General features: G+C 42.6%; 1 protein-coding gene, 1 long non-coding RNA gene and 2 pseudogenes across 3 annotated transcripts; 2 read left to right on the top strand and 2 right to left on the bottom strand.

Moving 5' to 3' along the window:
- Positions 1-12,343: 12,343 nt before the first annotated feature.
- Positions 12,344-23,405, bottom strand: LOC101101888 (GTPase IMAP family member 7-like; annotated as a pseudogene).
- A 5,995-nt stretch (positions 23,406-29,400) lies between these two features.
- Positions 29,401-36,748, top strand: GIMAP6 (GTPase, IMAP family member 6). The gene is given in 4 exon segments (XM_027968994.2): positions 29,401-29,480; positions 29,483-29,616; positions 31,074-31,158; positions 34,541-36,748. Coding segments are annotated over 4 exon segments (1,023 nt in total). The 5' UTR covers positions 29,401-29,455; the 3' UTR covers positions 35,320-36,748.
- A 21,390-nt stretch (positions 36,749-58,138) lies between these two features.
- Positions 58,139-62,393, bottom strand: LOC121819502 (uncharacterized). Of its 2 annotated transcripts, XR_006059785.1 has the most exons (4): positions 62,346-62,393; positions 61,690-62,191; positions 61,000-61,095; positions 58,139-59,707 (listed from the first exon to the last, which is right to left on the bottom strand). It is a non-coding gene; the product is annotated as an uncharacterized LOC121819502 (long non-coding RNA). The 2 variants fall into 2 exon arrangements; XR_006059784.1 differs by lacking the exon at positions 61,690-62,191.
- Positions 62,394-64,844: 2,451 nt separating this feature from the next.
- On the top strand, positions 64,845-66,896 carry LOC114114470 (sulfate transporter-like; annotated as a pseudogene).
- The last annotated feature ends 5,193 nt before the right edge of the window (positions 66,897-72,089 follow it).

The following is a 72,089-nucleotide window of genomic DNA, read 5'->3' as shown; positions in this document are numbered from 1 at the left end:
CCTGCCTCTTGAGAAACCTATATGCAGGTCAGGAAGCAGCAGTTAGAACTGGACATGGAACAACAGACTGGTTCCAAATAGGAAAAGGAGTATGTCAAGGCTATATATTGTCACCCTGCTTATTTAACTTATATGCAGAGTACATCATGAGAAACGCTGGGCTGGATGAAGCACAAACTGGCATCAAGATTGCCAGGAGAAATATCAATAACCTCAGATATGCAGATGACATCACCCTTATGGCAGAAAGTGAAGAGGAACTAAAAAGCCTCTTGATGAAAGTGAAAGAGGAGAGTGAAAAAGTTGGCCTAAAGCTCAACTTTCAGAAAACTAAGACCCTGGCATCCGGTCCCATCACTTCATGGGAAATAGATGGGGAAACAGTGTCAGACTTTATTTTTTGGGCTCCAAAATCACTGCAGATGGTGACTGCAGCCATGAAATTAAAAGACGCTTAAGGAGAAGGCAATGGCAACCACTCCAGTACTCTTGCCTAGAAAATCCCATGGACAGAGGAGCCTGGTAGGCTGCAGTCCATGGGGTCGCTAAGAGTCAGGGACGACTGAGTGACTTCACTTTGACTTTTCACTTTCATGCATTGGAGAAGGAAATGGCAACCCACTCCAGTATTCTTGCCTGGAGAATCCCAGGGACAAAGGAGCCTGGTGGGCTGCCGTCTATGGGGTCACACAGAGTCAGACATGACTGAAGCGACTTAGCAGCGGCAGCAGCAAGGAAAGTTATGACCAACCTAGATGGAATATTCAAAAGCAGAGACATTACTTTGCCAACAAAGGTCCGTCTAGTCAAGGCTATGGTTTTTCCAGTGGTCATGTATGGATGTGAGAGTTGGACTGTGAAGAAAGCTGAGTGCCGAAGAATTGATTCTTTTGAACTGTGGTGTTGGAGAAGACTCTTGAGAGTCCCTTGGACTGCAAGGAGATCCAACCAGTTCATTCTAAAGGAGATCCGTCCTGGGTGTTCTTTGGAAGGACTGATGTTGAAGCTGAAACTCCAATACTTTGGCCACCTCATGTGAAGAGTTGACTTATTAGAAGAGACTCTGATGCTGGGAGGGATTGGGGGCAGGAGGAGGAGGGGATGACAGAGGATGAGATGGCTGGATGGCATCACTAACTCGATGGAGGTGAGTCTGAGAGAACTCCAGGAGTTGGTGATGGACAGGGAGGCCTGGCGTGCTGCAGTTCATGGGGTCACAAAGAGTTGGACATGACTGAGAGACTGAACTGACTGAACTGAAGAGATAAGGAAATACACTGCATAATGATCAAGGGATAAACTCCAAGAGAAAGATATAACAATTGTAAATGTCTATGCACCCAACATAGGAGGAAGTCAGTATATAAGACAAACACTAACAGACATAAAAGGAGAAATTGACAGTAACACAATAATAGTAGGAGAATTTAACACCCCACTCACACCAATGGACAGATCATCAAAACAGAAAATTAATAAGGAAACACAAGTCTTAAATGATACATTAGATGAGATGGATCTCATTGATATCTTCAGAACATTCCATCCAAATGCAGAAGAATACATCTTCTTCTCAAGTGCATGTGGAACATTCTCCAGGATGGACCACATCTTGCATCACAAACCAAACCTCAGTAAATTTAAGAAAATTGAAATCATATCAAACATCTTTTTGAACCACAATGTTCTGATACTAGATATCAATTACAAGAAAAAAAATGTAAAAAACACAAACACATGGAGATTAAACAATACATTTCTATATAACCAACAGGTTACTGAAGAAATCAAATGGGGAAATCAGAAAATTTCTAGAAACAAATGACAGTAAAACATGCATCCCTATGGGATGCAGCAAAAGCAGTTATATGAGGGAAATTTATAGCAGTACAATCCTACTCAAGAAACAAGAAAAACATCAAATAGACAACGTAACTTTTCACCTAAAACAACTGGAAAAAGAAGAACAAAAAAACCCCTCAAAGTTAGTAGAAGGAAAGAAATCATAAAGATCCAAGCAGAAATAAATGAAAAAGAAATGAAAGAAACAATCAGTTCAGTTCAGTTCAGTTCAGTCACTCAGGCGTGTCCGACTCTTTGCGACCCCATGATCTGCAGCACGCCAGGCCTTCCCTGTCTATCACCAACTCCTGGAGTCCACCCAAGCCCATGTCCATCGTGTCGGTGATGCCATCCAACCATCTCATCCTTTGTCATCCCCTTCTCCTCCTGCCCTCAATCTTTCCCATCATCAGAGTCTTTTCCAATGAGTCAGCTCTTCACATTAGGTGGCCAAAGTATTGGAGTTTCAGCTTCAACATCAGGCCCTCCAATGAACACCCAGGACTGATCTCCTTTAGAATGGACTGGTTGGATTTGCTTGCAGTCCAAGGGACTCTCAGGAGTCTTGCCAACACCTCAGTTCGAAAGAATCAATTCTTCGGCACTCAGCTTTCTTCACAGTCCGACTGTCCAGCACATCCATACATGACCACTGGAAAAGCCATAGCCTTGACTAGACGGACCTTTGTTGGCAAAGAGATGTCTCTGCTTTTTAATATGCTATCTAGGTTGCTCATAACTTTCCTTCCAAGGAGTAAGTGTCTTTTAATTTCATGGCTGCAATCACCATCGCAGTGATTTTGGAGCCCAGAAAAATAAAGTCAGCCACTGTTTCCACTGTTTCCCCATCTATTTGCCATGAAGTGATGGGACCAGATGCCATGATCTTAGTTTTCTGAATGTTGAGCTTTAAGCCAACTTTTCCACTTTCCTCTTTCCCTTTCATCAAGAGCCTCTTTAGTTCTTCCTCATTTTCTGCAATAAGGGTGGTGTCATCTGCATATCTGAAGTTATTGATATTCTCCCAGCAATCTTAATTCCAGCTTGTGTTTCCTCCAGCCCAGCATTTCTCATGATGCTCTCTGCCTATAAGTTAAATAAGCAGAGTGACAATATACAGCCTTGATGTACAATAGTAAAGATTAATAAAGCTAAAAGCTGGTTTTTTGAGAAGATAAACAAAATTGACATAAAGAGAAAAGAGAAAAGAATCAAATCAACAAAATTAGAAATGAAAAAGGAGAGGTTACAATATACAGTGCAGAAATACAAGATTATAAGAGGCTATTATGAACAACTGTATGGCAATAAAAAGGATGATCTGGAAGAAATGGACAGATTCTTAGAAAAGTTCAATCTTCCAAGACTGAACAAGGCAGAAATAGAAATTATGAACAACCCAATTACAAGCACTGAAATTGAAGCTGTGATCAAAAATCTCTCAAAGAACAAAAGCCTATGACCATATGGTTGCACAGGAGAATTCTATCAAACATTTAGAAAAGAGTTAATGCCTATCCTTCTAAAACTGTTTCAAAAAATTGCAGAGGAAGGAACACTTCCAAACTCATTCTATGAGGCCACAAGCACCCTGATACCAAACCAGACAAAGACAACACACAAAAAAAGAAACCTACAGGCCAATTTCACTGATGAACATAGATGCAAAAATCCTGAACAAAATTTTAGCCACCAGAATTCAGCAACACATCAAAAAGCTCATACACCATGATCAAGTTGGGTTTATTCCAGGAATGCAAGGAGTCTTCAATATATGGAAATCAATCAATGTGATACACCATATTAACAAATTGAAAGATAAAAACCATATGATCATCTCAATAGATGCAGAAAAAGCCTTTGACAAAATTTAGCATCCACTTATAATTTAAAACACTTCAAAAAATGGGCATAGAAGGAACTTACCTCAACATAGTAAAGGCCATATATGATAAACTTACAGCAAACATTATTCTCAATGGTGAAAAACTGAAAGCATTCCCTCTAAGATCAGGAACAAGACAAGGGTGTCCACTTTCACTACTATTACTCAACATAGTTCTGGAAGTCCTAGCTACAGCAATCAGAGAAGAAAAAGAAATAAAAGGAATCCAGATCAGAAAAGAAGTAAAGCTCTCACTGTTTGCAGATGACATGCTACTGTACATAGAAAATCCTAAAGATAGTATCAGAAAATTACTAGAGTGAATCAGTGAATTTAGCAAAGTTGTAGGATATAAAATCGATACACAGAAATCACTTGCATTTCTATATACTAACAATGAAAAGTCAGAAAGAGAAATTAAGGAATCAATCCCATTCACCATTGCAACACAAAGAATTAAATATCTAAGAATAAACTTACCTAAGGAGACAAAACAACTGTACACAGAAAATTATAAGACACTAATGAAAGAAATCAAATATGACATAAACAGACGGAGAGATATTCCATGTTCCTGGGTAGGAAGAATCAATATTGTAAAAATGAATATATTATCAAATGCCATCTACAGATTCAATGTGATCCCTATTAAATTACCAATGACATTTTTTTACAGAACTAGAACAAAAAATTTCACAATTCATATGGAAACACAAAAGACCCTGAATAACCAAAGCAGTCTTGAGAAAGAATGCAGCTGGAGGAATCAAGCCTCCTGACTTCAGATTATACTACAAAGTTACAGTCATCAAGACAGTATGGTACTGGCACAAAAATAGAAATATAGACCAATGGAACAAGATAGAAAGTTCAGAAATAAACCCATACACCTATGGGTACCTTATTTTTTTACAAAGAAGGCAAGAATATACAATGGGGCAAACACAGCCTCTTCAATAAACGGTGCTTGGAAAACTGGACATCTACATGTAAAGAATGAAATTAGAACACTTCCTAACACCATACACAAAGATAAACTCAAAACAGATTAAAGACCTAAAAGTAAGATGAGAAACTATAAAACTCTTGGAGGAAAACATAGGCACTACACTAGATAACATAAATCAAAGCAAGATCCTCTATGACCAACCTCCTAGAGTAACAGAAATAAAAACAAAAGTAAACAAGTGGGACCTGATTAAACTTAAGTGCTTTTGCAAAGCAAGGGAAACTATAAGCACGGTGAAAACACAACCCTCAGAATGGGAGAAAATAATAGCAAATGAAAGAACTGACAAAGGATTAATTTCTAAAATATACAAGTAGCTCATACAACTCAATACCAGAAAAACAAACAACCCAATCAAAAAGTGAGAAAAAGACTTAAACAGACATTTCTCCAAAGAAGACATGCAGATGGCTAACAAACACAAGAAAAGATGTTCAACATCACTCATTATTACAGAAATGCAAATCAAAACTACAATGAGATATCATCTCACACCAGTCAGAATGGCCATCATGAAAAAGTCGACAAAGAATAAATGCTGGAGAGGGTGTGAAGAAAAGGGAATACTCTTGCACTGTTGGTGGGAATGTAAATTGATATAGTCACTATGGAAGACAGTACAGAGATTCCTTAAAAAGCTAGGAATAAAACCACCATACGACCCAGCAATCTCACTCCTAGGCATATACCCTGAGGAAACCAAAATTGAAAAAGACACATGTATCCTATTGTTTGTTGCAGAACTATTTACAATAGCTAGAACATGGAAGCAACCTAGATGTTCATTGAGAGATGAATGGATGAGGAGGTTGTGGTACATATACATAACGGAATATTCAGTTCAGTTCAGTTCAGTTCAGTTGCTCAGTCTTGTCTGACTCTTTGCAAACCCATGAATGGCAGCAGGCTAGGCCTCCCTCAGTTCAGTTCAGTTCAGTCACTCAGTCGTGTCCGACTCTTTGTGACCCCATGAATCGCAGCATGCCAGGCCTCCCTGTCCATCACCAACTCCTGGAGTTGACTCAGACTCATGTCCATCGAGTCAGTGATGTCATCCAGCTATCTCATCCTCTGTTGTCCCCTTCTCCTCCTGCCCCCAATCCCTCCCAACATCAGAGTCTTTTCCAATGAGTCAACTCTTCGCATGAGGTGGCCAAAGTACTGGAGTTTCAGCTTCAACATCAGTCTTTCCAATGAACACCCAGGGCTGATCTCCTTTAGAATGGACTGGTTGGATCTCCTTGCAGTCCAAGGGACTCTCAAGAGTCTTCGCCAACATCACAGTTCAAAATCATCAATTCTTCAGCACTCAGCCAACGGGAATTTCCTGTGTGTCTCAGAAAACTCAAACAGGGACTCTGTATCAACCTAGAGGGGTGGGATGGGGAGGAAGATGGGAAGGAGGTTCAAAAGGGAGGGGATATATGTACACTTTATGGCGGATTCATGTTGAGGTTTGACAAAAAACAGCAAAATTCTGTAAAGCAATTATACTTCAATTAAAAGTAAATAAAAAAATAAAGTCTGGGTTAAAGGGCTTATTTTTTGATGAAAGACTTTAAGTTATTTATTTTTTGACTGCACTGGTTCTTTGTTGATTTGTACGGGCTTCTCTAGTTGTGGTGAGCAAGAGCTACTCTTTGTTGTGGTGTGTGGGCTTCTTATTGCCATGGCTTCTCCCGATGCAGAGCACAGGCTCTAGGCACACAGGTTTTAGTAGTTGTGGCATGCAGGCTTAGTAGTTGTGGTGAACAGACTTAGTTGTTCTGTGTCATGTGGAATATTCCCAGACCAGGGACCAAACCCATGTCCCCTGCATTGGCAGGTAGATTTCTATCCACTGCATCACCAGGGAGGTCTTGATGAAAGCTTTTTTTGCATCACTAGCCCATTTTCAGTGTTAGCTCACAGAAAATTTTTAGATTATTATATAGTGAAAATATCTTATTTGTAACACCTCCAGTCTGTTCTTTAAATTTATTTTTGAAGAGATATCATTTAAGAATTTTCAAAATAATTATTTAGCTGCTTTCAGTGCAGGGTTCTAACTTCTCAATATCACTTTCATTCAAGGCCTAAGGATGTCTTGTTGCAAATATTATTTAGAATAATAGTTGTTTTCTGGGGAATGAAAGAGAACAGAAAAATAAATACAAAAAGGCAAAATGGTTGTCTGAGAAGGCCTTACAAATAGCTGAGAAAAGAAGAGAAGCTAAAGGCAAAGAGGAAAAGGAAAGATATACTCATTTAAATGCAGACTTCCAAAGAATAGCAAGGAGATATAAGAAAGCCTTCTTCAGTGATTAATGCAAAGAAATAGAGGAAAACAATAGAATGGGAAAGACTAGAGATCTCTTCAAGAAAATCAGAGATACCGAGGGAACATTTCACGCAAAGATGGGCACAATAAAGGACAGAAATGATCTGGACCTGACAGAAGCAGAAGATATTAAGAAGAGGTGGCAAGAATACACAGAAGAACTGTACAAAAAAGATCTTCATGACCCAAGTAACCATGATGATGTGATCACTCACCTAGAGCCAGACATCCTGGAGTGTGGAGTTAAGTGGGCTTTAGGAAGCATCACTATGAACAAAGCTAGTGGAGGTGATGGAATTCCTGTTGAGCTATTTCAAATCCTAAAAGATGATGCTGTGGAAGTGCTGCACTCAATATGCCAGCAAATTTGGAAAACTCAGCAGTGGCCACAGGACTGGAAAAGGTCAGTTTTCATTCTCAACCCAAAGAAAGACAGTGCCAAAGAATGCTCAAACTACTGCACAATTGCACTCATCTCATACACTAGCAAAGTTATACTCAAAATTCTCCAAGTGAAGCTTCAACAGTCCATGAACTGAGACCATCTAAATGTTCAAGCTGGATTTCAAAAAGGCAGAGGAACCAGAGATTAAATTTGCCAACATCTATTGGATCATAGAAAATGCAAGGGAGTTCCAGAAAAATACCTATTTCTGCTTTACTGACTATGCCAAAGCTTTTGACTGTGTGGATCACAACAAACTGTGGAAAATTCTTCAAGAGGTGGGGATACCAGACCACCTTACTTGCCTCCTGAGAAATCTGTGTGCAGGTTAAGAAGAAACAGTTAGAACCGGACATGGAACAACAGATTGGTTCCAAATTGGGAAAGGACTATGTCAAGGATATATATTGTCATGCTGCTTATTTAACGTATATGCAGAGTACATCATGTGAAATGCCCGGCTGTATAAAACACGAGCTGGACTCGAGATTGCCAGGAGAAATATCAGTAACTTCAGATATGCCGATGACACAACCCTTATGGCAGAAAGCGAAGAGGAATTAAAGAGCCTCTTGATGAAAGTGAAAGAGGAGAGTGAATAAGCTGGCTTAAAATGCAACATTTAAAAAAAATGAAGATCATGGCATCTGGTCCCATCACTTCATGGCAAATAGATGGGGAAACAATGGAAACAGTGACAGACTTTCTCTTCTTGGGTTCCAAAATCACCGCTATCATGGCTGCAGCCATGAAATTAAAAGACGCTTGCTCCTTGGAAGAAAAGCTATGACCAACCTAGACAGCATATTAAAAAGCAGAGACACTACTTTGCTGACAAAGGTCCATCTAGTCATAGCTATTGTTTTTCTGGTAATCACGTATGGATGTGAGAATTGGACCATAAAGAAAACTGAGCACCAAAGAATTGATACTTTTGAACTGTGGTGTTGGAGAACTCTTGAGAGTCTTTTGGACTGTAAGGAGATCAAACCAGTCCACCCTAAAGGAAACCAGTCCTAAATATACATTGGAAGGACTGATGCTTAAGCTGAAACTCCAATACTTTGGCCACCTCATGTGAAGAGTTGACTCCTTAGAAAAGACCCTGATGCTGGGAAAGATTGAAGGCAGGAGGAGAAGGGGGCGACAGAGGATGATATAGTTGGATGGCATCACCGACTCGATGGACAGGAGTTTGATCAAGCTCAGGGAGTTGGTGATGGACAGGGAAGCCTGGCGTGCTGCGGCCATGGGGTAGCAAAGAATTGGACACAACTGAGCGACTGAACTGACTGGTTGAAGGAGAACATATGAAAAATAGAAGCCTGGATTAGATGTCAACTCCATAACTAACTGTGTTACCTTAATATAGCATTTGAATTCATGTTCCTAATATGTTAACAGGAATCGTAATATCTAATAGGACCATATCACAGGGATTGTAGAAGAAACTTAAAATAATGAAAATAAGAGCATTTTCAAAAATATAAACTGCTTCATGGAGAAGGACAAGTAGGAAAATGATAAAGATGATGATAGTCATTGCCATCATGATCATCTTCTGCAACATGGTGCTTTGTGGATCCCAAAGTCCAGAGAAAGTAATCCAAGTTTGATGAAATTTTAGGAAACAGAATACCATTGACCATGGAGCAGGACACTGTAAAATGCATTGTATGGGTCTGTGATGAGAACTCCCACATCTCGGCCTGTGACCAGAAAACACCATAGGAGAACTTTCTAGAACATCTGGCTTATCTTTACATCCTCCTCTGTGAGATTCTATTTCTGAGGGCAATGCCTCATCTCCCAATCTTCACCCCTGGAAACCCAGAGCTCACAAGCTCCCTTTTGGTGTCTTGGTTCCCAAAGAGAGAGGGCGTGGAAACCATCGTTGGTGTCTTCCTGGCACACCTCAGGTAGCCCTTCTAGATGATCTGGCTCTGGAAGACAGAGGGAGCCTGGTCAGGAGGTCCTGAGGCTTTGGCCAGAAAAACCTGGATGCTGAGGACAAGAGGGGACCTTAATGCATCACTCAAACCTCAGCTCAAAAAGCCCTGGGGACCTGAAGCAGTGAGAGGAGAGGAGGCCTGGGGGATGTCTGTCAGGGAAGGGGTCCTGGTTAGACTGTAAGGAGGGATGGGGTGTGGGTGCAGTGGGGGCAGCCCAAAGAACAGGACCACACACAAGACGAGCATTTCACACATTTTTTTTGCCCATGGCTACTATTTGTCAGCAAGTTTATATCTCATAAGGGACATGGAGGGCATGGTGTCCGCACAAAAGTCCTCATGAGCAAGGGGTTCCCTGCAGGAGTCGATGGAAAGTCCCACCTCTGCTCATGGACTGGACAGGCTCTGTCCATTCCACCCTTCCCTCCTCTTTCCATTTTGTTCCATTTAATCACATTCCTTCACACCAGTATTCACTGCACACCTTCTATGTGGTCAGCTCTGGGCACTGGTGTTTATAAGAGGAGATCTCAGCCTAGTCGAGGATAGAGTCTCAGCACAGGCCATAGAGGGTAAAACAAAGCAGCGATTTGTGTGGGACCCAGAATGCATGAAACAGAAGTCAGGGGCTAGGGGAGGAGAGCAGCAGGAAGCCGGCCTGTGTTATGGGGACTGGCGAGGTGAAAAGGCAGCTGATAGTTCTTCAGGGGGTAGGGCCCTGCTGGGGGTTCTGAGAATCTCAGACTTGAATCCCACCCCACCAGCCTTTTCTGCTTCTCTGCACATCACCCTGCCCTGGCCCTGCAGGGAAGGCTGAAGGAAGACCACCCAGTTAGAACAGGTGTGAAGTTCAAGTCAGTGCCGTGTGTGGCTAAACCAGGGCTCCCACCCCATTCTGTGCCTGCCCCCCTTCATCCCCTGTGTATGTCCTTAAACTACCTTTATATTTCCTGATCGTTGATAGACTTCTTACTGAAATTTTAAAGATGTAAGTGAAAATGGAGTAGAGGGAATTCATGTTTTATTAGAAATCAGAGCAGTTTCTAATTCTCTTAATGAATGAAACTACATGGAGAACTGAATAACAACGAGATAAAACTTTTGGACTAAGCTACAGACAGTGTATTAGAAAGCAAAGATATCTCTTTGCTGACAAGGATCTGTATAGTTAAGGCTATGGTCTTTCCAGTAGTCATGTACAGCTGTGAGAGTTGGACCATAAAGAAGGCAGAGTGCCAAATAATTGATACTTTTGAACTGTGGTGTTGGAGAAGACTCTTGAGAGTCCTTTGGAAAGCAAGAAAATCAAACCAGTCAATCCTAAAGGAAATCAATTCTGAATACTCGTTGGAAGGACTGATGCTGAAGCTGAAGCTCAATAATTTGGCCACCTGGTGTGAAGAGCCAACTCATTGGAAAAGACCCTAATGCTAGGAAAGACTGAGGCAGGAGAAGAGGGCAACAGAGGATGAGATGTTTGGATGGCATCCCTGACGCCATGGATGTGAACTTGGGCAAGCTATGGGTGATGGTGAGGGACAGGGAAGCCTGAGGTGCTGCTGTCCATGGAGTCTCGAAGAGTTGGACAGGAGTTGGCAACTGAACAACAGCAGTATTTAGATGAAAATTCATAATCTTCAATATAAGAAGGCAATAAAAAAGAAGAGCAGAGTAAAACCAATGAACTCAGAAGAAAGGATATAATAAAGAAAGGAACAGAAATTAATGAAAGATAAGACAGCACAAATAAGCATATCAAAATTTGAAAACTAAAGTTAATTCTTTGGAAGGACTGACAAAGTTCTGCTAATATTGATTGAAATACAAAGGACAGTGAACACAATAAAAATACTAAGCATTATAAAAAGGATTGCAGCTATATATTCAAGGAGATTAAAACATTTTTAAAGAGAATTCTGTGCCATAAATTTTGATGGCAATAAATTTGAAAATATAAATGAATAGATGATAATAAAAAAGATAAATAAACAAGCTATAGAATTTCAGGTAGCAAAGAAAGCAATGGCATTATTAATTGTATGGGAAGAAATACTTTCTTGATATTTCCCAAATTGTATCCTTTAAATATCTGATTCTTTTAAGTTTTTCTAGAAATCTAGACAAACTAATGGTAAACAAGACCATTGTGTTAAGAAACATACTAGAGATTATGCATGCATTTGCAACAATTACTTTTTTAAAACAAAGCTTTCTTTTGTTTTTGTCAAATTATTACCATCCTTCAAACTTGTCCCCGTTGAGCTATAGCCTGAGTTCTAACCCTCTTTCCACTTCTCACAACACATTTGAAACTTTTCCAGAAACATTGACTTTAGAGTTAGGGATCCTAAAAGAGATTTAGTCTTTTCATTTTATGGCTGCCTCTTACAGCTTTACCATTTACCTGAATCACTTGACTGGGCATTTTTGAAAATTAAAATTCATTCTCAGGTCAAGCTATGATCTCTGGAAACAGTCAGGAGTTTTGCTTCAGACACACCACACGCTTGGCAGGACAGGACTCCTACACAGGTGTACTTTACTGGTCAGATCCGAGAGCCCCCAATGCCTGTGGCTGGACCTTTGGTTGGAGGTGACAGCTGGTCAGATAGGACTGGGCAGAGAGGGATCCAGGAGACAAATGTCCTCATCTAATTCTCTGGCTCCCATGGATCCTCTGTTGGCCTCCTCACTGGTGGTGTCTGAGAGAGAGTCAGAGAACATTCCACCCCAGGATGTGGTTCCTGGCAGGGCCAAAGGACCTAAAAGGGAAGACAGTGGATCTGCAGGGGGAAATGGAACATTCTGGCACAGGGCGATCTGAATTTATAGGCAGAAGAACTTTAAGCCAGCACCTAGAAAAGGAAAGCAGAGACAAATAAGACAACTGTTTTTGAAATGGGCCATTGAAATTATTGTTTATTTGAGGCTATTACAAATGTTATTATTTGTCTCTTTGTTCATTTGTTGGATAAAATACATACTGAAATAGATTAAAGGGTCTATAGTCAAAAGTAAGTTTCCTCCCACCCCTGATTCCCAGAATCTGAAATTCCTTTCCCCAGTGGCAAGCAGAGTGGCCAATATTTAAAGAAATATTTTGTATATACGCATAAACATACATTACGCCTTGTACTAGTTATCTACTGCTGTGTAACAAATTACCCAAAACTTAGTGGCTAAAAACAACAAACATTTATCATCTCATCTCTCATGAACCAGAGAACAATGCTGCTGGGGAGGACTGGAAGCTTTGCTGATATTTACACAATATTCAAAAGGGGCCTGTGTAATGTGTTTCACAGGTAGTGCTAATGCTCAATGCAAGATGCATTTCAGCCTTGTAATTCCTTTCATTTGAGTCTTTGAACCATGTCCAATGAACCAGAGCTCAAACTAAGCAATTTTGTAGTTGGTATTTGTTGGAGGGGAGGGAGGCATGGAGAGCAATAGGGAGTGAGCTGGAGAGATGCTTTGCTAACCATAGTAAACTGTGAAAAAATAGTTACTTCTTGAACAAAGGGAATATTCTTGAAAGGAGCTTCATAATTTCACCATATACATGGCTAAATATATTGTCTTGAGCCTCCTTCCGAATGTTTCTTAGTTTTTCTTCATATTCCATATTTAGTGATTTAATTTTGTTATCTTTTTCCTGAATAATCTTCTCGCATGCTTGAGCACACTCCTTTTCCACTTTTTGGATTTCTATTATTAGTTGATCAGCATCTCTTTTCAAGACTTCCTCCAGCTTTCTCAGGTTTTCAAATGTGCCTTTGTAAATGGGGTCAGAAAAGTAAGCCCCTTGGTTGTTCTGCACCATCTTGTCTATCAGCTCCACCAGCTCCTGCACCTGAGCTTCCTTCTTTCTCAGCCTCCTCTGTGCTTCTGCAGTTACTGATGGCATAGCAACGCTCTCCACACTCCTGGAGGAGGCTTCGTAGGTTTACATCTGCATCCTTCAAAAAGTCGCTCAGGCTCTGGTCCCCCAGCCACTCTTTGTGAGTGAACAAGATGATCATATACTTCATGGCTGCTTCCCCAAACAAAGTCTTGACCAACTCCACTTTTCCTGTGTGTAGCGGCCCAGCCTCATGACCAAGACGATGGCATGAGGCCCGGGACAGGAGGCGAGGACACATCAGCTGATTTCCCTGCAGGTGGTGCTCAGACTCTCCCTGGTGTCAAAGAACCCTGGGGTGTCAACAACGAGAAGGTCTCTCCCCTTCCATTTCCGGGATGCTTTCTGACAAGTTTTGGTAACAGCTTGCACAGCAATCCTGGAGTCGAATACTTTTTCCCCGAGGATGGTGTTTGCAGTCGCACTTTTCCCACTTCCGGTCTTCCCGACCAGCACGATCCTCAGACTGATGTCCTGGGCAGCAGCCATGTCCACATCAGAGGCTGTGGAGTGTAGGCAAGTCAGCTATAGTACAAAGAAAAGAAAAAAAGTGTTTAGATTAAGTTGAAACCATTCCCAACCCTGATTTCTTACTCTACTGAACATATAAATCATTCCAAGTCTTCTAAGCCAGGTGACGTATTTTCACAGAGGATTCCTTCTTTGGTATCTTTTATTTATTATTCTAATTCCCACTAAATGCCTCTCTTGTGTTGCTGTGATGAAGTAGCATTTGCATGTTTAAAACTTTTTTTTTACCATAATTTTTTTTTCCATTTAACAAAATAATATATACATTTTGTTTTTGAAAAACTCCAGGTTTAAAAATTGAATTTGAGGAATCCTGGGGGCAGTAGTTAGCATCCTATCCTATGAAAGAGTGCTCATTAAAAAGCACTAACAACCCAGACTCAAACAGAAAGAAAGCATGAATGGAGGAGACACAATAGTCCCACATGGAGACTCTCAATATGGAAGGAAAACAACCACATGGTGAGACCTGTGAAAACTGTCCTGAAATTAGCACATGCCACATAGAGCTAATCTAGTCTCATTTCTCAAATTGCATGAAGGAAGATAAATTTGATGTTCTTATTGTAAAAGTACTCTGATATTTAGAAGCAATAATGGGTGCCTTATGATTTATTGTAACATAAAATGTTTGAAGAGGGTTTGATGGTCATCAGGCTACATGCTGCTGCTGCTAAGTCGCTTCAGTTGTGTCCGATTCTGTGCGACCCCATAGGCGGCAGCCCACCAGGCTCCCCTGTCCCTGGGATTCTCCAGGCAAGAGCACTGGAATGGGTTGCCATTTCCTTCTCCAATGTATGAGAGTGAAAAGTGAAAGTGAAGTCCTTTAGCCGTGTCCGACTCCTAGCGACTCCATGGACTGCAGCCTACCAGGCTCTTCCGTCCCTGGGATTTTCCAGGCAAGAGTACTGGAGTGGGGTGCCATTGCCTTCTCCATTGGGCTACATAGTTGAGACAATAATTCTGTAGTGACTGAGAAAACAGATCTGCTATTGTTGAAATTTTAAATTACATACATCTATTGTGGGTAAATAGAGCTTATCAATATTGCCCCTCACCAGATGGTCAATACTGAAATCAGATTGATTATATTCTTTATAGCAGAAGATGGAGAAGCTCTATATAGTCAGGAAAAATAAGACCTGAAGCTCCTTATTGCAAAATTCAGGCATAAACTGAAGAAAGTAGGGAAAACCACTAGACCATTCAGGTTTGACATAAATTAAATCCCTTGTGATTATACAGTGGAGGTGATGAATAGATTCAAGGGATTAGATTCGGTACCCAGAGTGCCTGAAGAACTATGGACAGATGTTTGTTAACACTGTACATGAGGTGTAACCAAAACCATCCCCAGGAAAAAGAAATGTAAGAAGGCAAAGTGGTTGTCTGAGAAGGCCTTACAAATAAAAAGGCAAAGGAGAAAGGGAAATATATACCAAACTGAATGCAGAGTTCCAGAGAATAACAAGGAGAGAGAAGAAAGCCTTCTTAAGTGAACAATGCAAAGAAATAGAGGAAAACAATAGAATGGGAAAGACTAGAGATCTCTTCAAGATAACTGGGCTTCCCTGGTGCCTCAGACAATAAAGAACCTGTCTGCAATTCAGGAGACCAGGATTTGATCCCTGGATCAGGAAGATTCCCTGGAAAAGGAAATGGCTACCCACTCTAGTATTCTTGCCTGGAGAATTCTATAAGCAGAGGAGCCTAGTGGGCTACAGTGGACTTACAGTAAGTAAGTCCAAAGAGTTGGACATGACTGAATGACTTCCACTCACAAGGGAATATTTCATGCAAAGACGGGAAAAATAAAGGGAAGAAATGGCAAGAATCTAACAGAGCAGAAGAGATTAAGAAAAAGTGACAAGAATACACAGAAGAACTATACAAAAAAGGTCTTAATGACCCAGATAATCACAGGGGGTCAGTCACCTACAGCCAGACTTCCTGGAGTGTGAACTCAAGTGGGCCTTAGGAAGAATTACTATGAACAGAACTAGTGGAGGTGATGGAATTTCAGCTGAGCTATTTAAAATTCTAAAATATGATGCTGTTAAAGTCCTGTGCTCAATATGCCAGCAATTTTTGGAAACTCAGCACTAGCCACAGGAGTGGAAAAAGTTTTCATCCCAGTCTCAAAGAAAGGCAATGCCAAAGAATGTTCAAACTACTTACAATTGTGCCCATTTCACATGCTAGCAAGATAATGCTCAAAATCCTTCAAGCTAGGCTTCAATAGTACATGAAGGAAGAACTTCCAGATGTACAAGCTGGATTTAGAAAAGGCAGAGAAACCAGGGATCAAATTGCCAACAATGCTGGATCATAGAAAAAGCAAGAGAATTCCAGAAAAACATCTACTGCTGCTAGGCTTGACTAGAGTAAAGCCTTTGAATGTGGATCACAACAAACTGGAAAACTCTTAAAGAGATAGGAATACAAGGCCATCTTACACGTTTCTGGTTCTAACTGGTCAAGAGGCAACAATTAGAATCAGACATGGAACAATGGACTGGTTCAAAACTGGGAAAGGAGTATCTCAAGGCTGTACATTGCCACTCTATTTATTTAACTTCTGTGTACAATCCATCATGTGAAATGCTGGGCTGCCTGAATCACAAGCTCGAATCAAGATTGCTGAGAGAAACATCAACAACCTCAGATATGCAGATGATGCCACTTTAATGACAGAAAGTGAAGATAAACTAAAGAGCTTCTTGATGAGGATGAAAGAGGAAAGTGGAAAAAACTGGTTTAAAACTCAGTATTCTAAAAACAATGATCATGGCATCCAGCTCCTATCACTTCATGGCAAATAGATGGGTAAAAAGTGGAAACAGTGCCAGATTTTATTTTGGTGGGCTCCAAAATCACTGTGGATATTGACTGAAGTCACAAAATTAAAAGACATTTGCTCCTTGAAAGAAAAGCTATGACACACCTAGATAGCATATTAAAAAAGCAGAGACATCACCTTGCCAACAAAAGTCTATATAGTCAAAACTATGGTTTTTCCAGTAGTCATGTATGGATGTGAGAGCTGGACCATAAATAAGGCTGAGCACTGAAGAATTGATGCTTTCGAACTGTGGTGATGGCGAAGACTCTTGAGAGTCCCTTGGCCAACAAGGAGCTCTAACCAGTCAATTCTAAAGGAAATCAACTCTGAATATTCACTGGAAGGACTAATACTGAAGCTGAAGCTCCAATACTTTGGCTACTGATGCTGAAGCTGTTGCTCTAGTACGTTGGACGTCCTTTTGTGAAGAGCCAACTCACTGGAAAAGACCCTGATGCTGGGAAAGATTGAGGGCAAGAAGGTGGTGACAGAGGATGAGATGGTTGGTGGCATCACCAGCTCAGTGGACATGAGTTTGAATAAACTCTGGGAGATAGTGAAGGACAAGGAAGCCTGGAAGACTGCAGTTCACGAGGTCACAAAGAATTGGACACAACTTAGCAACTGAAAAACACAACAGAGATATAACACTGAAGTAGAACAGGATTCATGGAAGGAAGAATAGAGAAAGTAGTGGAAAAGCTCCTCGCAAGACAGCATCAGCTCTCACATGGTTTCACAGGAGAATTCCATGAAACCCTCAGCAATCATGGGCACTTGATTCCTGAGAATCCCAATTTTACTTAAATTATTCCAGAATATAGGAAAGTAAGGTAAACCTTAAAATTCTAAGAAGTAAATGTAACTTTGAGCCACAAAGTTGACAAAGGTTTTATCAAACAGAAAGCTATAGATGAATCTCATGTATGAATATCAATACAAAAATCTTAATAAAGTATTAATGAAAACAGAATCTGACATTTAAAAAATTATTTTAAATATGTATTTATCTATTTGGCCACACCAGCACATGGATCTTCAATCTTCATTGTGACATATTTTTTAAATGCAGCATGTAGGATCTTTAGTTATTGCAGTTGAACTCTTAATTGTGATATGTGAGATGTATTTCCCTCTCCAAAATGAATCTGGGGCCCATACATTGGGATTGTGAACCACCAGGGACATCCTCAGAATCCGACAACATTTTAAAGAGGGTTATATCATAACTAAGTGGGATTTACTCTGGAACACTAGAATGAGGGGGGAGTCTCGATAAGAGGAAAATTACTATACTTATATAGCCTTTCATAGTAAAAACATTTCATAAAATATGAATTGACACATACTTTCTTATTTATTTCTCTACTCATCCTGAAAGCCAGCAGCTTACTTAATGAAGAAATACTTTCTCACTGAAACTATAATCATTCCACCTCACTTTCCAATGGTTTCTGTGATATCCATCAATGCAAACAGAAGAGAAAGTGATTATAGGAATGAGAATTAGAAAAAGAAACAAGGAGAGGCCAGATTGTAAATAACATCATTGAGCCTCTTAGAGTACTGGTGCACAAATAGGCCAGTGTGGGGGTGGTGGTGCAGAACAACAGAAAATCACTACAAATGCTCATTTGCATAGGGAAATTCAGTATATAATAAAGGCAACATTCCATAACAGTGGAGAGAAGATGGACATTGTAATGAGAAGAATTGAAATAGCTGAATAACCATTTGAAAAAGCATAAAATTGGATTCATTCCTCATACCAATGCAAGAAGTATCTCAAATTCATTAAGTATTTGTTAAAAACTATATTCTATTGGAAGAAAGCAAACAAATTTTTTCAAAACATGAGAGTGAGGAAAATATTTCTTAACTGAGCCCCAAATACAGATGCAATATGGAATCCAATTGATAAATTTGACTTTCAGTTTCTGGTTACATGTCAGAAGCTTGGAAGTCACTACTCCATCCTAAGAATAAGTGAAAGTTGAATGGACTGAAAAATCAATTTTTCTCGAATACTTCAGAGGTTGCTTTGAGGAGACTGGGCAAGGTGCTGCCCCCAAGACTGGAGAACAGACAGGGAAATACAGGGAGTCATGGCTCAGGAGAGCAGAGACTCAGCGTGGGCACCAGTGCTGGGGCAGCAAAACTGCGATTGACCAGTTGCTCGATGGTCAACGTGGACTTAAAATTCCAGGAGGATCCTGTCGTAGAGCGACCCCACACTTTTGTGAGTTTTACTTCTGGGAGCCCCACCAAGTTCTGATAGTAAATATCCCCAAAATCCCCTGGTGCTTCCTGCAGGGGAGGGGAAAATAAATCATTTCGAAACAGGGCAAAGCACCTTGTTCTTTTCAACAAAGCCTGCCCTCAGAGGAAAGCAGTTAACCAGAGCCTGACCTGCTGGGGTTTTATCAGAGCCTAACTCACTTAGAGAAAGAAAAATATACTACTACAGTCAGTTCTAAGCCGTTCACATAGGAAAAGGGAAATAGCCACCTCCAGTCCACTCGAACGCTCGAACCCGGGATGGGGGAGAAAAACGCTTGTGAGGCTCCCAGTCCAGAGGCAAAGGCTCACTAGAACAGAGATGTGCTCACGGGATGATAGACTATGTCCCCTCCCACACCCTAGCACCACAGTACTAAAGTCTTCTTTACAGCAGCAGTTCTGTTTACCCAGGACATCATGTCCCGCTGATGAGAAAAATTACCAGACATACTAAAGAGCAAAAAACATAATTTGAAAAGACAGAGCAAGCATCAGAACTAGACATGGCAGGAGTCGACTGAACAAAAATGCACAACCTAAAAGTTGAGAATGATGTTGTATTTGAGAAGTACTGAAGACTATAGCTTGGGAGACACTCTCTCAGATGGCTCTGAAGAACTGTTCCAAAGAGGTAGTGGAGGAGACAGGATATATAGGAATCTTTGTTGAAAACAAAACAAAAGACAACAAAATGTATGGTCAAACATCAAAAGAGTACTTCTAATCACAAAAAACCAGACACTCAAATTAATGATTATAGTGCTTTTCTACATATGGGAAGATGCAAGAGTCTGGGCTCATTGAAACCATTCCTTTGATATGCATCTTAGCTATTTAGGGCCAGTATCCTGTTTTTCTACAATCTAAATTCCCCTCAGGGCACACTGTCTGGGGCTTAAATGCTGATAACTTGATAGTGGGCAACATTCATTACTTATTGAAATGGCAGGCAAGGTTTATTTGTCCACCTAGGGATCTTGGAATGATTAGACCAGGAATTCAAAACAACTAAGATGAATATTCTAGGGCTCTAATGTAAGAACAGATGGGCCATGTAAGCAGAGATATGAAATCCTAAGAACCCAAAAATAAATGTTTGCAATAAAAAATAGTGTAACAGAAAAGAAGAATGCCTTGGATGAGCTAATCAGACCAGCCCAGATTATAGTCTTCAGGATCAGTTTCTGCTCAAATAAACCAGGATCTCTTGGAGAAATGACTGATTTAAAATCTGAGGCAGGAAATGCATAAAATGACCTTGGATCATTTTATTGGACCTTTTTTTTTTTTTTTTTTGCATCCTGATGCAAACAAACTAAACTATAAATAAATTATGAGATAATCCATGAAATCTAATGAAAGGCTATTTTATAAAATTAAAAATTTATGCTACCTTTGATATTGTGATTATATTTTTTAGAAAATAATCTTTCTATTTCTATGCATCCTAAAACATTTGCAGCCACCTTCTAGTGAAGTGTGGGAATCTAGATGAGAAGTCAGTAGGCAAGGTTCTCACCTCTTGTCAACCTCTTTGAGCCTTGCAGAGTCACCAGTTCTCTGGTATTTGGTTCTCTTTTCAGTGAATAAAGAGAATTAGAGTAGGTTTAATGGAATGCTGTCCAAATGGCTTTCCAGTTCTGAAGGTCTGCCTTGGAGTCACTAACCTGTATTGAAGGAAAACAACAGGTTTCCAGGTAACATTATCACAACATACACTGGCAAAAAGTACACTATGAAGACAAGCTCAGCCCCACTGAACAAAAGAGTAAGTGTATATTACCTATGTTCCAGCCTCTGGCATCCAGCATTCCACTCCCTGATTCTATGACTTTGACTACTTTGTATATAAATGGAATCACACAGTATCTGTCTTTCTGTGACTGGCTCATTTCAGTTAGCATACTGTTCTCACATTTCATTTGTATGGTCTCATATGGCATGATTTCCCTTTTTTAAGGTTGAATAATATTCCACGGTATGCATTTTTTAAATCTACTCATCTGTTGATGGATATTCAGGCTGTTTCCACCTCTTGAATACTGGAAATAGTGCTCTAATAAATGTGGAAATGCTAGTGTTTCTTCAAGATACTGATTTCAATTTTTTGAATCAATGCCCAGAAGTGAAATTGTAGGATCATTTAGTGCCTCTATTTTTCATTTTTTGAGACACCTCCAGACTTTTATGGTTAGAGGTCATCTTAAGTGTTCTTACCATAATAAAATAAAGTTAAAAAAACTAAAACTATGAGTAATGTGGTAGTTATAGCAATGAATATAGGACCATAGGACTGAGAGGGGGAACAGATCACAATACTATATAATTAGAAAACAGAAAGTTATCAAAAAACAAACAAACAAACAAACAACCCAATGCATCAGCTGGGCAAACACCACTCAAAAAATGAGAAAGGAAGAACTTAAAAATGTTTGCACACTATTTCTCTACACATAAATGAATATGATACATAAAAATGGAATCAAACCGCAGGAGAACATAACCCAATGTAAAGAATATTCCCTCATGTGCTTTAGACTATGAAACACTATAATTAGAATACAAATCCAAAAACAAAATTCCTAAGAGGAGTTGTTAGAATGAAGAATGAGAAGAAAATGCAGACTCAAAGAAACAAAGTGAAGATAAAAAGTGTAATCCTTTTAGGACCCATAAATGAATTAGAAGCAAAGAGGTCAGAAAAGTTATAACTCAGAAGTAAATGTCTTATTAATAGGAAAGCTTTAGTAAGAAACACAACAAATGAAAATCTGAAAGAACAGAAGATTCAACAGTTAGAGAACAACTAACATGTGAGTAGGAGCAACAACAAATCCTACTTAAAAAGGATTGATGTTGCTGAAGTCAACAAATCAATAAATAAAACCTAGGAAGCATAATCCAGTAGTTTCTCTGAAATGGGAAATATAACCCCCTCAAAAATCTAACTCTTTAGGAAAAAGAAGACTACATTTCATTCCCTGGAAAGTTGATGTAAGATATTTAACAGTGAATTTTCATTTGATATGGCATACCACATTCCAAGCACAAAGAAGGAATTCTTAAGTTACTCAAGGAAAAAAGTAAATAATAGGAGGGTTGGGTTGGCGTCACAATTTTCTACAAGCAACACAGAAACAGTAGAAACAGTGGTTTCATAACAGAATGTTACGATTCCTAGAAAATGTAAAGATAATACATAATAATAATACATAGCAAATAGTAAGAGGTTGGAGAAAGGAGGTTAAAAAATGTCTGCAGTTTTTTCACTGTCTAATGTCTAAAAGGAAACCACTAGGTATTTTGCATAAGTTTTTAGTCCTGAAAGATCTTTCTGGAATAAATAAATCATCAGCTTATCAAGGACCAAGGTCAGGCTCTGAATAGGAATGCATGCATGTTACAAACTAAGGATGACCTCTAGCTTGTCCTGTTGCTTTTGAGTTGCATTTGCTCCCAGAATACACATGTGAAATCGGGCATATTTTCAAGAGAAAGAAAATGACATCACAGTATGAATTCATTTATTAGGATTGCATTTGTTACTCTTCTACAGGGGTTGGCAAACTTGAAAAGGACCAGCAGTAAATACAATATTTTAGACTTTGTAGTCACAGCCAGACAACTCTGGTTGGAACACAAAAGTGGCCCCAGATCACAGTAAACTAGTAAATGGATTAGGTAGCTCTGTTACACTGTAACTTTATTCACAAAGAGGTGGCAGGCTGTATACGGCCTATGGAGGGTAGCTTGTGTACTCTTGCTCCAGAGTCAGAAATTTGTGTATATCATGCAGGGGAAAAAAAAAACTTTAAGTGGTAAATGTTCTAAAAACACTAACCCTTTGTGTGCATTTTGTGATAAATGTTCATCACTAAAATATGGGTGCATTTTTGAAAACTCAGTGAAATAGAGAGCAGTCTGCAAAGAGAATAAATAAAAATTATATATAGTTCTACTCCCAAATTAGAGGCTATTTCATATGAACATCTTTCCTTCTTTTTGTTATGTCTTGTTTTCCAAAGGTAACGCATTAATGATTTTATATCATGATACTTATACCTAACATTATATCATAAAGACTTTTGAGAACAACTAAAACTTTTGTAAGCAAACAAAACAAAACAAAACAAAAAACCAAACACCTGTCTGGTTAAATATGGGATGTGTGGACATCACGTGAATAAATCCCTCAGCTTCCCCTCCTATAACCTTTCCACTCCCATGTGGGCCCCCATCTTTTCCTCTTCCCTCTGCCCCCTCCTGTAGCCCCCCTCCCATAGCCCTCTCACAAGCTCCGTTGCCCTCGTCTTGGCCAGTCTCACCTTCTCTTGCAGAACTGGTGAGATCTCAGCTCCTCTCCAGGAAAGCTACCAGAACTGGTATTTGCTTTCATTTGAAGAAAAGTGTGTTCATTCCCTCTGCAGTCTCTGACCGCAGGAAGCTGAGGTCGGGTGGGGTGATGAAGAGGTAGTCAAATAGAAAAAGAAAGCATTTCCCAGTAATGTGATTGGTGCTTTGGTGTTGCCTCGCAGGGACCTTTACTTCCATGTACCTACTGAACTACCAAGATTCCAAAATCTGAATCATTGCTTTGGATTATAGTGTTGGCTTCAGAAAACCCATTGAAGTGGCCCCGATTTTCAAAAGGACAACTAAACTTGCTTCATAGTGTTTTGTTTCAGGTGTACAAGAAATTGATATATATAGGGCTTCCCTGGTGGCTCAGACAGTAAAGAGTCTGCCTGCATATACAGGAGACCCAGGTTTGATCTGTGGATTGGGAAGATCCCCTGGAGCAAGGCATGGCAACCCACTCCAGTACTTTTGTCTGGAAAATCCCATGAACAGCGGAGCCTAGTGGGCTACAGTTCATGGGGTTGCAAAAAGTCAGACATGACTGAGTGACTAATGCTTTAACTTTATATATATATATGGTTATATATAGGTTAAGATTATATATAATAACCATTATAGGTTAAGCTATTGTATATAGCTCCCTGTGCAATACAGTAGGTCCTTGTTTATCTGTTTTATATACAGTAGTTTGTATCTGCTAATCTCAAACCCCTAATTTATCCCTCCCCACCATCCCCTCTGGTAACTCTGTTTTCTATGTCTGTGAGTCTATTTCTGTTTTGCAAATAAGTTCATTTGTATTTTAGAGTCCACATGTAAGTGATATTATGAAATATTTTTCTTTCTCTGACTTACTTCACTTACTATGATAACCTCTAGCTCCATCCACGTTCCTGCAAATGACATTATGTTATTCTTTTTTATGGCCAGCAGTCCATTATATGTGTGTGTGTTTGTGTGTGTGTGTGTGTGTGTATGTATATAATGAACATTTAGGTTACTTACATGTCTTTGTTATTGTAACTAGTGCTGCAATAAACACTGGATGCATGAATGTTTTCAAATTTGGGTTTTTGTCTTTTTCAGATATATGTCCAGGAGTGGGATTACAGGATTATATGGCAATCCCTTTTCTAGTTTTTTTTAAAGAACCTCCATAGTGTTTTCCATCGTGGCTGTACCAATTTACATTCCCACCAACAGTGTAGAAGGGGTCCCTTTGTTCCACACCCTCTCTGGTATTTGCATTTTTGGAGATGGTGAAATGGCCTAAATTTGGCTCAGTATAGTATCTGCTATGATCTGCCACTGAGATCCACCTCCACCACAGTTTTAGAACTGAAGCCCCCAGTCTCCCTGCTGACAGGAGTGTTCAGTTCAGTCACTCTTTGCCTTTTCATACTGTTCATGGGATTCTCAAGTCAGGAATACTGAAGTGGTTTGCCATTCCGTTCTCCAGTGGACCATGTGTTTTCAGAACTCTCCAACATGACCAGGCCTTCTTGGGTGGCCCTGCATGGCGAGGCTCATAGTTTCATTGAGTTAGACAAGGCTGTGATTCATGTGATGAGTTTGGTTAGTTTTCTGTGATTGTGCTTTTCATTCTGTCTCCCCTCTGATGGATGAGGATAGGAGGCTTGTGGAAGCTCCCTGATGGGAGAGACTGACTGTGGGGCAATCTGGGTCTTTTTCTCATGGGCCGGGGTGATGCCATCCCATAGGCATCCCCTCAAGGCATCCCCTCAGGATTATTCTCAGCTGAAGAGATTCCTTTCTTCTGAGATGGTCCTCCCCACCACTCCCAGGGCACTCACATTTCAGGACTGGTCTCTGCAGAGGCACAAGGACACCAGTTTGGGACGAATCTGCCCTGCCCCCTCGCCTCCCCCCCCCCACCACCGCGCCCCCAGCTCCAGTGCCAGGTGATGCAGCTGCGGCCTTGCTGTGACTCATCACAGCCCAGCGTCTCCTTCCGCCCTGTCCTACATCCTTCAGGGTCTCACAGGTTTCCATCCCAAGAGCTCTCCTAAAGAAAGTTCATGCCTGCAGCATTTTAATCTCAGAATCTGCTCCTGGTGAACTCAGGCAGTGACACCTGTCCAAGCACACGGTGTGATCTTCCTCCCCTAGTTGAGCGGGAAGTGGGGAAGAATTGGGGAGGCAGGGCCCAACTTAGCATCCTGAGGACCCTGTTGTGGACTCTGTGGTGGGACGTAGGGCTCGGGGCATTTTCTGGTGGCTGCATCCTTTGAGATTATTTTAGTCCTTCTGGAAGATGGCTATCCTTACAAGTGTACTTTCATACTTCAGAACCAACGCCCCTATCTAGTATACAAAACCAAAGTTACAGAGGCCTTAAAAAAATCAGCATTGAATTAAATGCATTAGTATACCTAGGAAGGTATATGGGGAGTTTCATGATTTTTTTTTTCAGGCATGTTGCATTTTTTGGTCCATGCACTTTGTGTGTGTGTGTGTGTGTTCATTAGTCACTTTCTTTTTTGTTTGTTTGTTTTCAGTTTTGATTGTGTGTGTGTGTGTGTGTGTGTGTGTGTGTGTGTGTGAGAAGTATGGTGTTCATAGAGGAAAGGGCTCATATAAGTTTACAGGTCACTGAATTTTCAGTTGTCATAAATGGAACATACCCAAGTAACAAGCACACAGTTCAAGACACGGAATGTTGCTGGCAAATTAAAGGCCCCAGTTATACATTCTAGGGGTGACCTCTCACTGAACTTGTGATAGCATAGATTAGCTTTAGCTGTTCTTGTACCTTTTACAAATGAAATCTTTCAGTAGGTATTCTGTTGTATCTGCCTTTTCTTTTTTCTTACAATTATGTTTTGAGATGCATCCACGTTGTTATATGTAGCAAAAAATCATGCAGTTTCATTGCTATGTACTATTCCATTGTATGAATAAAACCCACTATATATAATTTATAATGTGTGTGTTCTCAGTCGTATCCAACTCTTTGCTACCCTGTGGACTGTAGCCTGCCAGGCTCCTCTGTCCATTGGATTCTCCAGGCAAGAACACTGGAGTGGGTTGCCATTTCCTTCTCCAGGGGATCTTCCCAACCCAGGTATTGAGCCTGAGTTTCTTGTGTCTCCTCCACTGGCAGGGGGATTCTTTACCGCTGAGCCCCTGGGGAAGCCCCATAATTTATAATATAAAGATATAATTTAGATAACCCCATTAATTTCGATCAGCTACTTTATTCTCCTGGCTTTGTGGTTGTTCAGTCACCCAGTCGTGTGCAACACTTTACAATCCCATGGACTGCAGCACACTAGGCCTCCCTGTCCCTCATCATCTCCAGAGTTTGCCCAAATTCATGTCCATTGAATCAGTGACGCCATCCAGCCATCTCATCCTCTGACACTCTCTTCTCCTCCTGCCCTCAGTCTTTCCCAGTATCAGAGAATTTTTCAATGAGTCTGATGCTTGCATCAGATGACCAAAATTCTGGAGCTTCAACTTCAGCATCAGTCGTTTCAACAAGTATTCAGGGTTGATTGACTTGTTTGATCTCCTTGCTGTCTAAGGGACTTTCAGGAGTCTTCTCCAGCACCACAGTTCAAAGGCATCAATGCTTTGGCACTCTGCCTTCTTTACGGTCCAGCTTTCATAACCGTACGTGACCACTGGGAAGAGCATAGCCCTGACTATATGGACTTTTGTTGGCAGAGTAATGTCTCTTCTTTTCAACACACTCTCTGGGTTTGTCATAGCTTTCCTGCCAAGAAGCAATGGTTTTCTGATTTCATGGCTGCAGTCACCATCAGCAGTGATGTTAGAGCCCAAAAAGAGGAAATCTGTCATTACTTCCACCTTTTCCCCTTTTATTTGCCATGAAGTAATGCAGCTGGATGCCATGATATTAGTTAAAAAATTAAAAAAAATTTTTTTAGCTTTAAGCCAGCTTTATTGGAGGTATAAACAACAAATTATAATTATATATGTTTAAGGTACATACAACCTGATGATTTGATACATAGTTTGTGAAATAGTCACCACAATCAAGCCAGTTAACATATCTATCACCTCACATAGTTACCATTTTTCTTTCTTTCTGTTTTTTGTGGTGAGAGGATTGATACTATGTCCAGTGGTTTGCTATTCTGGATATCTTGCTATAAATATTGTGTATATTACCTTTTGTTGGCAAGCACACATTTCTGTTGCTTTGCACCTTGGGGTAGAATGGGGAAGGTTGACTACGTGTAATATTCAGGTTTCTGAGATACTACAGAGCATTTCCCAAAGTGGTTCTACTAATACACATTTTCACTAAGCGTGGGAAAGTTCTGTTTGCTTCACATCCTTGAAAGTTTCTCAGAGTTTTCTTCATTAGATTTTTATGCAATTTAAAAGTTTATTCTCATACTTTTTATTTTTTAATTTTTATTGTTGTCATTGCTTTAAAAATCATGTCAGATCTAATTGACAGTTGTTTGCATGGCAGACAATTTTTATGGTTTTTATTTACTTTTGCATCCATCAGTTTACTAAATTCTCCTATTGTTCATAATAGTTTATCAGCTTCCTTTGTTAATTTTCCCCAGACTTATAAACAAATTGTTTACAAATAATGATAATTTCACATCCACCTTTACATTTTATACATGCAGTTTCTTTGTCTAGAAGAAATATTGTTGACAGTATATATTTCCTCTAGAAAAAAATTAAAATAGTGTTAATATTGAACATTTGAATCCTCCATACATCCTTAAACCTCCAAAATATTTATTGAAAACTTTTTATTAATAGAGTACACTCCCTGAGAAATATTTTGGTTTCAGCTCTTTAAAGCAGTTCCAGAGAATACAGATGGGAATGTGGCATTCAAGTAACTGAAAAAGTTCTTCAAGGTCCAAGCATCAAATAAAAGAAAGATCCTCTGAGAAAATGAAGAGGAAAAATTCAGAAGTGACTAATACTTGGTCAGTATCACCTAAAGGGGGAGAAGAGGAGGAAAAGCTAAAAAAAGAAAAAGAAAAATTGTGATACCCACAGCCTAGGAACACAGACCCATTGAGAGAGTAAGACTCAATCCCCAAGTAATGCTTCCCTCCTCACTCCTCCCCACATCACAGGACACAGGATGAAAACAGTGAATAAAGACGAGTGAACAGCAAGATACAAGTTCTATTTAAGACTGGGTTTTAGGGAAACCCACAGACAACTGGGGAGATAAACAAGGGCACCAGAGGAGAACGAAGCTCCAGCAAACGTTAAACACAGCCCAGCTCCCAGCCAGGTCAACATAAGATCTCACACCACAGGCCTATTCACCTTAATTCCTCGTATCTGATATTATCATGTCCGACTTTCAGCAACATTACAGGATGTGCTAAAGGCAGGAGAAAACACAGAAAGCAAACCTTAGACCCAGACTCTGATGTGACACAGATCTTGGAATGTTCAGGCACAGAATGTGTGTGGATATACCCAAGCATAGAGAGACACTTATTGTAAAGCATTGACCGGTGAGGCTCATGGGATTATGGAGGTGACGAGTCTCAAGATCTAGGGTCAGCAAACTGGTGACCCTGGAGCCAATGGAGCAGCTGAAGGAGGAGCTGGGGGAGGAAGAGAGTCAGGGAGTATGCATCATGATGGAGAAGACAGAGGACATCTGCAGGAAGGGGAATTCTCAAAAAGGGAGGAAATCAGGAAAAAAGCACTCTGCTGGCCGGATGTTTTCTGAAAGATCTGCTGCTTTGGTTTAAGCCTCTGAGTTCCACTTGTCCTAATTCAGGATAAAAGTTATAACAACATTCGTGTTCCTGTTTCCCCTGTTGATGTTACCAGTGAAGTCACTCAGTCGTGTCCCACTCTCTGCGACCCCATGGACTGCAGCCTGCCAGGCTCCTCTGTCCATGGGGTTTTCCAGGTGAGAACACTGGAGGGAGTTGCCACCAAGGCTGCAGACAGGTGCAGCCTGAAGAGCTTTCGGCCTGGGGGCCCTTGCTGGAGAGCTCAGCCCACTTCCTCTTCCCTCTTCTCAGGGCTGAGGGCTGCACTCTCAAGCGCAGTTCTTGAGCTGAGCTTCCGGATCGCGTATTACTGAAAAAATATCCGCCATGTCCTCTATGTGTGTGTACGTTTGGGCACTGTCTCTGATCTCCTCCATTCAGCCTGCAGTTTGTTAACTCTCAAAGGAGACACGGAGAGTTCAGGAGAGCACACGGCCCCAGGAGACGCAAGACATGGGCATTCCTCCTGCCCCACGGATAGCAGGGCGGTGAGTCTAAGGCCGTGGTGACCCTGCCTGTATGTGAGTCTGTGTTTGTGTGTGTATTTTGCCTGAGAGTGTGTTGTGGGGATGCTGTGCATAGTATGTTTGTGTGTATATGTGTTTGTATGTATATGTGTGTGTGTTATGTTGGTGTGTATCTCTGTGTTGAGTGTGTCTATTTGTGTATAGATGAATGTGTGTTATGTTTGTATGTGTTGTATGTATGTTTATACATGTGTTTGTATGTTTGTGAGCATATGTGTGAATGGCGTGTGTTGTGTTTCTGTGTATGGGTTGTGAATATGTGTGTGTCTTATGTGTCTCTGTGTCATGTTTGTGTTTGTGTGCTGTGTATGTATGTTCATATGTTTGTGAGTAAGTATGTGTTCGTGTGTGTTGTATGTGTGTGCTATGTTTGTACTTTTGTACGTGTATGTGCGTAAGTAGTGTATGTGCTGTGTTTGTGTGTATCTTTTGTTTGTATGTTTGTGAGTGTGTGTTTGTGAGAGTGTCTGTGTGTGCGCCTGTTTCAGGAGCAATGGGAGGAGCCAGGGGAATCAGGACCTTGCAGCCTTTGGGCTCTGCCTGGCACTCCCCGCTTAACCTTGGGCAGGACACTCTGTGAGTCTCACTTTTCTCCCGAGAAACCTCACAAGGTGACAGATCTGCTCCATGTTGGAGACAAACACTGGCACGTGGCCCACGTGTGGTGATGCCCCGTCGGGCAGGGTCTGGGGTGAGGCGGCTGGGGGCTGGGCAGACAGCTCTCTGGACTTGAGAGTGGATGACAGGCGCTCCTGGTGGGCGACAATGCCCTCCTTGGCAAAGAGGACTGGGAATTGCTCTAGAAAACATTGTAAAATGTCCTGGAAACTTCCAGGGGGACAGGATCTCAGGAATGTTTAGTTTGGACTCAGCATCCACATCTCCAGGGACACGGAGGCCCCGGCAGCGTGACCACCCGAGTCGGTGGCCTGGTGCTGAGTGCCAAGGACCCTGGCCTCCCGGCAGGACTGCACCCCACGTGGAGAGGGAGCCTGTGCCTGTCTGCTGCCCTCCTCACCACCCAGCGCTCGGCCTCTGCAGCCCTCACTGCCAGGCTCACCCCACAGATCGTTCTGACCCCATGAGCCCCTCACCAGCCTCTCCAACAATGTCCTGCTCATGTCACCCGGCACACTGGCCACTGCTCCCAGGACAGTGTCTGTCAGGACACGTCTCTGGTCATTTCTCCCCATCACAGAATCCCCCCGTTCCCCAAGTGGAGAACAAGTGCAGGGGAAGGAAGGGGGAAACAGGGTCCCTAAAGGAGATAGAGGGGGATATCTCAGACACCCCCCTCACCCAGTCCCATGGCAACGAACCGATGCAAACAGCTTCCATGGGCAAGAGAAAGGCAAAAGTCAGGAGCCCCTGAAAGCTCAGAGGAAACATCAGTAAGACACATTTTATTTTTTTCCTAGATGGAGGAAGAAGAATTCGAAATCCTTTTCCCGGAGGAACCTGAAGAAGGTGCATCTCAGGATCCTTCTCCAGATGGGTCAGGAGGTAAAACAACTTTCTAGCAGACATGAACTTGAGGGGGGGTGGCTAGGGCCTGAGGGGCAGGTGATGTGTTGGGAGGGGCAGTGGGAGTCCCCCCTGTCAGAGATTCGCCCACCGGAGTGGCCATCACTGGGCGTTCGGATTGGGCCACCCTTCACCGCAGCCAGACAGAAGGGAAGGCGCCCTGATGGTGCCGTGGGTCAAAGGGGGTGACAGACCACAGTCACTGCCCCTTCACTGAGTGTCAGGAAGGATGTGTTCGTGGGTGTGACAGACGGCTCGCCCCCGGCCCCTGGTGGGTGTCGCGCTGGCTCTGCTGTGAGACTCTCAGGACCACGGGGGCTGCAAAGCACTAGTGAACACATAGGATGCAATCAAGGGTCCGCAGGTCTGGGCTCTGTCTTCCCAAGGGGCTCCCTCCCCCCAAAAGCTGTTTCATCAGGGTCAGGGGCTTCACTTTCATGGGCTCAACTTTCCATCTAACCTGGAGAGACAGAACTTAGGAATTTAGGAATGCTGGAAATCCGTCACTTTCCTGGACAAAAGAATTGATTGGCAATTTATTATGCAGTTCCATGCACCTATGTTTTTATTAGAAGAACTTCAGTGGCCTGAGCCATTGGGGAAAACCCATAATATTAAGCTGCATAGGAAAGCAACAATCCCAGTGTTCACACCTGATTTACCCTTTTTGCAGCGTTTACTTTAAAATTCCCTCTGTGCTCAATGTATTTCGCTTTTAAGTCCAAAGGTGTGGCATGAGTGTCTCCAGGCTTGCCCAGATGGGGAACCAGTGTCTTCCTCCAGCTTTGCATTTGAGTACAGATGGACGTTGCCCTTCCTTGCTTCTGTGGATGTCCCAGGCATTCACTCAGGTCACCTGCAGAAGCTGGAGGGAGCCGATATCTTACAGTTGGAGTTGGTGGGTGGGACAGCCCATCAAGGCAGAAAGGCAGGAGAAACACACCCCTGCTGGGGAGAGCTGGAAGAAGACGGTGCCAGTCCTGGCCTCAAGAGGCTGAGGGCTCTGCACTGAAACACAGCAGTGTCTTCCCTGGGAACAGACTGGAAACTAGCTACGGTTTGGTGCTTCTCTATGTGCTGTGGGTCCTGGGACCTGCAAGGCCAGGAGAAGGGAATTCCCTTCATGCCCTCCAGCCAGGGTCATTTTTAAAATCTGGACTTGGGCTCCTCAGTATTAGATGGGCATGAAACACCTACTTGCAGCTGATGGTTCTGATATTCTCCTGAGTAAGGGTGTCCAGCCCAAACTTCAACGGTGGAGCTTAGGACTGTGACCCCAGTGTGAGCTGTGCTGTGGAGCTGGGGGTCTGGCTGAAAGGCCCCCACCCTCACAACACTCCTTGTTGGGAAAAGTGAAGGTAATGTGGAGTGTTCCATCACGGCAGGGAGACGACAGACACAGAGGCTGTGTGCTTCCAACTTCACCATCTTCCTGGAAAGGGTCTCCAACCAGAGGTGCTCGAGAAGCTCAGGCTCCCAGTTCATGAGGGGATGATCCCACCTGGTGGGAATAGGTGGTCCGAGAAGAAGTTTCAAACAGAAGCATGAAACGTGGCATTCTACCATATGATCCCACAATTCCACTTCTGGGGAATATACCCCATACAGTTGAAACAGATATTGAATATAAGTGTGCTGAGGTACATAGCTGCATTATTCACAATAGCAGAAAGTGGAAACAACCCCCCCCCCCAACTCCATATACTTCTGAATATGGAATCATATATACACCTACACCTACAGTGGAATATTCAGTTCAGTTCAGTTCAGTTGCTCAGTCGTGTCCAACTCTTTGGACCCCATGAATCGCAGCACGCCAGGCCTCCCTGTCCATCACCAACTCCCGGACTTCACTCAGACTCACGTCCATCGAGTCCGTGATGCCATCCAGCCATCTCATCCTCTGTCGTCCCCTTCTCCTCCTGCCCCCAGTCCCTCCCAGCATCAGAGTCTTTTCCAATGAGCCAACTCTTCGCATCAGGTGGCCAAAGTACTGGAGCTTCAGCTTTAGCATCATTCCTTCCAAAGAAATCCCAGGGCTGATCTCCTTCAGAATGGACTGGTTGGATCTCCTTGCAGTCCAAGGGACTCTCTAGAGTCTTCTCCAACACCACAGTTCAAAAACATCAATTCTTCGGCACTCAGTCATCTTCACAGTCCAACTCTCACATCCATACATGACCCCAGGAAAAACCATAGCCTTGACTAAACGGACCTTAGTTGGCAAAGTAATGTCTCTGCTTTTCAATATGCTATCTAGGTTGGTCATAACTTTTCTTTCAAGGAGTAAATGTCTTTTAATTTCATGGCTGCAGTCGCCATCTGTGGTGATTTCAGAGCCCCCCAAAATAAAGTCTGACACTGTTTCCACTGTTTCCCCATCTATTTCCCATGAAGTGATGGGACTGGATGCCACGATCTTCATTTTCTAAGTGCTGAGCTTTAAGCCAACTTTTTCACTCTCCACTTTCACTTTCATCAAGAGGCTTTTGAGTTCCTCTTCACTTTCTGCCATAAGGGTGGTGTCATCTGCATATCTGAGGTTATTGATATTTCTCCCGGTAATCTTGATTCCAGCTTGTGTTTCTTCTAGTCCAGCATTTCTCATGATGTACTCTGCATAGAAGTTAAATAAGCAGGGTGACAATATACATCCTTGACGTACTCCTTTTCCTATTTGGAACCAGTCTGTTGTTCCATGTCCAGTTCTAACTGTTGCTTCCTGGCCTGCATACAGATTTCTCAAGAGGCAGGTCAGGTGGTCTGGTATTCCCAACTCTCTCAGAATTTTCCACACTTTATTGTGATCCACACAGTCAAAGGAATATTATTCAGCCTTAAAAAGGAAGGCAATTCTGACACTTGCTCCAACATGAATGAAGCTTGAACATATTATGCAAAGTGAATAAGCCAGACACAGCAGGGCAAAAATTGCCTGATTCCAGTAATGTGAGGTCCTTAGACCAGTCAAACACATGGAGACAGAAAGAGCAGTGGACGTCAGGTGGTGGGAAGGAAGAATGGGGAGTTAGTGTTTAATGGGGACAGGGTGTCATTTGGGAGGATGGAAAGTTCTTGAGATGCTCAAGTGATGACTGCCCAGCAATGTGAATGTATGGAAGGCTACACCTAAATATGGTGCAAAGAGTACAGTTTATGTTATGTATTTTCTACCTTATTTCCCCCCAAAAAAAATTTAGAAAAAAGAAAAGGAAGGAAAGCCTGTGAACCCACGGCATATCTCAGATGCAGATGCTGGGCTTCCTTTGTCCTGCCCGCACCAGGAACCTCTGGCCCCGGGGAGGCTAAAGCGGGGGAGGGGCTCTAACAGCGGCCCCCCTCCTTCTCTTGATGCTTTCAGGGCTGCGGGGGGATGAAGGGACCCCGCAGACGCTGAGGCTCATCCTGGCGGGAAAATCTGGGAGCGGGAAAAGCGCCACGGGAAACAGCATCCTCGGGAGGAGAGTGTTCGAGTCCAAGCTCAGCGCCCGCCCGGTGACCCAGGCCTTCCAGCAGGGGCGCCGCGCGTGGGCGGGGAGGGAGCTGCAGGTCATCGACACCCCCGACATCCTGTCCCGCTGGGCGGCGCCCCAGGGGACCGCTCAGGGCGTAGGCGAGGCTGGCGCCTGTTCCTGGCCGGGGCCGCACGCGGTGCTCCTGGTGACTCAGCTCGGCCGCTTCACCGAGGAGGACCAGCGGGTGGCCAGGCGCCTCGAGGAGGTGTTCGGGGCCGGCGTCCTGGCCCGCACCGTCCTGGTGTTCACGCGGAAGGAGGACCTGGACGGCGGCTCGCTGGGGACGTACCTGCAGGAGACCGACAACCGGGCGCTGGCCGAGCTGGACGTGGTCTGCTCAAGGCGACACTGCGGCTTCAACAACAAGGGGGACGGAGCCGAGCAGGAGGCCCAGCTGAGGGAGCTCATGCGGCACGTCGAAGGGGTCCTGTGGGAGAACGAGGGCCGCGCCTACAGTCCCCCGGCCGCCCCCCAGCCCCGCGCTGCGCCCCGTGAGAGCTGGGGTCTCTGGCGGCCTGGCTCTGAGGAGGGGTGCGGGGACCAGGCCTGGCTGCAGGGCCTGAGCCGCATCCTGAAGGAGCCCGAGCAAACTGGACGCCAGCTCCCGCCCAGTGCACCCATGTGAGGCTCACGCCTCCGTGGCTTCCTGCCTGCCTCCCTTGGCCAGAGTCTGGCTCCCAGGCCCCTCACTTGCCCGCTCCATCCCAGGGGTCCCTGGCCCCTCCTGTCTCCAGGGCAGCCTCTGGTCAGGTGAGAGGAGGTGGGTGGGCTCCTGAGTTCTCAGGTCCTTCATCACACCTTCCAGAACACAGGGGCCCTCCTGCTCTGCGCCCCCAGCCGTTCCTCGCGTGTCGCTGGCGTTCCCTCTCTGCAACAGAACTCTGAGAGAAGCCAAGCCTCCTGATGCGGACCTGTGCTCCCTTCTGCTGTGGAACACGGCAGGATCCGGGCCACTGGAGTCTCGGCTTAAAACTTGATGCAGCAGATCAGCGTGGAACGTGGACCAGGCAACTCTGCGTCTCTTGGGCTGTATCCTTGCCCCTTAAGAGGGCAGGCACGATGGCTTTTAAAGCCCTGTGCCAGTGGGGCAGGGCAGGCTCTGGGCTGGGGAGGAGAGGGCTACTAGAAACGGGGGAGGGCCACAAGGAGCTGCTCTTGATTCGCTCTTGAAAGAGGCCATCACCCGCAGCAAAGGGGCCCCATGGGAAGGAGCGGAGCAGGGCAGGCGTATCCAGGGGCCAGGTCTGCTCAGGAAATGGGGCATAGACCTGGCTGCAGGACACACGCCCCCCAGGCATCCAAGTGGCCTTGGATAGCAGAGGAGCTCTTCCCAGGGAGGCTTGGACAAGGGAGGTCACACACCTGATAGCACCCTTCTGATGCTCACCCTCCTGCATGGAGAGCAGAGACTTCCAGCCCAGCCTCTGTCTGACCTGCAACCCCTTCCCTTCTCCCTTAAGAGAGAGCAGAAAGCGAGGGGTGTCTGGGCGTGTAAGCAGGTTCCCCAGCCAGGTGTTTGGGGGTGTAGAATGGAGGGAGGAAGGAAGAAAGAAAGGGAAGTTGCAAAGAAAGAAGCAGACCATGTGAACGTCCTCAGGAGCAGCCTACGGGCCTCGGAGAGTCCTGCAACTCCGAGTGTCATCTCGTCCTCACCCAGAGGACCCCTGAGAAAGCTGGAGCAGGACTTTAGCTAAAAGGGTCTGGAGTCAGAACAGAGACACATTGGAGTATGCTTAAGACAGCCTTTGCGCCAGACCATTTACTAAGTAGGTGATCATCTCCTGCTGAACTGAAACAGCAGTTATCATATGGTGAGTTTTCATATTCCCTATGATTTCTGTGAGAATTTTTGCCTCTCTTCTTGTCTTCCATCTTCTCAACTCCTATATGAATAAAATATTGACTTGATTCCTTGGCTTTGATTGTAATGTGAACTCTCCCCCTCCACCTCCGATTTCTTCCCCAGCCACCATTTTTGTATTTCTTTTGTTATTTTCAGGCATTTCTTCTTCTGTGTGAAAATTAAAATTACTTGTTGAATTTTCTAAAAAGTATACTGTTGGTATTCCAGTTGGAGTTGTCTTATGTTCATGTATTGAATTTGGAAGAATTGGAAGGAAGATAAGTCAGAGAAGGACAAGTACTGTGTAATACATGGAATCTAAAAAGTCAAACCTGTTTAAAAAAGGAAGAGAATGGTGGTTACCAAGAAGTGGGAGCACAGGGGATAAGATTGATGGTGTTCCAGGCACAGACTTGTCGCAAGCACTAAAAAGCCACAGAGGTCTAAAGTACAGTATACTGAATGTAGACAATAACATTATAGTATAAGTATGTGATATGCTGAAGATTGTTAAAATGGCAACCGTACTATGATACACCAGTCTACCAAAGTAACACTCAGCACACCTTAAATTTACACAATGTGAAAAGAACAAATTTTAAAGTCACATTAAAAATCTGAAACATTAAAAAAAGACTGGGAGAATCTGTAAATTCTTCAAGGATAAGTGAAATAAAGTCATTTTGTTTCTAAATGAATAGGCCCATTACTTCATAGCCACTAAACTGACAGCTAAAGTCATTTGCATTTCCTTTAAGAAGATAAATATCTTTAAATTAGGTACTTTCCTTTTAACCCTGTTGGCCTAATTGATCTCATCCTAGAAAATATAAGTATTAACCAAATGTCAGGCACTGTCACTCACGAAATGTCAAGTCACTAAATGACAAATGGCAAGTCACTTAAAACACATCATTCATTAAAAATTCTAAAGGCAGATGAATGGATAAGAAAGCTGTGGTACATATATGCAATGGAGTATTACTCAGCCATTAAAAATAATTCATTTGAATCAGTTCTAATGAGATGGATGGAACTGGAGCTGATTATACAAAGTGAAGTAAGCCAGAAAGAATAACACCAATACAGTATACTAACACATATATATGGAATTTAGAAAGATGGTAATGATGACCCTGTATTCGAGACAGCAAAAGAGACACAGATGTGTAGAGCAGACTTTTGGACTCTGAGGGAGAGGGAGAGGGTGGGAAGATTTGGGAGAATGGCATTGAAACATGTATACTATCAGGTAAGAAACGAATCGCCAGTCTATGTCTGATGCAGGATACAGGATGCTTGGGGCCGGTGCATGAGGATGACCCAGAGGGATGTTATGGGGAGGGAGGTGGGAGGGGGTTCATGTTTGGGAACGCATATACACCCATGGTGGATTCATGTCAATGTATGGCAAAACCAATACAGTGTTGTAAAATAAAGTAAAAATAAAAATTAAAAAAAATATTCTAAAGGAATTTCTTAAAATTTTACAGAATATGGGTTTTTCTCTCCTTTGTTACTAAAAACCAAAGAAAATCCACGACATTTCAGAAGGAAGGGGAGCTGTTGCTTCACACCATCACTCCCTGAGCATCAGAGAACAGAGAAGGTGTGGTCCGTTTATTCTGGAAATCCCATGGTCTGTGTACCAGAAAGAAAGAGGTGCTGAGGATGAGGTCATGGGTTGGGGGAGGAGAGGGGTTTGTCTTTGCCAAAGCTGTGAAAATAGTGACCTTTGGAATTCATTATTCTCAAAAAACAAAAACAAAAAACACAAAACCCTACACTGGAGCAAAGCATGAAAGAGATCTGGAGAGTCCAAAGTGACCAGTGAGTCCATGGGCTGCTTCCTCCTTGGTGGGTCAAAGCAATGGCTAAAAATCTCAGGGGTTTTCCAGCTCTGAATTCTCCTGTAATAACTTTCATACACTCTGTGGAAAATTCAAAATAATGAGAGTTTTTAAACAATTGTTGGAAGACACTGAGAGTGACCAAATACAGGGAGAGGCTATGGGGAACTTGACACTTCACTCAGGGGCCACGTGGCTGTCACATGTATGTGGTTCACCCCTGAGAGTATGTCTCCATCCTGCTGATCCAGGGATGCGCTCAAGCAGAAATTCACAGGGACCTGAGCGTAAGAGGATGGAGTTTGGGGGCAGCCAGAGAGGGTAGATATTGATGGAGAACTCCCACAGAGGGGCATGAGTGGGAGCATGAGCAATTCTGTATAAAAACTCCTTTCAAGTCTTTGGATGACCCAGGAATTGCGGTCTCTAAAGGGTCCAGGGGAGGCGTTTTGGAAGGATGAATAAGCTGGTCAGAGATTTCAGCAGTTGCCCTCAGCAGCAAAGACAGAATTTTGGATTCTAGTCCACCAAGTAGTCCACTGAAGTACTAGTGGGAGTAAAGATCACCTCAGGACTAAGGGACTTGCCCTGAAAGAGCAAAACTGGAACAGTTCCTTGCTAACGACATTAGGCCTTCCCAGGTTAAGTTCAAAGGCATCGACCAGTAATATAAGTGCCTGCTGGAGCAAACCCAGGATCCTTCAGAAGAGCATAATAATATCCCGAGTCTCTGCAACATGCTACGGAGAATATCCTGTAAACTATTAAAAATTCTTATTTTCTAACACAAAGGTAGAAAGTTATAAAACTTCCCTCTACACATGTTTACCTGCATCTTATTATGCTTTGCGTGTTCTCTTTTCACTATCACTCAGTTTAGGATATTTTGCAAATTCTTTGTGATATCTTTTATCTCTCATGGATATTAAGGAGAATGTATTTAATTTCCAAATATTTGAGTATTTTCTAGAAATTGCAGTATCCAGTACGGTAGACACTAGCCATATGTGGTTATTGGGAATTTGGAATATAGCTATACCTGGGAAACTGAACTTTTATTTCATGATAATTTGTTTTAATTTAAATTTAAACACTGAAACACGGTAAAATATTTTACTGTTCAACACAGTTCTGCGGTTTGGGTAGAAATACACTTCACTCTAACTGTTGTATCACGTATTATTCTCGTATTGCAATGTAAACCTTGGGCACGTTTACCATTTCTAGTGTCAGAACATAATAAACACATCATCACTGATTTAGTCGATGTCTGAAGACTGTTTCCCTTTCAACAATCTTCCTAATGAGTGTTGTGGTACTTTTATGAACACTTTGTGTAGACAACATGGGTTACAGTGATACAGAGCTACATTTAGTTGGTTATTAAATTTAAATCCTGATGATTATTTTACTTATAATAGATTCCGATTAAGTTTTAGTTAAAAGTAAGCATGGAGAAAATTTAAGCTTCAAAATGAAGGCATGATATTGGTGCAGAATGAATGGAGATGACAAAGCAGGTACTAAACTGGAACAGGAGAGAGAAAAAGAGCCGGGAAGATGTTTTACAACATTCACCATGAATGGTAATTGCAGTGTGCTGCAGTGCAGTGAAACCAAGAAAAAAGAAACAAAAGGTGTTAGAATCTTTTCAGTCAATACATACAGGGTTTGATAAAAGGGTTCCTTTTAGCCATCAAAAACAGACTTGACAAAACTAGTAACGGAAGCCAGAATTGAATGGCCAACAAAAAACACTTTGGACGGCTTTTAACAGACTCAGGACTTGCAACTTGGACCAGCTATAAAACAACTTGGATTATTGTGTGAAAAAAAACATTTTCAATTGGAGAGATGATGAAAAATATTATTACTTTGGTTATGCAAAGTTTTCTTGCAAATGTTTAAAGAAAAAACTAAAAATGCTAATGGATACAAAACATGAAAGACCTTCTACCAAATAATTGCCCAGAGAAAAAAAGACCTTTAAAATAATATCAAAGATTAGTGGACTTAAAGTTTTAAAAATTGCAAGTCTTTTTCTTTAGAGCTACATGAGAAGTGTTACTTTAGACACAATCGACATAACACTTTGAGTATGTCTTTATTTTCTTCTCTATGTGATATTTGACTTGCTCAGTTCTTGCCTGATTGTGTCACGAGCTCTTCATTTAGCTGTGCTTAGTCGCCACTGCAGATGGTGACTGCAGCCATGAAGTTAAAAGACGCTTACTCCTTGGAAGAGAAGTTATGACCAACCTAGATAGCATATTGAAAAGCAGACATATTACTTTGCCAACAAAGTTCCATCTAGTCAAGGCTATGGTTTTTCCAGTGGTCATGTATAGATGTGAGAGTTAGACTGAGAAGAAAGCTGAGCGCTGAAGAACTGATGCTTTTGAACTGTGGTGTTGGAGAAGACTCTAGAGACTCCCTTGGACTGCAAGGAGATCCAACCAGTCCATTCTGAAGGAGATCAGCCATGGGATTTGTTTGGAGGGACTGATGCTACAGCTGAAACTCCAGTACTTTGGCCACCTGATGCGAAGAGCTGACTCATTGGAAAATACTCTGATGCTGGGAGGGACTGGGGGCAGGAGGAGAAGGGGATGACCGAGGATGAGATGGCTGGATGGCATATCCGACTCGATGGACGTGAGTCTGAGTGAACTCCAGGAGTTGGTGATGGACAGGGAGGCCTCGTGTGCTGCGATTCATGGGGTCACTAAGAGTCAGACACGACTGAGCAACTGAACTGAATTGAACTGAATCGCCCAGCATTTCACATGATGTACCCTGCATATAAGTTAAATAAGCAGGGTGACAATATACAGCCTTGACATATTCCTTTCCCAATTTGGAACCAGTCTGTTGTTCCATGTCCAGTTCTAACTGTTGCTTCAAGATTGCTGGGAGAGATATCAATAACCTCAGATATGCAGATGACACCACCCTTATAGCAGAAAGGAAGAGGAACTAAAGAGCCTCTTGATGAAAGTGAAAGAGGAGAGTGAAAAAACTGGTTTAAATTCAACGTTCAAAAAATGAAGATCATGGCATCCAGTCCCATCACTTCATGGCGAATAGATGGTGAAACAATGAGAACGGTGACAGACTTTATTTTTTGGGCTCCAAAATCACTGCAGATGGTGACTGCAGCCATGAAATTAAGAGATGCTTGCTCCTTGGAAGAAAAGCTATAACCAACCTAGTTCAGTTCATTTCAGTTCAGTCACTCAGTCGTGTCCGACTCTTTGTGACCCCATGAATCACAGCATGCCAGGCCTCCCTGTCCATCACCAACTCCCAGAGTTCACTCAAACTCACGTCTATCGAGTCGGTGATGCCATCCAGACAGCATATTAAAAAGCAGAGACATTACTTTGCTGACAAAGGTCCATCTAGTCAAAGCTATGGCTTTTCCAGTAGTCATGTATGGATGTGAGAGCCAGACTCTAAAGAAAGTTGAGTGCCGAAGAACTGATGTTTTTGAACTGTGGTGTTGGAGAAGACTCTTGAGGGTCACTTTGACTGCAAGGAGATCCAACCAGTTCATCTTAAAGATCAGTACTGAATATTCCTCAGAAGGACTGATGCTGAAGCAGACACTCCAATACTTTGGCCACCTGATGGGAAGAACTGACTCATTGGAAAAGACCCTGATGCTGGGAAAGATTGAAGGCAGGAAGAGAAGGGGATGGCAGAGGATGAGATGGTTCCATGGCATCACTGACTCAATGGACATGATCTTGAGCAAGTTCTGGGTGTTGGTGATGGACAGGGATGCTTGCTGTGCTGCAGTCCATGGGGTTGCAAAGAGTTGGACATGGCTGAGTGACTGAACAGGACTGAATTGGGCTCTCTTCCATTTCCAGGAGAAGGAGGACTCTAACTGTGGGTTCTGGTCCCTGTTTGATCTCCACTTCATCTTTACTTAGGAGTCCTAGGATATGGGTAACGGTATGGTGTTTTGCTTTATTAGATTCAGTTCTTTGTATGTATACTTTTCCTTCAGAATCCTGGAGGGGAGAAGGGTCTTTGGCACCCTTGATCTAGCTGGTAATACTTGGAGCAGAGGAAATGCCTTCAAAAAATTTGAAGCCACTATCCCTTTCTTTGTCAGACACAGGGTATCTGCTCCAGTGCAATCACTCTCAAATCAGTCGAGAACCAGCCACATTGGCAATGCCAGGGAACTGTTAGGCGTGCAAATTCTCAGGTCTGCTCATTCAGTAACTTTGTATGTTAACAAGTCTTCCAGGTGACTCTGATGCATGCTCAGTTTAGTTCAGTTCAGTGGCTCAGTCGTGTCTGACTCTCTGCGATCCCATGAACCACAGCACACCAGGCCTCCCTGTCCATTACCAACTCCTGGAGTCCACCCAAACCCATGTCCATTGAATAGGTGATGCCACCAAACCATCTCATCCTCTGTCATCCCCTTCTCCTCCTGCCCTCAATCTTTCTCAGCATTAGGGTCTTTTCAAATGAGTCAGCTCTCTGCATCAGGTGCCCAAAGTGTTGGCGCTTCAGCTTCAACATCAGTCCTTCCAATGAACACCCAGGACTGATCACCTTTAGGAAGGACTGGTTCGATCTCCTTGCAGTCCAAGGGACTCTCAAGAGTCTTCTCCAACACCACAGTTCAAAACCGTCAATTCTTCGGTGCTCAGCTTTCTTTATAGTCAAACTCTCACATCCATACATGACCACTGGAAAAACCATAGCCTTGACTAGACAGACCTTTGTTGGCAAAGTAATATCTCTGCTTTCTAATATGCTGTCTAGGTTGGTCATGACTTTCCTTCTTAGGAGTAAGCATCTTTTTATTTCATTGTTGCAATCACCATCTGCAGTGATTTTGGAGCCCAGAAAAATAATGTCAGCCACAGTTACCACTGTTTCCCCATCTATTTGCCATGAAGTGATGGGACCGGATGCCATGATCTCCATTTTCTGAATGTTGAGCTTTAAGCCAACTTTTTCACTCTCCTCTTTCACTTTCAACAAGAGGCTCTTTAGTTCTTCTTCACTTTCTGCCATAAGGGTGGTGTCATCTGCATATCTGAGGTTATTGATATTTCTCCCGGCAATCTTGATTCCAGCTTGTGCTTCCTCCAGCCCAGCGTCTTTCATGATGCTCTCTGCATAGAAGTTAAATAGCAGGGTGACAATATACAGCCTTGACGTACTCCTTTTCCTATTTGGAACCAGTCTGTTGTTCCATGTCCAGTTCTAACTGTTGCTTCCTGACCTGCATAGAAGTTTCTCAAGAGGCAGGTCAGGCGGTCTGGTATTCCCATCTCTTTCAGAATTTTCCACAGTTTATTGTGATCCACATAGTCAAAGCCTTTGGGATAGTCAATAAAGCAGAAACAGATATTTTTCTGAAACTCTCTTGCTGTTTCAATGATGCATGCTAATGCTTCACAAAATATGGAAAAATCTGAATAATCAGTTTCCACTATTTTAAAAAAATATTAATAGATTTTTTTCAAAAGATGACAGCCTTGTCAACAAATGGATTGTCCATATCCTATCACTTCTCCAATTTTCCAAAAAAGGTTTAGTCACTAGACAATAACATCTTACACAATAGAAGTCCAGCTAATTAGAGTTGAGAACAGTCTCTCCTCTTCTAGGGGAAAGGAAGCAGGAAGGCAGAGGAATAAAGCAATCAGATGTGGTCCCAAGCTTTTCTCTCCAGGTTCAGGAAACAAGAGGTATATTTGATAGTGAAGTTCTGGTCACTTCTTGCATTGTGGTCTGGGGAGTGCCCTCTGGAAAAAACTTTCAAACATGGATGTCACCTTATGTTCTTGTTTCAAGGATGGAAATACTTTCCTTTTCTATCTGCTTTGGTGGCTCCCCAGTACTTTCTAGTATTTGTTCTTTGTAGTTTATTCCAAAGTTTATCTGTAGGATATTTAGTATGTTATAAGACTGTATTTTTTGGAACCAGACTCAGGCACTGAGGTTCTATTTTCTTGACCCTTCCTTGGTTCATGTATAGAATGAGGAAGAGTTTAGGACTGTAGGAAAGTTTGGTTGGGAATCGTCAAAAGAATCCGCCATACCGTTGAGAATGAGGTCTCTCTAGAGTGAGGAGTGTGTGGCAAGTTCACCCCAGCTCATATGGCAGGTGCTGCTGGACATCAGCTCACTAGCATTTGTCCCCCCCTCATTACTAACAAAACTACAGTTTTGCTTATCACAGCAACGGACCCATGTGAAATACTGAGTTGTACTGTGTTTCTCATAGCTGGGGTAAGCATATGACCAGGAGGTGGTAGAAGCAGCCCTGTGGGTTGGCTTTGCTTTTGCAGTAGAAGTGCCATCCTGTCTTCCTTCTTGTGTCTGTTCTTTCTGCCTGCAGTTCTGAGCTGAGGCTGAAGCTGAAGCGGCCATCTTGCCACTCTGGGGACAAAAGATACCATAACGGGTGGAAGAAAAAAAATCAAGTTCTTTGGATAGTTACCTCAGCCCTGGAGTACCAGCTGTAAACTCCTTGTATCAAAATTGAACCCTTTGTTAAGCTACTTTAATAAAGTTGTATTTCCTGCAACCACATGAAATATCACCCTCTAGCTGATATTCCAGGGCTGAATAAGAGCCACTGCCTGACCAGCCACAGAGAACGTAGACCATCTGGAGCTGTGGTCAAGTCAGTTGAGGAGCCCCTGAAAGGGCGCTGCCTGGAGTGGGAAATCAACTCACTTGGTGCCTTTACACCAGCTTGTGGACTTTCTTGTTGGGGACCAGCAGGCCTTCAGAGGCTTGACAGACATGAGACATCACCCAGCAAGTAGGGGAGACAGAGGCTGAGGCTGGAGACCCCATATGCACGTGCATGTGTGCGTGTTCAGTTGTGTCCGACTCTGTGATTCTATGGACTGTAGCCTTACGCCCATGGAATTTCCCAGGTAAGAATGCTGAAGTGGGTTTCCATTTCCTTCTCCAGGGAATCTTCCCAACCCGGGGATCGAATCTGTATCTCCTGCATTGACAGGCAGATTCTTTACCACCGGCACCACCAGGGGAGCCTGGAGAACTCCATCTTTCTCCACAAACCAGTGTCACATAAGGTGTTGAAAGTCCATGGGAGGAAATAAATACAATGGTTGCAGAAACTGTCTGAGTCACCTACATGGTGACTGGACTGTATCTAAAGGGGCCATTTCTTTTTTTTTTTTTTTCCTTCCCTAAGTCTTTACTGAATTTGTTACAGTATTGCTTTTCTTTTATGTTTTGGTTTTGGGGCTGCAAGTCATGTGGGATCTTTAGCTCCCCGGCCAGGGATCAAACCCCCACCACCTGCATTGGAAGGCAAAGTCTTATTAACTGGACCACGAGGGAAGTCCCTAAAGGGGCTCTTTAATACATCAGATTGGACTGGTTTTTACATGAGAGCAAACATTTAATTCTGTGTTTTCTCTGGAAATAATGGATAAGACCTAGGAAAGATTATGAAATTTGAGACAATGGAAACATATACTTTTTCTCTCTATTCCCTAAACATAGTATACGTTTAATTTTGCCACAGAGGCCATTTCCAGTGGACTCGAAATTGTTCCGCAGGGAGTGATTGACTTATAGTCTCAGAGGACTCATTTCCATACCCTTGTTCAAAACTTTAGGTTTGTAAAGGCAACTATTACCTCAAGAAGAATTAAACCTAAACAACATTTTCCCATCTCATTATCTTTTATCACAAATCCTATATCAACAATATGAAGCTTAAGATAAGTTCAGTTCAGTTCAGTTGCTCAGTCATGTCCAGCTCTTTGCAATCCCATGGACTGCAGCACGCCAGGCTTCCCTGTCCATCACCAACTCCTGATGTTTGCTCAAACTCATGTCCATCGAGTCGATGATGCTATCCAACCATCTCATTCTCTGTGGTCCCCTTCTCCTCCTGCCTTCAATCTTTCCCAGCATCAGAATCTTTTCAAACGAGTCAATTCTTTGCATCAGGTGGCCAAAATATTGGACTTTCACCTTTAGCTTCAGGCCTATCAATGAATATTCAGGACTGATTTCCTTTAGGATGAACTGGTTTGATCTTCTTGTAACCCAAGAGACTCTCAAGAGTCTTCTCCTCCAAACTCATTCTATGAGGCCACCATCACCCTAATACCAAAACCTGACAAAGATGTCACAAAAAAAGAAAACTACAGGCCAATATCTCTGATGAACATAGATGCAAAAATCCTCAACAAAATTCTAGCAATCAGAATCCAACAACACATTAAAAAGATCATACACCATGACCAAGTGGGCTTTATCCCAGGGATGCAAGGATTCTTCAATATCCGCAAATCAATCAATGTAATTCACCACATTAACAAATTGAAAAATAAAAACCATATGATTATCTCAATAGATGCAGAGAAGGCCTTTGACAAAATTCAACATCCATTTATGATAAAAACTCTCCAGAAAGCAGGAATAGAAGGAACATACCTCAACATAATAAAAGCTATCTATGACAAACCCACAGCGAACATTATCCTCAATGGTGAAAAATTGAAAGCATTTCCCCTAAAGTCAGGAACAAGACAAGGGTGCCCACTTTCACCGCTACTATTCAACATAGTTCTGGAAGTTTTGGCCACAGCAATCAGAGCAGAAAAAGAAATAAAAGGAATCCAAATTGGAAAAGAAGAAGTAAAACTCTCACTGTTTGCAGATGACATGATCCTCTACATGGAAAACCCTAAAGACTCCACCAGAAAATTACTAGAGCTCATCAATGAATATAGTAAAGTTGCAGGATATAAAATCAACACACAGAAATCCCTTGCATTCCTATACACGAATAATGAGAAAGTAGAAAAAGAAATTAAGGAAACAATTCCATTCACCATTGCAACGAAAAGAATAAAATACTTAGGAATATATCTACCTAAAGAAACTAAAGACCTATATATAGAAAACTATAAAACACTGATGAAAGAAATCAAAGAGGACACTAATAGATGGAGAAATAAACCATGTTCATGGATTGGAAGAATCAATATAGTGAAAATGAGTATACTACCCAAAGCAATTTACAAATTCAATGCAATCCCTATCAAGCTACCAGCCACATTTTTCACAGAACTAGAACAAATAATTTCAAGCTTTGTATGGAAATACAAAAACCTCGAATAGCCAAAGCAATCTTGAGAAAGAAGAATGGAACTGGAGGAATCAACTTGCCTGACTTCAGACTCTACTACAAAGCCACAGTCATCAAGACAGTATGGTACTGGCACAAAGACAGACATATAGATCAATGGAACAAAATAGAAAGCCCAGAGATAAATCCACACACATATGGACACCTTATCTTTGACAAAGGAGGCAAGAATATACAATGGAGTAAAGACAATCTCTTTAACAAGTGGTGCTGGGAAAACTGGTCAACCACTTGTAAAAGAATGAAACTAGATCACTTCCTAACACCGCACACAAAAATAAACTCAAAATGGATTAAAGATCTAAATGTAAGATCAGAAACTATAAAACTCCTAGAGGAGAACATAGGCAAAACACTCTCAGACATAAATCATAGCAGGATCCTCTATGATCCACCTCCCAGAATGCTGGAAATAAAAGCAAAAATAAACAAATGGGATCTAATTAAAATTAAAAGCTTCTGCACAACAAAGGAAAATATAAGCAAGGTGAAAAGACAGCCATCTGAATGGGAGAAAATAATAGCAAATGAAGCAATTGACAAACAACTAATCTCAAAAATATACAAGCAACTTCTGCAGCTCAACTCCAGAAAAATAAACGACCCAATCAAAAAATGGGCCAAAGAACTAAATAGACATTTCTCCAAAGAAGACATACGGATGGCTAACAAACACATGAAAAGATGCTCAACATCACTCATTATTAGAGAAATGCAAATCAAAACCACAATGAGGTACCACTTCACACCAGTCAGAATGGCTGCGATCCAAAAATCTGCAAGCAATAAATGCTGGAGAGGGTGTGGAGAAAAGGGAACCCTCCTACACTGTTGGTGGGAATGCAAACTAGTACAGCCACTATGGAGAACAGTGTGGAGATTCCTTAAAAATTGCAAATAGAACTACCTTATGACCCAGCAATCCCACTTCTGGGCATACACACCGAGGAATCCAGAATTGAAAGAGACACATGTACCCCAATGTTCATCGCAGCACTGTTTATAATAGCCAGGACATGGAAACAACCTAGATGTCCATCAGCAGATGAATGGATAAGAAAGCTGTGGTATATATACACAATGGAGTATTACTCAGCCGTTAAAAAGAATTCATTTGAATCAGTTCTGATGAGATGGATGAAACTGGAGCCGATTATACAGAGTGAAGTAAGCCAGAAAGAAAAACACCAATACAGTATACTAGCACATATATATGGAATTTAGGAAGATGGCAATGACGACCCTGTATGCAAGACAGGGAAAGAGACACAGATGTGTATAACGGACTTTTGGACACAGAGGGAGAGGGAGAGGGTGGGATGATTTGGGAGAATGACATTCTAACATGTATACTATCATGTGAATTGAATCGCCAGTCTATGTCTGACGCAGGATGCAGCATGCTTGGGGCTGGTGCATGGGGATGACCCAGAAAGATGTTATGGGGAGGGAGGTGGGGGGGGGGTTCATGTTTGGGAATGCATGTAAGAATTAAAGATTTTAAAATTTAAAAAATAAAAAACTAAAAAAAAAAAAAAAAGAGTCTTCTCCAACACCAAATACAAAAGCATCAATTCTTTGGCACTCAGCTTTCTTTATAGTCCTAATCTCACATCCATAAATGACTGCTGGAAAAACCAGAGCTTTGACTAGATGGACCTTTGTTGGCAAAGTAATGTCTCTGCTTTTTAATATGCTGTCTAGGTTGGCCATAACTTTTCTTCCAAGGAGCAAGCATCTCTTAATTTCATGGCTGCAGTCACCATCTGCAGCGATTTTGAAGCCCCCCAAAACAATGCTGTCACTGTTTGCCCACCTATTTGCCATGAAGTGATGGGACTGGTTGCCATGATCTTAGTTGTTTGAAGGTTAAGTTTTAAGCCAACTTTTTCACATTTTTCTTTCACTTTTCATCGAGGCTCTTTATTCTTCTTCATTTTCTGATCATAATGAGACAAAAGCAGAAATTACTTCTAGGAAAATGTGCTTCCATCTGGAAACTAAAATGGCGCATTGTGTTAAACAACTCTGGTTGAAAACAAAAATACAAACTGACTCTTTACAATTTCTTAAAGATCATAATAATGAAAACACTAAATATCAGAAGCTTAGGCTTCATTGAAAGAAGTGACCAGAGAAAAATGCATTGCACCAAAAACTTTTTCAATAAAAGTAAAAGAAAGAAAGGGCTTCCCTGCTGGCTCAGCTAGTAAAGAATCTGCCTGCAATGTTGGGAGACCTGGGTTCAATCCCTGGGTTGGGAAAATGCCCTGGAGAAGGGAAAGGCGATCTACTCAGCATTCTGGCCTGGAGAATTCCATGGACTATACAGTCCATGGAGTTGCAAAGAGTTGGATAGGAGTGACCTACTTTCACTTTCACTTTCAAAAGAAAGAAAATAAATTCTCACTTAAAAAACAAAACCTGCAAAAAGTAAAGTAAGGTAAATTAAAAGCAAGTACAAGTACAAAAGACAAAACTTTATGTATTAGCAAATAGGTGCCAACACCACCATTAAGAATGTGATACTTCATGACCAAGAGGGATAGAAAACAGAGGTTGGTTGAATATTGGGAAATCTGTTAATGTCATTCACTCAATTATTTTCATGGATGATTCTTTAAAAGTCTTTAATAAAATTCAATAGTCATTCATGATAAAACCCCCAAGAAAATAGTGATCGTGGGATACTCGCTTAATATGATTACACACCACACGCAAACACAAATACTTGTAATACCCTGCTGGAGTTCAGCTGCTATCTTACTTGCCTAATTGGGAAACACTCAGGGTGGGTGTGATATCTGGTCGGGAAGATCCTTTGGAGTAGGAAATGACAACCCACCCAAGTGTGCTTGCCTGGAAAATTACATGGACAGAGGAGCCTGGTGGGCTGCAGTCCATAGGATTTCAAAGAGTCTGACACAACTGAGCGGACACGCACATGCACAAATGAAGACATTTCCAGGGAGAAAGCAAGCGTTCCCATGCACTACTATTCAGTGGTATAATGGAGGTTTTAGCAAACAAAGAGCAATCAGTTAGGGGCATAAGAATACATGGAGGCATGCATGGCCCTGTGGGGCTCCTGGGCCCAAGGCCTTTGTGTCCCCTCTTTCTCTGATCACAGGAAACAGCCTTCACTCAGCCTCCATGACCTTCCCTGAGCTCCAGTGGGCAGATTCAAGCAGTTGTCAATTAGGGAAGGAAGGAATTGGGAAACCAGAGAAATAGTCAAGAGGAGCCTTGGGGTAAGGTCTTGCTTCCCCATCAAAGGATACACACAGTAACGCCTTTGTGTTTGTTTACAGGTACTGAAACCACTCCTGGTGGCAGCAGTTAACAATTAACCATGGTATGTTCCCCACAGCTTGTAGACCCTAGACCAGTTGGACCTGAAGGATGATGATACTGACTCTTGCTTACCTCACCACCAAGCCATCAGAAGACCATCCAAGAGCTGATCACGCCCTCTTTGGACAATAAAACTTCTCACTGTCTTCCCCAAGTGGGGATAGAGGGCTTTGAAGGCATGAGCCCACTGTGTCCCCATTTGCCTGGCAAAGCAATGAAACGCTCCTTTTCTACCCAAAACTCTGTCTCCAAGATTTGACTCAGCGTTGGTGTACAGAGAAGCTGAGCTTTTTCTGGTGACCCAAGGACAACAGAGCAGATAAAACCAAGGCGGGTCTTGGAATGCAGGAACAGAAAACCAGACCCTTATCATCCTTCCCTCCCCCGTGTTGAAACTATTAATGGATTTCAGGTCCTCCTGAGCAGTATAACCTGTCTCCCTTCCTACCCCATAGGGAGAAGGCATTTGCCTTACTCTTCCCCCCAACCCAGTATATGTGACTCATCCAGTCAGCAAATGACCCCTATCCCACTCCTTGCACTCTGGGTATAAAAGCAGACTAAGGACCCCTGTTTAACATCAGTTTGCCTCTAGCTGGCCCGCTGTTGTAACAGCGTCTCCCACTCTAATAAACTTTATTTCCCTTTCATTCTGTCTCATGTCTGGAAATTCTTTTCCAACCTGCGCCTGGACCACAGCACCTTCTGCATCATAAGTGAAGGAGAAGTGAGAAGCTGGGATACATCAGTAAGATGGAACACTATGCAGCAATAAAGGAGAACAAGCTCTTGGCACATACAACTTGAATGACTCCCCAAATCATTATGCTAAATGAATGAAGTCAGTCTCAAAAGGGACTTTGTTTTCCGTATCTCTAGATTCTCAGTGTCTAGTATAAAACCTACCAGCCAGTGCAAACAACCAATCAACGTCAATAAAAAGATGAACAGGCACAAACTTCCAAAGCTTTTGAGAGAAGGAAATAAGCTTCATTCTTCTATTGTACTAATCACAGTGCATAGTATTAATCTGTCTGTCTTCTACCCTGGGAGGCAATGGGCACTACTGCCCTCAGCATATGTCACATGGGCTACTCTTCCCCGTGATGCTCAAGAGCAGAACCGGTTTTCTTAGAAGAAATCTAAGAATTGGAATTTGAGGATTTGGGAGGCAGTTCTTCCTGGGTTACTAGATCAGCTTTGCAAAATTTCCTAATTGTCTTATCTCAAGCAAGTTATTTAAGCTTTCTATGTTTTTATATTTCCTTCTGTAATAGAAGGTAATCAATCATAATTTCTGGAAAGTTGGGAGAATTAGAAAAGGCACTTAAAGTACTCAGGACAGTGTCAGGCACACAGGAAGCACCTGGAAGTTGTTAGCTGTGATGATCACCAGTTCATTTTACAGAGGAGGGAGCAGAAATCCAGATGTGGTTAAGGACTTGCCAGAGGTTACAGTAAGAGCGGCAGAACCAACCGTGCTTGTGCAAGTCACGACTGCTTTAAGCCTCTGTCACTTGAGCTGCAAAATGAGGGGGTTGGACAACATCTTCTCTAGAGAGCTTCCAGTTCTACAGTTCTCATTCTACTAATTGGCAGCCTAGGACTTAAAGAACTAATTTACCTGCTTGAATGGTCTAGTGGCTTCCCCTACTTTCTTCAATTTGAACCTGAATTTGGCAATAAGGAGTTCATGATCTGAGCCACAGTCAGCTCTGTGTCTTGCTTCTCCATTTCAGCTTCTCCATCTTTGGTTGCAAAGAATATAATCAATCTGATTCCAGTATTGACCATCTGGTGATGTCGATGTGTAGAGTCTTCTCTTGTGTTGTTGGAAGAAGGTGTTTACTATGACCAGTGTGTACTCTTGGAAAAACTCTGTTAGTCTTTGACCTGCTTCATTCTGTATTCCAAGGCCAAATTTGCCTGTTACTCCAGGTGTCTTTTGACTTCCTGCTTTTGCATTCTAGTCCCCTATAATGAAAATGACATCTTTTTTGGGTGTTAATTCTAGACGGTCTTGTAGGCCTTCATAGAACCATTCAACTTCAGCTTCTTCAGTGTTACTGGTCAGGGCATAGACTTGGGTTACTGTGATATTGAATGGTTTGCTAAGGAAACAAACAGAGATCATTCTGTCATTTTTGAGATGGCATCCAAGTACTGCATTTCAGACTCACTTTTTTATCCTATGATGGCTACTGCATTTCTTATAAGGAATTCTTGTCCACAGTAGTAGATATAATGGTCATCGGAGTTAAATTCTCCCATTCCAGTCCATTTTAGTTCTCTGATTCCTAAAATGTCAATGTTCACTGTTGTGATCTCCTGTTTGAACACTTCTAATTTGCCTTGATTCTGGATCTAACATTCTATGTTCCTATGCAACATTGCTCTTTACAGCATTGGACTTTACTTGCATCACCAGTCACATCCACAACTGGGTATTTTTGCTTTGGAAGTGATGGGATTCCAGTTGAGCTATTTCAAATCCTAAAAGATGATGCTTTGAAAGTGCTGCACTCAATATGCCAGCAAATTTTGAAAACTCAGCATTGGCCACAAGACTGGAAAAGGTCAATTTTCATCCCAATCCCAAAGAGAGGTAATGCCAAAGAATGTTGAAACTACTGCACAATTGTACTCATCTCACACGCTAGTAAAGTAATGCTCAAAATCCTCCAAGCGAGGCTTCAATGGTATGTGAACTGTGAACTTACAGATGTTCAAGCTGGTTTTAGAAAAGGCAGAGGAAGCAGAAATCAAATTGCCAACATCCATCGGATCATCAAAAAAGCAAGAGGGTTCCAGAAAAACATCTACTTCTACCCTATTGACTACACCAAAGCCTTTGATTGTGTGGATCACAACAAACTGTGGGAAATACTTCAAGAAATGGGAATACCAGACCACCTGACCTGCCTCTTGAGAAACCTGTATGCAGGTCAGGAAGCAACAGTTAGAACTGGGCATGGAACAATAGGCTGGTTCCAAATAGGAAAAGGAGTACCTCAAGGCTGTATATTGTTACCCTGCTTAGTTAACTTCTATGCAATGCACATCATGAGAAATGCTGGGCTGGATGAAGCACAGCTGGAGTCAAGATTGCTGGGAGATATATCAATAACCTCAGATACGCAGATGACACCACCCTTATGGCAGAAAGTGAAGAAGAACTAAAGAGCCTATTGTTGAAAGTGAAAGAGGAGAGCGAAAAAGTTGGCCTAAAACTTAACATTCAGAAAACTAAGATCATGGTTTCCAGTCCTATCACTTCATGGCAAATAGATGGGGAAACAATGGAAACAGTGACGATTTTATTTTTGGGCTCCAAAATCACTGCAGATGGTGACTGCAGCCATGAAATTAAGAGATACTTGCTCCTTGAAAGAAAAGCTATGACCAACCTGGACAGCATATTAGAAAGCAGAGACATTACTTTGCCGTCAAAGGTTCATCTAGTGAAAGCTTTGGTTTTTCCAATAGTCATGTATGGATGTGAGAGTTGGACTGTAAAGAAAGCTGAGTGCTGAAGAATTGATGTTTTTGAACTATGGTGTTGGAGAAGACTCTTGAGAGTCTCTTTGACTGCAAGAAGATCCAACCAGTCCATCCTAAAGGAAATCAGTGCTGAATATTCGTTGGAAGTCCTGAAGCTGAAGCTGAAACTCCAATACTTTGGCCACCTAATGTGAAGAACTGACTCATTGGAAAAGACCCTGTTGCAGGGAAAGATTGAACGCAGGAGGAGAAGAAGACAACAGAGGATGAGGTGGTTGGATGGAATCACTGACTCAATGGACATGAGTTTGAGCAAACTTCAGAGGTTGGTGATGGACAGGGAAGGCTGACATGCTGCAGTCCATGTGATTGCAAAGAGTTGGACACGACTGAGCAACTGAACTGAACTGACCAGGCTGAATGCCTTTTTTATTGTTTGGAAATGACTGACTACACAGCATCAGTAAATTGGTAAAAAAAAAAAAAAAAAGACAGACATGGGAGTGGGAGACTCTTCTGCTGCATTAATAATATACATATATTATCTATCTATCTATCTGTATTGATATATGTGTGTTTGTGTATATTGGAGAGGGGCATGGCCACCCACGTCAGTATTCTTGCCTGGATAATCCTCATGGACAGAGGAGCCTGGTGGGCTACAGTCCATGGGGTCCCAAAGAGCTGGACATGACTGAGCGACTAAGCACATATGTGTATGTGTGTGTGTGTGTATAGTTGCTCAGTCGTGTCCAACTCTTTGCACCCCATGGACTGCAGCACACCAGGCTCCCCTGTCCTTCACCTTCTCCTGGAGCTTGCTCAAACTCATGTCCATTGAGTGAGTGATGCCATGCACCATCTCATCCTTTGTTGTTCCCTTATCCTCCTGCCTTCAATCTTTCCCAGCATCAGGCTCTTTTCTAATGAGTCAGTTCTTCGCAACAGGTGGCCAAAGTATTGGCCCTTCAGCTTCAGCTTCAGTCCTTCCAAAGAATATTCAGGCTGTTTTCCTTTAGGTTTGACTGTTGTGATCTCTGTGTAGCCCAAGGGTCTCTCAAGAGTCTTCTCCAACACCACAGTTCAAAAGCATCAATTCTTTTGTGATCAGCCTTCTTAACAGTCCAACTCTCACATCCATACATGACTACTGGAAAACTCATTGCTTTCTCTATACAGACCTTTGTTGGCAAAGCGATATCTTTGCTGTTTAATACACTGTCTAGATTTGTCATACCTTTGCTTCCATGGAGCAAGCATCTTCTAATTTCATGGCTGCAGTCATCATCCACAGTAATTTTGGAGCCCAAGAAAAGAAAATGTGTCACTGTTTCTACTTTTTCCCTTTCTACTTGAGATGAAGTGATGGGACCAGATGCCATGATCTTTGTATTTTGAATGTTGAGTTTTAAGCCAGCTTTTTCACTCTCCTCTTTTACTCTCATCAAGAGGCTGTTTAGTTCCTCTTCGATTTCTGGCATAAGGGTGGCATCATCTGCATATCTGAAGTGATTGATATTTTCTTGGCAATCTTGATTCCAGCTTGTGCTTCATCCAGCCCAGCATTTCTCATGATGTTCTCCACATATAAGTAAAGTAAACGGGGTGACAGCATACAGCCTTGTCGTACTCGTTTCCCAATTTTGAACCAGTCTGTTGTTCCATGCAAGATTCTAACTGCTGCTTCTTGATCCACAAACAGATTTCTCAGGAGACAGGTGAGGATGTCTGGTATTCCCAACTCTTGAAGATCACAGTTTGTTGTGATCCACACAGTCAAAGTCTTCACCATAGTCAATGAAGCAGAATTAGATGTTTTTCTTGAACTCCCTTGCTTTCTCTATGATCCAACAGATGTTGGCAATTTGATATCTGGTTCCTCTGCTTTTTGTAAACCCAGCATGGAAAATTGTAAATATTATTATATATTTATTATATATGTGTATATATATCATGCATATCTTTTTAAAAAGTCACGTGCCTTAAGTATCAGGGAAGGGAGCCAAATCCTTGGTAATTAGTAAAGCTAGTGGAGGTGATAGAATTCTGGCCGAACTCTTTAAAATTCTGAAAGATGATGCTGTTAATGTGCTGCACTCAGTGTGCCAGCAAATCTGGAGAACTCAGCGATTGCCACAGGATTGGGAAAGGTCAGTTTTTATTCCAATCTCAAAGAAAGTGAGTGCTAAAGTATGGCGAATAATTACATTGAATATATTTCAATCCATTCTTGGATGTGTCTCAGGGACATTTACACTGCACATTCTTATTACAAAACAAGTATTCATGTACCCATGTTCACATTATTTTGATGAAATGATTAAAGTAATGAGATGGGAAATAAATAGCAGAACGATTTTCTTTGTCTCATCTACAGCATTAACCTGGGATGCAAGAATAAGAATAACTAAATGTATTTATACTGAAAATTACCACTGCAGCTAGCTTATTTTCTTTATTCATCTTAAGCCTGAATTTAATTTTCTTTGAGGGGTATGCATGGTTCTTTGGTTGAATATTTGCTTGTGTTGTAATACAATACAACACAAATTTTAATATAATAAATACAATATTACATTATTAATTAACAATTTCTTATAATTTACATTATAATATTACATTACTAATGCAATATTGTATTTATTGTAATACAATAAAGTTGTAATACAATAGCATGTTAAATTCACACCTAACAATTTTGATTGAGACACTGATGATGAAAACCGTAGAGACCAAGTCCTCCCACATTCTGCAGAGTGAAACAGAATCTGTCCACTCAGAGTGACCGCCTCTGCTGGAGCCCTGTGCTTCTTTGCCAGGTGCTTCTCATATCTTTGAGTCTTTGCTAAGTTCCCGGGTGGATCAGACGGTAAAGTGTCTGCGTACTATGGGGGAGACCTGGGTTCAATCCCTGAGTCAAGAAGATCCTCTGGAAAAGGACATGGTGACCCACTCCAGTACTCTTGCCTGGAAAATCCCATGGACAAAGGAGCATGGTAGGCTATAGTCCATGGGGTCACAAAGAGTTGGACACAACTGAGTGACTTCACTTCACTTCAGCGATGGAACAACAACAGCAATATTTTCTTTCCAATAGTATGTTAGTTTCTACTGTACAGCAAAATGAGGCAGCTATAGATAGATAGCAGCTGTGTTAAAGGTATAGTCCTGTTTGTTTGGGGGAAGTCAGGGCAAGGCATATGTCCTCTTTTGGACAGAATGGGTGAGGGCATGGAGAAGATGATTTTAAGATGACCAAGCAAGGAGAGTTGGCATAGGTCACATGTGACCTCCAGACCATGTTGGAAGAACATGGGAATGTGCTTGGGGAAAGCCTACAGTTACTAGGTGAAGAGGACCCATTGGAAGAGGAGAAAAGGGACAGGCATGTCTCTATTTTATCCATAGATTTAAAAGAATTTTTGTAGCAGGAAAGCCACAATGGTCTCAGAAAGCTTGGTTACACATAATTTCTACCAGTACATAATGATGAATCCAAGGAGAATGTAGACTTTGACTGACAGAGGGGTTGAGAATGTGGCTCAAACCTTCCGGGGGGAAAAGGGGATGGGAGATGTCTGGAGGGTGGACCAAGCCTACACCAAAATCATCTTGGACTTTCACAAAAAAGCTGAAATTCATCCCTGTGTTCTTAGAAGGAGTAGTGGTGCTCTCCAAGGGGCGGTGGAGGGGGGGAATTCAATTTGCACAAATATGAGAGAACAGAAAATTTTTATTAAAATAACAATAAGCAAACAATTCATCTGCATGGGGCAGCTGTTAGTTTCACAGGAAAAGGAGAGAACTGGTTATTCAGCAAACTGGTTGTTGTTGGTCGAAGATTTCCTACAGATACATCTGAATACACCAAGCATTATTCTCTTATCTGTTGAATATCTTTTGGGACTTTTGGCATTTCAAGTAGTTGAGTTCTGAAAAATCTATTTGCCAGAGAACTCTTTGTTCATAATGGTCAGTTGATAAGGAACATTTTGAGGCCTTCAGTAAAATTGTAAGTGAACAAATTTTCACTCATCTAGAAGGATTTCTATCAGTACCTCCTTCTGTAAGCTTAACTAAAGGAAAGAATCGATCTTTCTAATAAACTAAAAGGGTAAGAAATTCATGGCATGACAGTGAAAATGCACCAAGGCCAGTGCCAACACCATAACCATTGGCCAGTGCTGATAATGAATGGATGGCAACCTCTGAAGATGGCAGCCATAGCCACGAAGGAGTCCATCTCTGCACTCGTGCCTCTTGGGAAGGTGGATTCTCAGCTCCTCTCATCAGGATGCTGAGTCTGTTTCTCCAACCCTTCAGTCTGACTGTGCCATGTGACTTGCTTTGGATCATAGGATCATGGAAACATGGGTAAGCAGAGAATCCAAAAGCACTGACACATTGTGCTTGGCCTTCTCTCTGATTTTTGGAACCCTACACCTGCCCTGGACTAGCCTACTTGATGAGGGACACAAGGCCCTGTTACCCTGTCTGCCTGGCCAACCCAGAGCTTGCTGACCACCAGACACATCTGTGAGGCTATCCAAGATTCTTGCATTGCATCCTGAACCACCAGCCGAGCACCCACACATGAGTCAGTCTGGCTGAGATTAGCCAGGTGGGTCCAGACCCAAGCACAGCCCAAATGAGTGACCCTCAAAATTAAGAGTCAAGTAAATTGTTGCTGTTTTAGGTTCCTAAATTGCAGAGTGATTTGCTGAACCAGCAAAAGCTCAAATGATAGAATCTATTCCTAGGACAAAGGGGTAGAGGGAGGGTTATATGAGAAAGGGAGTGATCAGTCTGTTGAGTTTGTTGTTTAGAGTGAGGCCACTGGGAGCAAGGAAATTAGGGGCCTGAATGAGGCATTGATCACCCCCATGTTCCTTCTTCCCAGTCCTCTCAGGCTGAAGAGAGGGGCAGAGAAACCACCTGGGAGGCCACAACCCCTGATTCGTGTGCCCACATGGCAGGAAGTAGCAAGTAAGAAACCTCATCAAGCCCAGGAGCAGTCAGGGTACTGGAACTCTCCTCCTGCTTGCTGTTAAGCTACATCACAAGGAAGATGCAGAGAGGGTGGAGAGAATGAGAGAGCAGAGCAAATGAAGGGAAACTGAGAAATGTGGTTGAAGATGTTTTGCTCTTGTACAGGTTGGCTGGATGACAGGTCAGGAGAGTCCCAGCCCTCCCCACCAAGCCTGGCTGCCCTCCGCAAGCAGCGTCTCACCATGGCTGGTCCTGGGGTCGCTGAGGTACTGGGCTGCCATTGTGGTTTGGATTCCTGGGAATAAAGAGACAGAACTATGTTATGTCAGGGAAATGCAGAACAAACGGGAAACATTGACCTCCTGTAAACAACATCTTCTCTTTATTCATAAACTTGCTAGTTGATCTCTCTTCTATTTCTCAATACTTAATTCTGCTCTCAGTCTCATTTTCAGACTGCCAAACTTCTTTACACAGATGTTAGTGCTTCAGGTGCTTCCTTGGCACTGGTTCTGGGTGCCCTTCCCTCCTCTATTCAATTACTACTCTGAGTGCCATTTATAGGTAGTCTGCAGCCTGGACCCTTCCCAGTGTTACAACCTTTTCTATCCCAGTCAAATTCTCCATTTGGCAATTTTGTGGGCATCTCAAACCTATTTGGACAAAATGAAACCCTGACTTTCATCCCCAGCCTGGTTCGAATTTCAGTAAGTGGCATCACAAAATGGCTCATGAAGAACCTTGGGGTCATCTCTAAAACACTTCTTTCCTCACTTGCTGACAGTCCATCACCAAATCCTATAGATTTTAATTCCCCAAATGAAAAATTATCCTTTTTTCCATCTCCATGTGAGTCCAATCCTATCATTTGATTGCAATGTAGTAGGCTCCCAGATGATACTGTATCTTCAATCCCCCCTCTACTCAATAGTCAGATGCCTTTTTAAAATTTATGATCAAAGGATAATTGCTTTACAGCATTGGGTTGGTTTCTACCAAACAACATGAATCAGTCATAGGTTTACCATGTTCGCTCCCACTTGAACATCCCTCCCACCTCCCTCCACATCCTGCCCCTCTAGGTTGTTACTGAGCCCTGTTTTCAGGTCCCTGAGTCATACAGCAAATTCCCATTGGCTACTTATTTTATATATGGTAATTATATTTCCATGTTACTCTCTCTATACATAGTCAGATGCCTTTTTGATATTTGGCTTTTTTTCTCGTTTAGAGTTTCTAATGGATTGCCTTTTTTTTTTTTTTTTTTTAAATTTTCAAATAGTTGAAAGCCCTTGGAATGATCCCAAAGGCCTTGCACGATCAATTTCTCTCTCAAAAAGCTTTAATCATACTGGCCTCCTCAGTGTCCCCTGAATCCTCTAAGCTCTCCCCATCTCCTAGATCTTTGAGGAGCACTTGCCCCTCCCCAGAGCACTCCCACCCCCACCCAATGGCCAACTGGTTTCTGCTCAGCGCTGAGGCGTCAGTGTTTTGTTATTTCTCCAGAGGGGTCTCTCCACCCACATCATCAACCAACAAGACAGGTTTTGTTCTAACTACACCCAAGAGTTTCTATAGAATACATACCACGATAGGAAGTGGTTTGATTTTTTTTTACTGTCTCCTTGTAGACTGCTAGCTTTGTGATGGTGAACCATCTGTGTCTTGTATACCCCCTTGTTCCTGAGGAAAAAAGCACAGTATTGGACAAAGCATGGATCTCAAAAAATGTTTGTTTAATAAATTAATTGATTAAAAAATACCCCGCTGTTTCTTGCCTCCTCTGTGACTGAGCTTTATATCTTGCTTGCATCTGACTGTGAAAAAACTTATCTTTTCCTTATTAAAAACACATTGCTCTTGAAACATGGCATTACATTTTAGATGTTTTATTTTCTCACTACCTTCTAAGGTTGGGCGATGGAGAAAGCCATTTGAAGAATTCTTAGCACAGCAGATTTTAACTAGAACAGGCTGAAAATGCTATTTGCTAAAGATAGAGTCATCTGGTAGAAATGCATCAAATACAAATCTGAAACACTTTCTTTTGAAAGTTGATTAGGAATAAGAGTAGGAAACAGCTTCTTATAAACTGGGAGGTGAAATCACAGAATTTTAAAGAATAAGCTTTGTTCATAAAGCTGATGTTGGTTGTGGACGTTAGGAGAAGGAGTAACATACCCGAAATAGGAACATGCAAGGTTAGGGTTATTTCTTAAAGTCTGCTGTCCTAGTTCAGATACTAAACCAGAGGACTGACCTTGTCTACACACTGACCTTGTCTACACACTGACACTGGATGGCTGGATTCTCCTCCTACTGTTTAAGGAACAGGCATCAGTTGGTCCCCTGCTCCTCCTGAATGGTAGACAGTAATATGGGTTGGCGTCTCCCTCCTCCTGTCTTCTAAAAGCTTCTCTTCCCCAACTAGAGGTGAGGCCCAGGAAGAGGCTGTCCCTGAGGACGCAGGTCCAAAGGGGCAGGTCTGAGCAGAGAGTTAACTGGGTAACAGACTCAGTGGTCCTGCTCTGTGTGCTGGTTTTGCAACAGGGGAAGTGCTGAGCTGTGCCTCTTACATCTCTTTGAGCTCTTCTCACCACCAGCTTCCCACAGAATGAATTCTGTCTGCTTGGTCAATGCTAATCCTGAAAACTTCAAGTTTTCTTATAAATTCTATGAATGGTGAGAGGAATCATTTGTTTGCACAAGAATCCTCTGAGCCATCACCATGGAAAGAGGCATCAATTTGTAGGGCTCAGCCTTCAAAACAGATTACAGCCTAAAACAGCAAAGAGAAACCCAATGAGAAATATATTCTGAGAGCAAGTTTGCAAGGAGGTTTAAGATATAGATCCAGGGGAGGAGTCCCTGTCCATCAGATCACACAATTCCCTCCCTCCCTCTCACCCCCACAAACACACCTCTTCCTTTACCTAGAAAATCTGGGGCCTGCTCCCTTCTCTTACTTTGAAGACAAGGCTGAACCAGGAGGTGACGCAAAGCTATTCAAAGGAGGAGGCAGGAGGAGACAGGAAGTGAGGGCGGAGCCATCCAAACTCTCGCAAAAGACCTGCTGCCCCTGTGATCATCTAGGAGAGTTAGAACTCTTTGCGAAGATGAAACTGTTTTGTGTGGTTCCGTAAGGTTGCCCTGAGCCACATGGGTTATTGAGCTCATGAAATGTAAGACGTGTAATTGAAGAACTGAATTTTACTTTTTATTCCAAATTGTTTAATTGAAAGTTACAGTTGAATGGCCACACGTGCCTAGTCACTACCATATTAGGCCATGCAGAGAGTAGTACAAAAGGGAGGGAAACAAGATGGGGCATGCTGTGAAAGTTGAGAAAAAACTACTGGGTCAAAATCAGAGTGCTGACGCTCAGAGTCTGGCCAAGATGGCAGGGCAGGAAGACCCTGAGCGCAACTCCTCCTATGGGCACGCCAGAATTATAAGCATCTAGAAAATAACTATGATCTAAGAACTAGTAGAAAAGATTTACCACAGCTAAAGGTAAAAAGAAGGAACCACAACAAGACAGATAGGAGGGAGTAAGGTCAAGACCCACATCCCTAGGTAGGTGACTTGCAAATGGGAAGATAATCAGAACAACAGAGGTTTTCCCCAAGGAGCAAGGGATTGGGCCCCACTTCTGGCTCCCCAGAGAGGGGGCGTCCTGTAGAAGAAAGGTGAGCCACCAAAATATCTGACTTTGTTATGTCATTGTTAAGTTGTGTCTGGCTTTTTGTGACCCCATGGACTGTAGTCCGCCAGGCTCCTCTGTCCATGGGATTCTCCAGGCAAGAATCCTGGAGTGGGTAACCATTCCCTGCTCTGGGGGACCTTCCTGACCCAGGGATCGAATGCACGTGTTCTGCATTGTGGGCAGATTCTTTACAACTGAGCCACCTGAGAAGCCCCAAAACATGCAACTTTGAAGGCTACAGGGCTTACACGTGGGAGAGCGAGAAGGCATGGAAAGCAGAGAGCCCACTCTCAAAGGGCATGGACAAAATCTCTCATGCTCTGAGACCCAGTGCAGAAGCAGTGATATGACAGGAGCCTGAGGGAGACCCACTTGCTGATCTTGGAGAGCCGCCCAGAGAGGCAAGAGGCAACTGTATATATATATATATATATATATATATATATATATATATATATATATATATATATATATATATGTTCATGGATTGGAAGAATCAATATTGTGAAAATGTCTGTCTTGATACTGTTCTATACTATCCAAAGTTATCTACAGACTCAATGCAATGTCTATCAAGTAACCAATGGCATTTCTCACAGAATTAGAACACAAAATTTTACTATTTGTATGGGAACACAAATGGCCCTGGATAGCTAAAACAATCTTGCCAATAAAATGAACAACATGGAAGAAGTGGACAAATTCTAGGAGAGGTACAATCTCCCAACAGTGAACCAGGAAAAAATCAAATATATGAATACACCAATAACCAGTTCTATAGTCTCCCTATTGTGAAATCTAACCCAGTCTCCCACTTGACAGGTGGCGATACTGGTAACAATCCACCTGCAATGCAGGAGACCCAGGTTGAGAAGATCCCCTGGAAAAGGAAATGGCTACCCACTACAGTATTCTGGCCTGGAGAATTCCATGGACTGTATAGTCCATGGGTTCACAAAGACTCGGATACAACCGAGGGACTTTCACTTTCACAATAACTAATCATGAAACTGAATGTGTTATTCAGACCAAGAAACAAAGTCTAGGACCAGATGGCTTCACAAGTGAGTTCTACCAAACATTTATGAAAATGTTAACAGCTATCTTTCTCAAATGATTTTAAAAAATTGCAGAGGAAGAAATACTTCTGAACTCACATCTGAGGCCAGTATCACTCTGATATCAAAATCAGAAAAGATAACACACAAAAAGAAAAGTATAGGCCAATATCACTGATGAACATATATGCAAATGTCCTCAACAAAATATTGACACACCGTGCTGGGCTTTCACTCTAGAGTCACCTTCTGCATCTCTCAGATGGTGCCTGCAAGCCACTCCCCTGCCCTGCCTGGCTGGGCCCTCCTCTTCCAGGGACCAGGCAATGGGTGGGCAAGGGGTCGATGGGTTAAAGGGATGCTGGCCTGGAGGTGGGCTGCCTCTGCCCACAGCACCTTATCCCCTCAGTCCCGCCATGGTGGAAGATGCTCCTTGAAGGCAGGTTGTGTGTGGGTGGCCCAGAATCAAGCGGTTGGGAAAAGTTTCTTGACCCAGAAATCACAGAGAGCTATTCCAAAGTAGAAGGAATGCACTCAAGCTAGCTTGGCCTGAAGGTAGAAAGTGAGACGAGAGTCCTGCACCAGTTGCATTGAGAAATGAAGAGCTCCTGTGTGAATTCGCCAATCTGATTTCTTGCTCAGGGAGGCTGGAACATCTATCTCCAGAAATGTCTTTGAAAAATAAAAACCAAGATAACCTTTCATCTGAGGACTCTGTTAAAGGAAATAACCAATGCAGGTCTCCATGTAGGATGCCCCTGGAGCATGAAGAGGAATCACATAACAACTTTCAGCAATTTGAGACCAATGATCATAGCAGACCTCATCCTAGGGCCCACTTGGAGCCTTAAGAGAAACCAGATACTAACTTCAGGCAATTTGCCACAAAACCTACAGTTTCCAGTGCAATCCAACCAAACCCCAAAATATCATTTTTGGTTTCCTTCCTGTTTTGCAGTGGCTCCCAAAATGCAATCTGGAGGAAAACATTTTAGGGGATGTGATGTCTGTCTTGATTGTGGGCATCTTGTTGGTGCCCCAGCCCACTGCTTATTCTCTCTCGCCTGGCCAGGAACATATCCATGGTCTACACACATCTTTTGTTGCCTTCGTTTACTTCCTATTGGGGACCTCCATCACATCTCTATGGGCATTTTGGAGTGTTGTGCCTTATGATCAGTCAGCTGTAGTTGACTGAGAACTGTACGGAGCTGTCTATGATGCTGCCCATGTTGCGCCTTCTTTGGGAATGGTTTCAGGTGGGAGCACATTATTAAGCCAGACATCAGGCAAGATATGTAACACAAGCAGCTATGACATTATAGTTGACAGTACGGTAACCTTTAAGGTTGGAGTGTATCAGGCAGCCATGGGCTCTATCAAGCGGGCTTTGTTTCAGTCTATCTCTCAGATGCCTTGCTGAGGGGATTTGTCACCTGTGCCTCCTTCACAGCTGTTACATCTCAGGCCAAGTATCTCCCTGGACTCAGACTCCGTTGGAGTGATGGCGGGGATCATTCATTACTGAAAGTGAAAGTGTCAGAAGCTCAGTCATGTCCGACTCTTTGTGACCCCACGGACTGTAGCCTACCAGGCTTCTCTGTCCATGAAACTTCCTCAGGCAAGAATACTGGAGTGGGTTGCCATGCCCTCCTCCAGGGGATCTTCCTGACCCAGGGATACAGCCCATGTCTCTTAAGTCTCCTGCATTGGCAGGTGCATTCTTTACCACTAGTGCCACCTGGAAAGCCAGATCTCTGGAGAGCCCTATGTAAATTTAAGAAACTGCCCAAGATGTGGGGCTTTCCTGGAAGCTCAGCTGGTAAAGGATCCGCCTGTGATGCAGGAGACTCCTGTTCGATCCCTGGGTTGGAAGATCCCCTGGAGAAGGGAATGGCTACCCACTCCAGTATCCTGGCCTAGAGAATTCCGTGGATGATGTGGAGAATTAGCTGAATGGATACAGTTATCTCATTTGGTACTGTGCTGTCCTCTGAACTAAGTACTGAAATAGGCCTGCTTATTGGGGTTGGTTTTTCTATGTTTTGGCTTATCCTCTACACTCAGAAGTAAAGACTTCACTGCTTGGCCCAACAAAAGAGCCTGAAATCTTTGAATCCATGTCTGCCTACAAGACCTATCAGGCTAAGTCAGCCATCAAGGTTGTCCACTTTGAATCCGCTCTCTACTACATGAACAGAGAATATTTTAAATCTTCTTTATAAACTTCCCTGTCCCCCAATCCAGTCTTAGTAACTTCAGTTCAGTTCAGTCGCTCAGTCGCGTCCTACTCTTTGCAATCTCATGGACTGCAGCTCGCCAGGCCTCCCTGTCCATCACCAAATCCCAGAGCTTGCTGAAACTCATGTCCGTTGAGCCGGTGATGCCATCCAATCATTTCATAGGCAGCTCAGAAGAAGGTAGCAAAGAAAAAGATCAAAAGGGAAATAACCGCTCTCACTGGAATCCAGGATGAAGTTTCAGTGCGACTTTCCCATGACTCCTTAGAATTCCACACCATTGTGATTGACTGCTGTGCAGCACAGCTTTTAGATCCAGCAGGGATCCACATGATGAAAGAAGTTCTCAGGGTTCATGAGGCCATTGGCATCCAGGTTCTGCTGGCTAAGTGCAATCCCTCTGTGAGGGACTCCCTGGCCCAGGGAGAGTGCTGGAGAAATGAAGAGGAAAATCTCTTTTACAGTGCATGTGAGGCATGACTTTTGTAGAAGACTCTCAAAATTTGAAAGATATGTATGTTCCTAATGGTCTGAGCTTTTCCAGTGATTGAGAGTAGATGGAAGGGAGAAGTACTGTCTAGCCAGTTGTTTAAAATTTCAGGTGTGCAGCATTTTGTACCGTGGACCTGGAAATTGTCACACCCCCCTGCTCCCCGGGAGATGTTGGCCTTTTGGCTGGACAGAACTGTTCCTTTGAAGCTGATGGCCATCGTCAGTACATAAATGCAGCAGAGCTTTTAGTTAGGCAGAATCAAAAAGAAGAAACTACCGAGGTTTTCAGCTTTCTTGCACATATGGAATTAAATGAGTATCTGTTGAATTGAACTGTAGTTCAGTTCAGTGGCTCAGTCGTGTCTGACTCTTTGCCACCCCATGAACTGCAGCATGCCAGCCTCCCTGTCCATCACCAACTCCCGGAGTTCACTCAAACTCGCGTCCATCAAGTCGGTGATGCCATCCAGCCATCTCATCCTCTGTCATCCCCTTTTCCTCCTGCCCCCAAATCCCTCCCAGCATCAGAGTCTTTTCCAATAAGTCAACACTTCGCATGACCAAAGTACTGGAGTTTTAGCTTTAGCATCATTCCTTCCATAGAACATCTAGGACTGATCTCCTTTAGAATGAACTGGTTGGATCTCGTTGCAGTCCAAGGGACTCTTAAGAGTCTTCTCCAACTGTAGAGTAGCTCCCAAATTTAATGACCATCTTCTTTTAGGAGATAAGCATCTGGACTCTTCCTTCCTCGGGATATGAAGGGGTAGAGATGGCATTTACATGAGAAGTACTGGAGCCTGTCCCAGGGCTCCCTAGAGAGGGAGTAGAAAGGAAATAGGGAAAGAATACTGTGTCTGCTCCTGTAAGAGCAGGTCAAGAGGCTTCCTGAGTGCAGGTTAGTAATTAGACAAGCTTGTGGGAGAAGGCAATGGCACTCTTGCCTGGAAAATCCCACGGATGGAGGAGCCTGGTGGACTGCAGTCTATGGGGTCGCTAACAGTCGGATACAACTGAGCGACTTCACTTTCACTTTTCACTTTCATCCATTGGTGAAGGAAATGGTAACCCACTCCAGTCTTCTTGCCTGGAGAATCCCAGGGACAGGGGAGCCTGATGGGCTGCCATCTATGGGGTTGCACAGAGTCAGACATGACTGAAACGACTTAGCAATAGCAGTGGTCACTTTGGGCTTCCCTAGTCTTTGTCTTCCCTGCCCACCCCACCCCTCCTCCCCACCCCCAGATGGCACTCAGGTCTCTGACAATCCCTTTCAGACAAAGTCTTACCAAGAGTCTAATGGCTAAGCAGGTTTGCAAAATCCTACCAGCCAGCCCCACTTTATACAGAACACTCCTGATGATATATTTGATGCTTTTAGTCAGGCTTTTTGTTTAGGGTAAGTAGGTAAGAAAAGAACTCCTCAAAATCAGCCAGCACAATGAGAATCCTCCCTGTCTCTTCTGAGATTGCTACCTGTCCCTGTTTCTGAGGACTTCTTCCCATTAAGTGCCATGTGCTTCCCATGGAATCTGTCCTAAACTGCTCTATCTGATGAGCAGTGAGTAACGAGTTGGCCAGGCAAAAGGAAAAATGCTGGCTGGGTAATTTTGTGTAGCCTTTACTTTTTTTTTTTGGCTGCACTTGGTCTTTGCTGCTGCACCTGGGCTTTTCTCTATTGCAGAGACTGGGGCTAATCTCCAGTTGCAGGGAGTGTGGGTTTCTCTTGCTGGGAAGCATGGGCTCTAGGGCACGTGGGCTTCAGTAGTTGTGACACGTGGGCTCTAGAGCACAAGCTCAGTACTTGTGGCACACAGGCTTAGTTGCTCTGCAGTATGTGAGATCTTCCCAGACTAGGGATGGAACCTGTGTCTCTTGCATTGGCAGGAGGATTCTTTACCGCTGAGCCACCAGGGAAGCCCATAGGCAGCCTTTTAAATGAGCCTGAAGCAAATTGTTCAGGATAGATTGCAAAAAAGCATGATTGACAGCTTCCCTCAAGAATTTATTTATTTAGCAGTGCATTGTTTTTTCCTTCCCATGGTATTTTAGCAAGGTCAACTGGAAATTGACAGTCTTTTGCATATTGAGAAGCTGCTGGTCAGCTTTATTTACTCTGCAAGAAAAATTTATTGTAACCAATGGAAAAGAATGCACATAAGTGATAGTCTGCTTCCCAAAGAACATCAATATTTAGTCTGTAGATGTTTTTAGTGAAAATAGAGTGAAAGCTTACTGCCATGCACCCTGTTGATGTACAAAGAATACTGATGACAGTGACAGCTTTTAACTCTGTGAAACAAGGTGAAAATGAAAGTCACGTAGTCATGTCCAGCTTTTTGCAACGGGAATTCTCCAGGCAAGAACACACTGGTGTGAGTTGCCATGCCCTTCTCTAGGATGTTTTCCCAACCTAGGGATTGAACTCAAGTCTCCTGTATTGCAGGCTCTTTGGATCATCTAAACCTATTATGTAAGAGGATATAGAAGCATCACGTTCATACAACCCAGATTCTGTGGGTGGATTATTTATGATAGCTGATCACAGGTTGTGGCATAGCAATATTTCCTTTTCAAAAGCAAGTACGTCCAACATTGAAAGCCTACAGTTCTGTATCTGGACTTTCGTGGGTGAAGAAAATAAACAGATTTTCCAAAGCTAGGACTAGGAGACTAGTTTATGTGAAAATGAATAGCACATAATTTTAAACAAATGAGATAAACATAGAAAAAATGCAACATCATTTTTAACCCACTCCTACATTCTAAAATGACTACTAGTTTTTCCAGTAGTCATGTATGGATGTGAGAGTTGGACCATATAGAAGGCTGAGTGCCAAAGAACTGATGTTTTCGAACTGCAGTGTTACAGAAGACTCTTGAGAGTTCCTTGGACTGCAAGGAGATCAAACAAGTCAATCCTAAAGGAAATCAATTCTGAATAGTCATGAGAGGGACAGATACTGAGGCTGAAGTTCCAATACTTTGGCCACCTGATGCAAAGAGCTATCTCACTGAGAAGACCCTGATGCTGGGAAAGATTGAAAGCAGGAGGAGAAGGGGAAGAGGATGAGATGGTTGAGGGTATCACCAACTCGATGGACACGAGTTTGAGCAAGCTCCGGGAGTTGGTGATGGACAGGGAAGCCTGGCATGCTGCAGTCCATAGGGTTGCAAAGGGTCAGACAGCACTTAGTGACTGAACAACAACAACATTCTAAAGCGTTAAAGTATTTAGGAAAAGCAAAACTGATGAGTAGAGCAGCTATTAGAGCGGGAGACTTAAAAATTGTTTTTATATTTTGTTTTGGAGTATAGCTGATTAAGGAGTGGGACACTTTAAAAATATCTTTTTTGTTGGCTCCATAAATTGCAAGTGTTGCTTTTCTTTGTGGAAAGCTCTGCCCATCATGAAAAATGCCTTTCTGTTATTAAAACAAAGCATGAGCTAGATTTCTGTTTTGAGGTGATTGACATCATGATTACATGTCATAGGGTCCTGAGTGTTGACATCCTTTTAGAGCTTAAGTCTAGAAATTCAGGAATGTTAGCTGCTGTTTGTATTTGCTTTTTGTTCATAGTTTGTAGCCAATATTTGCTTTTTCTCTTCAGTCTTATGAATAGTAAAATTTTAAAAATTAGCAAACCAAATCAAATAATACATTAAAAGTGTCATATACCGGGATCAAGTGGAATTTATCCTAGGGATATTAGGATTTTTCGATTTCTGCAAACCAATCAGTGTGATATACCATGTTAACAAATTGAAGAATAAAAAAAATCCAATTATCTCAATAGATGTAGAGAAAGTTTTTGATAAAATTCAGCATCCATTTATAATTTAAAATTCTCCAGGAATTGGACATAAAGGGAACATCAGTACAGTTCAGTTCAGTCACTCAATCGTGTCCGACTCTTTGCCATCCCATGAACTGCAGCATGCCAGGCCTCCCTGCCCAGCACCAACTCCCAGAGTTCACCCAAACCCATGTCCATTGAGTCGGTGATGCCATCCAACCATCTCATCCTCTGTAGCCCCCCTCTCCTCCCACCTTCAATCTTTCCCAGCATCAGGGTCTTTTCAAATGAGCCAGCTCTTTGCATCAGGTGGCCAAAATATTGGAGATTCAGTTTCAACATCAGTCCTTCCAATGAATATTCAGGACTGATTTCCTTTAGGATGGACTGGTTGGATCTCCTTGCAGTCCAAGGGACTCTCAAGAGTCTTCTCCAACACCACACTTCAAAAGCATCAATTCTTTGGCGCTTAGCCTTCTTCACAGTCCAACTCTCACATCCATGCGTGACCACTGGAAAAACCATAGCCTTGACTAGACGGACCTTAGTTGGCAAAGTAATGTCTCTGCTTTTGAATATGCTATCTAGGTTGCTCATAACTTTTCTTCCAAGGAGTAAACATCTTTTAATTTCATGGCTTCAGTCACCATCTGCAGTGATTTTGGAGCCCCCCAAAATAAAGTCTGACACTGTTTCTACTGTTTCCCCATCTATTTGCCATGAAGAAATGGGACCAGATGCCATGATCTTCGTTTTCTGAATGTTGAGCTTTAAGCCAACTTTTTGGCTCTCCTCTTTCACTTTCATCAAGAGGCTTTTTAGCTCCTCTTCACTTTCTGCCATAACGGTGGTGTTATCTGCATATCTGAGGTTATTGATATTTCTCCCGGCAATCTTGATTCCAACTTGTGTTTTTTCCAGTCCAGGGTTTCTCATGATGTACTCTGAATATAAGTTAAATAAGCAGGGTGACAATATACAGCCTTGACATACTCCTTTTCCTATTTGGAACCAGTCTGTTGTTCCATGTCCAGTTCTCACTGTTGCTTCTTGGCCTGCCTACAGATTACTCAAGAGGCAGGTCAGGTGGTCTGGTATTCCCATCTCTTGAAGAATTGTCCACAGTTTATTGTGATCCACACAGTCAAAGGCTTTGGCATAATCAATAAAGCAGGAATAGTTGTTTTTCTGGAACTCTCTTGCTTTTTCCATGATCCAGTGGATGTTGGCAATTTGATCTCTGGTTCCTCTGCCTTTTCTAAAACCAGCTTGAACATCAGGAAGTTCACGGTTCACATATTGTTGAAGCCTGGCTTGGAGAATTTTGGGCATTACTTTACTAGCATGTGAAATGAGTGCAATTGTGCGGTAGTTTGGGCATTC

Source organism: Ovis aries, chromosome 4 (assembly GCF_016772045.2).
Source record: "Ovis aries strain OAR_USU_Benz2616 breed Rambouillet chromosome 4, ARS-UI_Ramb_v3.0, whole genome shotgun sequence".
Lineage (NCBI taxonomy): Eukaryota > Metazoa > Chordata > Mammalia > Artiodactyla > Bovidae > Ovis > Ovis aries.
This window is presented reverse-complemented; position numbering and strand designations above follow the sequence as displayed.